We start from the raw sequence: 61,821 nt of genomic DNA, 5'->3' as shown, positions 1-61,821 counted from the left end.
TTTACTTTACTTAGATTAGGAAACACTTTACGTTGTATTCATTTGACATGAAATAAATATTACATTACTTTTGTACTTTATTTCGGGAAAATAGAATTTGTTTAATTAATCAAAAGCAATGGGATGACATATTATGGCACATTTTACCCTTCAAACAAACGTTAGGCCTACCTCTGGCACAAAGAGGTCACATGCATATTAGGACGCGTTACTGTTTGATATACTCGTTTACATTTGTTTGACGACTTGTTTGACTTTGTTTGACTTTATTTGCTACATGACTTACTTGACTTTACGTGATCATGACTTCGCCTAGACTGACATCATTTGCACCTTATGTTTCTTTTTATTTTTTTATTCCCAAAGAGTTGATTCGTGTTGACACTCGAGCTGGCCGACCATCCTTACCTCACAAGGTCAAAGACGTCATCATTACCTCGACGTAGTTGGACTGTTCAAGGAAAGGAAGTTATTATGTCTGATCCAGCCGCATCTATTTCAACTGGTTTGGAAAACATCGTGATCTCTAGTGATCCCCCCGAGACGTCTGAACATCGAACTACTATTCAACATGATGAACACATCGCCCGCTTGACTCAAGAGATTGAGGACCTACGTGGCGAACTAATTCGGGTTAGGGACCTGACCAATTTATCTGTTACACTCCAAAGCCCACCTCCTGAACCTAGAACTGTCGCACCAAATCCACCTCGTTTTCCATCACTTGAATCTCCAGTTCCTGAACACTTTCCTTCACAAAATAATGCACCCACCAACAACAACTTTCCTCCAATCACCCTCGCAAATCCACCAAATCCATCATACGTCTATACCCCTCCACAAAGTCAACCACCCACCTACACTACCTATGCTACTCCGAATCCACCACCCGTCAACCCACCAAATCAATCACAAGTTCACACTCCTTACATTCCTTTACCCACCAATACTAATCCGCCACCTACAACTACTCCTCTAAACCCACCAAACCAACTACCTACGAACACCACTTATAACGCACCACCTCCAGTCCAAAATATTCCCACCGTCCAAACTTATCCAACCCAGCATATACAAGGGGCGCATTTTGTCACTCCTAATACACAATATCTTCCTCCGGTATATGCAGCGGAAACACAAGCCTATACCAACCCAGTAACGGTCAGGTTCCAACCCGAGGTAGATCAATACGAGGAAATGGAGAAAGAGGCAAAAGCAAGGGCGGATGATATGTTGTTAAAAGAGATCCACAGTCTTAAGGAGGCAATGAGAAACCTGCAAGTTGCTAGGGGAACTAAAAGCGTAGAATACGAAGATCTGTGTGTGCAGCCTGATGTCGATTTGCCCGTAGGCTACAAACCGCCGAAGTTTGATACTTTCAATGGAACCGGCGATCCTCATACACACTTAAGGGCTTATTGCGACAAACTGGTTGGAGTAGGTAGAGATCAGAACATAAGAATGAAGCTATTCATAAGAAGCTTGTCTTGTGAAGCTCTTACCTGGTATACACAACAAGACGTCCGCAAGTGGCATTGTTGGAGCGACATGGCCCAAGACTTTATGGACCAATTCAGTTTCAACACCGACATCACACCGGATAGAGTCTACATGACTAAGTTAACTAAGAAGTCAACTGAATCGTTTCGTGAATATGCACTCCGTTGGAGGTCAGAAGCAGCCAGGGTACAACCCCCGATGAATGACACAGAAATGACTGCTACTTTCATCGAATGCCAGGCTTGCATATTTTATGAGAAAATGATAGGTATGATGGGACAGAAATTCACAGAAGTTGTCCGAATGGGAGAAGCCTTAGAAGAAGGCATCAAATCAGGAAAAATTCAGGATCTTACTGCTTTGCAAGCAGTAAACAAGGCTATTCAATCTGGTTCTATCAGCGGGCTTAAAAAGAAGAAAGAAGATGTTGTTGCAGTCATGAATGTCCAAGGACATAAGCCAAGCCAAGCCATCACATACTTCAACCATCCAAAACAACCATTCTACCATTACCACTATGCTGAACCCTACCAAGCTCCACTATCTCCTTACCCTGTCTACAATGCCCAAGCAAATCACTACCAACCCCGAGGACCTCACCTTCAAACCCCACGTCCATACCAATCTGTTCAAGCTCCCACTTACCAAAATCGACCACACACCACACCTAAAGTCCGTCCAAACCCTGACATCAAAAACACCCGTAATTACACTCGGTTCGCTGAACCTTTGGCTCAATTGTTTGAAAGAATGAAAGCAGCCGGCGTGATACAGCCAATTGAAGGGAAAATTCCCGATCCTATTCCAAGATGGTTTGATGGTTCCAAACGTTGTGCATACCATTATGGAGTTGCTGGGCACGACACTGAGGATTGCTATGGGCTTAAAAACAAAATCGAAGTCTTGATTAAAGAAGGAGCGATCCAGCTCACTGGAGCTCGGCCCAATGTGGACAACAACCCTTTACCTACTCACGAAAATGCTAACGTGAACATGATCACTGTTGAAGAAGATGGAGATGTGAAAGGAGCCATCATGCCATCAACTTTTGTCGTTCCCGTGGGAACAATCCAAAAACAAGCACCAACGAAGATTGCTGCTACAACTACTCACAACACCGAGACACCGACCATTCAGGGTGCCGAACCAGGAGAAAATCCGAAGAATTGGACTTGTACTCCGTCCCTGGTTCGCCGGGAGTCTTGGTAGATTTGAACATGTAGTGAACTTTTTGAGATAGCACGATTTTTAAAATTGAGGCTTAAATCGTGCCCCGAAACTTTGTTACTTTGCCTCATCTTTTAGGCGCTTAAATTGCAAAAACTATGAATGCATTTCTGATTTTCCTTAATCATCTATTATTGTTATTTTCTACTTTATTTATCAAATCTGCCAACTCTATGATTGTGACATAAAATGAACGATTGAATAACATACATCTCGAGAGAATGACAAAGGAATTAGAGGATAAGACAAGATTCCATTTGAAAGAAAACGAAATAGCCGATAGATAATGACATAAGCCTGAAAGCTAGCGATGCAAGAAGAAATCAAAGAACGACATTAGGTTAGACAACCTAGTTTGCAACCTTTCCTTAATACAGTACGAACTACGTTCCGACCTGATTCCCGAGGTGGGATACGTAAGCAGCCCATATAGGGTTCGGTTGTATTATAATGGAAAATCCAAAAAATCCTTATACAAGGAGAACTACATATAGCCTGATTCCCTCGGCGGGATTCGTAGACTATCAACATATAGGTCCGTCACACCTAGATAAAAATCCAACAAATCTTTTACCATTTGTATAATAGAACTACGCTGACCTGATTCCTTTGGTGGGATACGTAGGCAATCCAAATCGGGTTCGGTCCCTTTATCAGAAAATTTCAAACCATTTCTATGTACCTTACGAACTACGTTCTGACCTGATTCCTTTGGAGGGATACGTAGGCAACCTATATAAGGTTCGGTCACACCATAACATAGGTTTAGTACGCCCTGCTGAATCAAAACTGGGGCATATTTTGAAAGATTAGAGTTAGATATCGACAAGATTAAGGCTACCAGACAGGAAGTATTACTTTAGAAGTGTCACAATCTGAAGTTGGCAGAAATATTTTACAACTTACATACATATGTTTACATATATATTTTTCATTATATACATATATTTTCATATATATTTTTCCTTACATAGATATATTTACATATATATTTTCCTCACATACATATATTTACATATATATCTTTCCTTACATACATATACTCACGTATATATCTTTCCTTATACATATACTCGCATACATACCTTTCAAATGAAACACTTTCTTTCAATTGTTTCACTACTGTTCATCTACCGAGGCTTAAACAGAGATCACGAGATCCAAACAAACAGGACGAATGGACCGCCAACAGTGTCAAGCTTCGAGTCAACACGAATCAACTTCCCCCTCCCAAACTAAGAATTTTTCTTTGAGTGCAGGAACCAAAAGGCTGCGAGATCAACAGTCAAGTCTATCGATCACGGCGAAAAGCATCCTTTGGCCCATTATAGCCTCGCCTTAAAAGCCAAGCGGCTTTATTTCTACTTTATCTTTAATCTTATTCTATCACAATAACTTTATGACTTTATTAACAAATACACTTGTTTTGCAGGTTGCCGAGATTAAAGGCGAATTAAATCGGGATTACACCAAAGACGTCATAAATTTGGCTTGTCACAGTCTCATCAACATCGTTAGCTAACTGGCTACGCTTACTTTACTCCATACTTTATCATCCACTTTACTTATTTCATTTACCTTTATCCTGAACTTTACAGGGTTTGCATTAAATCTCCAAAGACAATTGGAGACATCATCCTGAACTTTACAGGATTTACATCAAGTCTCCGAAAACAACCGGAGACATTATCCTGAACTTTACAGGGTTTGCATTAAATCTCCGAAAAACAACTAGAGATATCATTTACATTTTATCCTGAACTTTACAGGATTGCATCAAGTTTTCGAAAACAACCGAAAACATTATCCTGAACTATACAGGGTTTGCATCATTAAATCTCTGAAAACAACCGGAGATATCATTTACATTTTATCCTGAACTTTACAGGATTGCATCGAGTTTCCGAAAACAACCGGAATCATTAACCTGAACTTTACAGGAATCTTTATCATTCACTTTACTAACTTTAACAACTTTACCCTGAACTTTACAGGAATTATCATTGAGCCTTCGAAGACAACCGGAGAGATTCATCAAGTCCCGACAACAACCGGAGACATCACATAACATCATTTATCATCAAGTCCCAGAAGACAGCCGGATGCCTTATCACTATCATTAAAATCTCCAAATACAACTGGAGATATTATTACATTCTCGGCATACGCATCACACATTCATTCAAGTCCCTGAAGACAACCAGAGACGATATTTGGACACACGACCTCATTATAAGCCACACGGCTTCATCCTCACTCTCACACTCATATTTATTATCATTTTTACATTCTTTACAAGTTTTACACTTTCAACTTTATCCCAGACTTTATTAATGATTTTAACATGAATTTCAGTTTTGACAGAAAATACAGTCTACATGCAGAAACGCAGCGCAACGTGGAACTTTATCTTACGCAGTGAACTGGGGCAAATTTGTTGAAGAGGAATATCAAACTCACAAGCGAAGGTCACGAATCTACTCTCGAACTCGACTCCGACTACGTCCACAAACACGTGATACGTAGGTTAATTTCTCTTTCATATCCACTGCTAAAACTCTACTCAATCAACTCCTCCCACAATCATGTAAGCCTTTTCTATATCCCAGTCTCACCATAATTCAACACTGGGGCAAAAGCGTAGCGTCAGTATCAACCCGCTTCTTTCAAACTTCATACAACTTGATTCTCACAAAACCCGAGCCATGTAGGCAACTCGAGACCGAGTTCGGCCATAATTCTTTCCACCCTATAATATTTTCCACCCATTCTCCTAACCCATATTTTCCCAAGTTTTTCCAAGTTCGTATTCGTTGGTCGGAAAAAAATTGGCTACTACGTCAACTTCTTCGCCCGAAAACTCTTACATCGTCTCCGGTCGAAGAGGGGCATCTGTTGACACCCAATTTTGCCTCTCCTCTATTCCAATTAATAAATCAATATCTTATATTTACCCTTACTTTATTATAATTTCTACTACTATATTAATATTGTTAAGTATTAATACGACGTACCTCGCTACTTACTTATTATGTATAACTTAGGTAGTATTTTTACTCTATTATCACTTTGCTCATATTTATATATTAACGTTAATTATGGAATTTATTATTATTGTTATTATTATTGTTATTACTACATAATATATTTGATCTAATTTAGAAGCTCAAAATATTAATTCAGTCCGTGGTTAACCTTGAAAACATATGGGCTAAGGCCTAATTCGGCCAGCCCAACACAAAAGGAGCAGCCCACATTTTAATCCCAAAACTATTCAGCCCATTACCCATTCCTCTACCCGGTCCAGCCCACATCCTAATAGTGACCCGATCCAGCCCATTTCAACAACACCCGACCCGATCCGGCCCAACTACTACATCAGCCAAACCTAAAAACAAAACCTACTTCTTTTCTCCTTCACGCCGCCTACGCTCTTCTCTCCTCCTCTCTCTCTTCTTCATCTTTCTCCCTCCCATTTCTAGAAAAAACCTAGTCCACTTTAACCAAGCACAGCCTTGTCCTTCCCTTTCCAAGTAAATTTTGTCCTCACATCTGCGTTCTGTCGTTGAAATGACAGAGGATCTTTTTTTTCGCTTCAGAACACAACATATCCTCAAAAGACCAGAGGAATTCGGTCCACTTCGGGCAAAAATCTGAATCAACACGTGAATGGTTTCAACGTTCGGATTATCACGGGTTTGACTCGATTTTTTGAATTTTGATTTCAAATCCCCGCTTGCCCTAACCCTAGCACACATCTCCTATAAATACATCTTGAAAGTCTCAAGAAAGGGGACAGATTTTCGATATCTCCACTGCTACTTCAAAATCCAGGATTTGTTAAAATTTCATTTCTGTACAGAGGTCTTTTGGTAGTCATTACTGGCATCCGAAGATTATTTTGAAATAACCAATTTTTCCAAAGAAAGAGGGTACTGTTTCTGTTTCTATTGGGACTTTGGTTAGTCTGCAGCTTACTCTAAATTTCATACGATTTGATAAGCCACTTTAGCTTATTCTTGAACACTTCCGACAAAGAAAAACTTTCTGGTTCGTTTCAATCCGAGGTTCGAATCGTTCGTCGTAGTCGAGTTTAGATTCGTGACTATCGACAGCCCTGTTTCACTGCACCAGAAAAAGGTCGGCAAAATATCTCTTCTTTTCTGTTGTAGTTTTCTGTACATTTATGGTTCTGTGCATATTGTCAAGTGCAGTTAGTTCTTCCATTTTTTATGTGTTTATTTTGGGTATCATAAAAGAGACATTCAGCATGCTTATTTTAAATCTTTTATGCCGTGAGTGTGAGTCGTCATTTTTGTGCTTACTGCTTCGTTAGAAATCTTCGTTAGCCATCGCCTAGGTAGAAATTGCGTTCCCAGGACTCATTTGTTTCACAAGCATTGAAACTCTTAAAGGGCATGCCTTTACTTGAGCTTGATATGTGAATGGGTGTTAATCAGTATACTTAATGGTCGTTAATAGAATGTAAATTCCCCTGTTTGCTATAATGATAAAGCTTAAATATCATGTATAGTTTCTGTTATGTTTGTCGACAATACGTTTTTTTAGTCCATTAATAAGCTAAGCTCATGGAGTAGTAATTCTTAATTTAGTTCAAGTGGTGTCGGGTTCATCTTCCACTCTGTAAAATCTCTCGGGTCCTTATAGTGTGGTGTTGATTGCCATATTGTTTGAGTAAAGAGTTTAAGTATGGCCTGGTGGAGTATCGCTGTTTAGTAGGAGTAAAAGTGTTTAACTCTATGGATTCCCCAACTGTCATATTGTAGAATTAATGCAAAACGTATGCTAGTTTGAATGTTGATGTGTTTAGCTACTGTTTGTGTGTCTTTTCTGTGTAAAGACATGACTGAATCCTTGAAATAGGTTAATTTTCTTAAATATGGTTATGTAATTATTATAACCATAATAATTATACTTTAGGTGGCTTGAAATATAAGAGCATGTTATTTCATTTGAGTCCATTGTCCTTCATGTTCCGATGTTCGGGTAGCTATTTCACATGTGGGTGTTGCCTTCTGTGATTTCTTGAACCCCTAGACTGTGAATCATGATGTTTAATTTCACTTTCAAGGAACAATGGTTTGTATAGTTTGATAAATATTGAATCTCTAAATACCCATCTTTAGTTATTATCTCTAGAGATTAGACCCTTCTTCTCTTTCAAACGAGCTACAAAGATGTCCTTTAAATGTTTTGGATGGTCAGCTAGCCTTACGATATGATTTAATCTTTCGTTTTTTTTCTTTTTACCTTTCAACATCTATGAAGTTCTGTAGATTATCAATATATTTTAAGTTGCTGGGCTGCTGCACTTGTTTAATCTCTTTTCTTACTGTTAGCTTGGAAATCGTTAATATATTAATTATAAGCAGTCCACTGATTAATTAAAGGTTATTAAGTAGTTAACAAATTGCTTCTATGTTCCTCATGAATATGGAATATACTAGATATACATAGTACGTATATGAACCTGTCCTTCTTTTGAGTTTACCTTATGTATGTTTAGTTTTATTCATTGATCATGCACTAATCTTTTTCTTTTGTTTTACGCATGACCATCGCATACGAGTCCGAGGACTCGCCTTCTTCCGCATCCGGTGTTGGGCCAAAAGGCCCAACAAAATCTCCTCGAGTCAGCCCACCCGCAGCACAAATAGAAAACAAAAATCTGGGCCAAAGCCCAATAAACAGGGACAGCCCGCAGCAGCAATATAAAGAAATTTACTGGGCCTAAGCCCAATAATGTGAACAGTTGCAGCAGTTGGGCCTTAATAAATGGGCCAGATCCATTTAACCTTTTCCTCTCTTCCTTATTTCATTTGTTGTGTATTTTTATTTGCTTTGTATGACTAACATCTTATCTTATTTTATTTTCTTAACTTAGATGAATTTCTAATAAATTAATGGGTTTAACTTTAGCATAATGGGTAGTTTAATTTAAGAGAAAAAATCATAATTAGTTCATAGGTTTCATTCCCCTTTTATGTTAAGTTATTCATAGGATCTATAACATTTACTTCTTATTAGAATAATTGATTTCAAAATAGCATGATTACACATTTAAGTTAAAAGAATCAAGATTCACTCTTACTATTTTAGAAATTTGAAACGTCATAAAATTTACACTAGCGATAGCTTATTTTGAGAAATAAAAGGCAGATTATTCTTCACTTTAACTCTTTTAAACACTTGAAATAGGTATTTGTTAAAACAACTTTCACATAATCTATGTTGAACTAATAGTTTTCTATAAAAACTTTAAACTTTACCGATATTAATCTTACAATAACGCTTTTAAATTCGTTAATCGGCATAACTTACTCTCTCCAAATATTTATAAAATGTTGCACAAATCCATACATCCCTTGGTTTATTTATAACTAAAGCTTTTTATACAAATTATTATCCTTTTTCACAAATCTTATTTAAAACAACAAATTTATATTTTTACTATAACCTTAGCAACACTCACAAGATATTTTTCTTAAATGGGTAAAATATTATATTTTCACTTTTAGCCTAATTAAATTTTAGTCCAGTCGGATTAACCATTATTAATGGAATTTAGAGGATGCCTAATACCTTCCCTCTAGATTAGTTGAACCCGTACCTAGAATCTTTTCGGTTTCATAGACTTTACAATAATATCAACTTTAGATAATTACTTTAATAAACTTTAGGTGTCCTAATTCACCGTTAATAATTAGGTGGCGACTCTTAACTTTAAATAACCCCGGAATTACCCGGATGTTGTAAACTATTTTGACCCCGGTTAAAATAGGGTATAACAGACAAACCGCTCCACAACCTGCTTAAAAGTCAATCTCACCATTGCGGTGACGGGTAGTCCCCGTGCAGATTTCAACTAGCCATTGACTGACTCAGAGCTGTTTGTTGTCAGCATACCCCATTGCCTACCTTCATCCTGGTGTAATGTCCATTTGTCTTTATCAATTGCATTCAACTAGTGGAAGGCTTCCTCATTCGCCCGCCTAATAATGTCCATCTGCAGGTTAAACTTCTTCTCCTGATGCTCTGTTGCAGCCGCCCACATCCAATTGCAAAGTGCTGGGATTCGATATGCCTTTTGGAAGTTTGCCTTCAAATTCCTTAAACAATAACGATAATAGGCAAAGGGTGGCTGGCACCCCTGCAAATTGAACATATTGTGCAATATGCCAGCATTTCTGTCTGAGATCACACATATTCCCATGCGATCCTTAATAACGTGTTGCCTTTAGTCCAAAAACATACCCCAAGTACTAATGCTCTCATTAGCTGCAATTGCAAAAGCTTGAGGGAATATAGCTCCATTTGCATCCATTCCAACTGCAATTAGCAACTTTATGTCGTATACCTCGTACACATGTGTTCCATCTATTGATATTACAGGCCGACAATGAGCAAAACCATCAATGCATGGTTTGAATGCCCAAAACACAAACTCAAAAATATTACCGGGCACACCAGGCTTCGATTTGAGCTTCCATTCAACAACAGTACCATGATTGAAATGTTGTAGAGCCGCCATGTATCTCGGCAACTTCTTGAAAGGGCCCTCCCAATTGCTGTAGACTATCTCATGTGCACGCCTACGCCCAAGATACGCCTTCCTCTTACTAACAGTTTTACTATATACTTCCAGAACGGCTGTAATACAATCTTTAATAGGGAACCTGAATAAGTTGAAATATCAGCATATAGCAACGAGGAACATTATATTAACACTAAAAAAAAAAAAAAAAAAACTTAGGCGAAGGGGATACCTTTGGGTTTTCCAATGTCGTCAACTAACACACGAGCAATCATATTGGTATCTAGATAGCAATGATCATCTGGGAGGTCACCCATATCACAAGTGTGCTTTGTGTAGAACTTTGAAATAGTCCACATCTTTTCAGCAGTTTCCTTACCACGGAGCATCCATTCGCAGCCTTGATATTTTCGCTTGCAGACCAATTGCCAAATTTTTCGTGTGGAATCGTCAACTTTAAACTTCATCATCCCCTGGATGCAATAAATCTTAACAGCCCTTTGCAATGATTTTTTTGAGCTGAAAATCATGTTTTTTCAATATGAGCCTTTTGTTTTAAAAGATCCACTGGCTCTTTCCACAAATTTCGCCGAATATGATCATCATCCCTAGTAAAGACAAAGGCATTTGGGCAATCTTGAAGATGATCAAGATAGGAGATCTCATCGAAATGCCACTGAATTGAGGTCGACTCTTGCTGTTGAAATTGGCTTTGCGGCTGAACCGGAGTCGACTCTTGCTGTTCAAATGGTTGCTGTGAATTCAGTTCCTCCTGGTGTGCCGGACTGTTCATCATGTCTTGCAATAGTTCTACTTGATATTGAGGATTAGTTCCAACCTCAACCTCATCCTCACTTTGCTCATCGTCACTTTCCTCCGCATTAGGTATTTCCTCACTATCGCTCAATGATGTCACCATATAATTCGGATAATCCGGACCATCCCTAGTAGGTCTTTGCCTATAATTTGGTGCAACCACCACATTCTCCCTACATAAGAAAGTAGAGTATTTTAACTACTACACATCAAATAATACTATTGATGTTAAAAAAAAATAGACGTACCGATAGTAATCAACTGCACCGAAACTTGAGGGAGGACCATCATTTTGAGTAGTTGGATAGGCTGAGGATGTTCCAACCTGATTCATCCATCCCGATTGAGGGGACCGTCCGATATGATCCATATCAGGTCTATAACCCCTAAATAATATAATCGACATCATTAGTAGCATTCAAGTGCCACTACACATACTGATGATGATGATGATGATGATGATGATGATGATGATGACGGATGATGATGATGATGATGATGATGATAATGATAATGATGATGATGATGATGATGTAAAAAATGAATATTTACCACTACCTATCAAATTGCTGACTTAAACTATCCAGAGGCATTTAGCTCATCAAAATACCTTCATAAGTACTCATGTCAGGGTAATTGTGTTCATAAGTAGGTTCCGCTTGAGTGACTTCGGCCTGAATTCTAGACTGGGCTTCCCGACGAGATCTATTTCGAGCTTCCCGAGGAGCTCTAGCCATGAATTCAAGTCGATTAATGGGGACCTTTTCTATGTACATTTCAAGGACGTTTAAAGTTATGCATTCCTTATAATCATAAGGCACCTTCAAATAATCCGTCAAAGAACCATCGTCTTGAATGTACCACTGTCCATAACTAGTTACACCTTGCGGCGTAAATGACATTGGATATTTTCCAATTATATTTAAGTCAAAATTACTCCTACTAACTTGTAGTCTATTATACAAGGCTTGGAGTAGTTTTGAGAATTTTAAGTCAAGTGGAAACTTAATATGGTATTTTGGGGGAGAATCATAGCACAAATTATTTTCCTCAAATATAATTTGTCCGTCCCAGAATAAAGAAACTCTAATTTTTGGAACATCTTTCATTTTTTGACTAATTTAGGAGGAATACAAAATGCAAAAACTGGATGAAACTTAGAATTTATGTTAAAAATTGGATGAACTTAGAATTTTTTCTCTCATTAGAAATCTGTATTAATAAGATTTGAAGTTTGAATATTGAACCAACGCATGCATGCAATTAGTGTGACTTGCAGTGTTACGTCAAATCAAATTAAGTACGGAGTGTTGCATAACGCATGAATTAACCGTGCTATGTCAATCCCTGGCAGTATAGCGCAGTAAAATACTGCATTATGTAAAAAAAAAAACACATTAAATTGTTGTGTTATATATGTATAACGCAGTAAATTACTGCGTTATACTGTCATAACGCGGTATTTTACTGCGCTATACTGCTGCAATATGTTATCACCTCAACTGTCATACAGAAAAACGTCATAATTCGAATCAAACTTTAAGCGTTATATAACGTAATTTGACGAATAGTTACCAACCACACAAAGTTGAGTTACTATGTCATTTTTTGACCAATTTAGAGATATTAGTCGTGTTATATCGTTCACTCCAGAAAACATATTAGACGCAATGGGTAGGACATGGGAATTGGGTGAAGATTTTGAATACTCAAGCAACTCGAACGAGAGATACAACCAACGTTACAACAATATGATGACAGAGGAGTGGAATTGGCGTGTTAGGGAGGCTGCATCGCTGGAGCAAAAGTTAGAGTCAGTAGAGCTTAAACGCCCCAAAAAATGTGCTATGTCAATGCCTCGTGGAACTCCACAAGAGTTTAATTTTGCTCTTAACCGTTTTCGCGAAGAGAACAATCGGATGCAAATGCGTTACCTTAGGGTAGAATATGGTGCACATGGTAGCACTAGATTTAGATCCAAGTGGGATTCGGACTGTGAGATGTCCGATGAAGATTTATATATTTTTATATAAAGTAAGTAGGTAAGGTCATTAAGACCCCCCCCCCCCCCCCCAAACTAGGAGTACATGGGAGTTTGTAACTATATAAGTACCACTTTCTTTTGTTATTAGATTACAACGTATTCAATGTCGAGTAGTAGAAACTCAGCTTGGTCTTTACTCCTTCCAAAAGAACCAAATAGCAGTGATGATGAGAGTTCAAATCATAGCAATTTTTCGAGCGATACCAGTGATTTCAAACTAGATGAGCTAAATTTCCACCTTCTTATAGAGCATAATGATGATTTCTGCAGTGTGAAATATTCAGATCCGCGAGAATATTATTGCGGTTTACGCCGAGAATGGTCACATCGGCTTGCTGAATCAGAACGTCTTGTTCGTGACTTGAAAAATCTCAACGCTCCAATCCCAACAAGGTACTCCATAACCATGCCTCGAGTAGGTCCAGAAACTTGCGAGCTTGCCGTGCAAAGCATTAGAAAAGAAAACAACAGAATGCTGGCAAGACGATGTAGATTTTACATGCTAAAGTTGGCCGAAGAACAAGCATCATCAACCGGTAGAGAACTAACATCTACTGAAAAAATATGTGTCTTAAGAAACCGCCAATATTTTTCTGAGGACGATATTGAGGACTTCTATTCTGATGATGATTAAGAATATTGTGATTTTAGTTTTAAGTTTAATTTATGATGATGTTGTTATTTTGAAGAATATTAGTATGTTTAGTTTTTCATCAACTCAAAGGCATGAATGGATGAATGTATTTTAAGTTTTTTTTTAATTTTTTTTATGATTGTATTTTTACTACTATTGGTTTATTATTAATGAACAAGTTTAAGTATTCGTAAAGAACTTAAAGCTAATGACACCAAGTCTTCAAACAAAAATGGCGTTCGAGCACTTTTCAACCACTAAAACGGCAATCCGAAGTAAGGTTCTATATAAAATATTGAAGTTTCGGAGTCTCGAATCATGATTAATCTATGGTCAAAGTACGTTAAAAAATGTAATGAAAGAGGGGTTAACTAAAAGGGCAAAAAAAAAAAAAGGAACCCTTTAGCGTAGTAAATTACTGCGCTAAAGCACTTAACGGTGTCGTCCCAGTTAACTGCTTTAGCGCAGTAATTTACTGCGCTAAATACAGTTTTGTAACTTTTTTTTTTGGGTAGTTTGGTTCAAAAACACTTTTCCGAGGTTATTTTGGTTCCGGACTCAATTAAACGTATCCCATCAGTGATAGGACCAAACACTGTAGTTCCTAGTGCTTTTCTTTTGCCTATTCTCTTCCTTTTATTTATTTCTTCCTTTATTATATTTTATGATTTTTCCTTCTACTTCGATTCCAGCAACCCAAATGCCCTAATTTTGTCCCTAAAATCATAAATTAAAAAACCAAAACCTATAACTCGAATTGATCAAATATCGGTTATTTAGAGAGAGAGAAAGACATGAGGGAGGTCATCTAAACTCTAACGTTTTGAGTTTACTACTCAGAAAGTTAAATATTCTTTGATCGCATATAATGAGGTTGCTAGATCTTAGTTGGTCGGAGAAAGTGAAAATAGTATAATGAAGCTATAATCAATCGAGCACCGTTGCAATTAGCAGATTGACAACCAATAATAATAATAATAATACACTATTAAAGGATATACAAAAATAAACTGGCATGCCTAAGTCGTTACGTATAGCTATGGCCTAATAAATCGTTCACTCCCAAACCTGTCCCGACTCCACAAAGGAACAACACAATCATATCCTCATAGCCTCAAATATTCTGTGGTCTTCTCCCATCACTGGCACCCTCTTCTCTAACACTGTCATTTCCTCCTCCATCACCCAACATTCTTTTTTTTAAACTGAAAATTCATGTAAAGATGTTAAATAGGAAAAGAGAATTTAACCACAGGCCATTATTTGTAATTCAAAGGTTGTAACCAAATGTTTTTTAATCTCAGGCCATTATAATGTGCATTCAATGGTAGTAAAGGAATGTTGACATTTAAATAATGAGAAAAGCCAAAAAAGATTTTAAAATGTGGAAAACATCTAACAAAAAGGAGAAGAAAGTTAAATAGCAATGGAGACCATAGAGAGTCACATTACTTTGTTTATGTCTAGCTTTATATTATATATAGATTTCATTCTCAGTAACAAAAACGGTTACTGGGTTTAGTGTATCCCAAACCTGTGTTGGAAATAGTAAAATCTTCCACATAGGATTTGAACTTACTAAAATAACTCTTTTACCCCATTTGTCACTACACTAAACTCTTCCTCTATCTCAAGGGTAGGGGTGTACATGGATCGGGTTGGTTCGAATTTTTGAAATATCAAACCAAATCAATTGTGTCGGGTTTTTAAATTTATACACCAAACCAAACCAATAACATTCGGGTTTTTCAACCTCAGGTTATTCGGTTTTTCCTGTTTTTTCGAGTTTTTTTTTCGGAATAGTCTTGATACAAAACATATATCTTTTACTTCAAATATTTCTTTAGTCCTAGTAAGATACAACTATACAATTAAGGTATTTCATAAGAAAATAACACAAAATATGAGAAAGAGTGATGACATTGTATTAAAATATTCAACAAAAGATAATAAAATCGGTTAAAAAAATATTGCTAATTAATAAGTCATAAAGAAAATGACCATAATCTAAAAATACTAAGTCATGCTAAAATAGTACAGCTAATAAGTATTAATTACATGACAAGAAAAAAAACTTAAGTTATGTATTTTCACTCTCTAAACCAATTATGCAAAACTAAAGAATAGATATCCAACATTATTGGCATTCCTAATATAAATTGAATATTTTTTGTTAGTATTTGTGCTGAGTTGGTTTTGGTTTGGACTTTATATGAGTTATTAATATTCATAGGATATAAAACTTATTGACATTCAAAATTCTAAGTTTAAGCTTGAATAATATGATAATTGATAAAAAAAAACTACAAAAAAATTTAAGAAATAATTTTAAATTACATTAAAAATAAATATTTTTATGTATAAAATAATTTAAAAATTGAATACATGTAACGTCGGGTTGGTTTGGTTCGGTTTGACTATTTTTAGCTAAAACCAAACCAAACCAATTATGGTCGGGTTTTTTTTTTTTTCAACACCAAACCAAGTCAAACCAAACCACCAGTCGGGTTTTTTTTTCGGTTTGACTCGGTTTATCGGTTTGGTACGGTTTGTCGGTTTACTTTGTACACCCCTACTCAGGGGATTCAACCGTTTATATTATCAAAATACTTATTTTCACCCTATTTACATAGTACTCCCTTTATTTCAGTTTATGTGAACCTATTTCCAGAACTCTTTCTAAATTTGTAAATAATTTAACTTCAAATTTACCATTATCACTATACCCTTTATGAGATGATTTATAGCCACATAAATACCAATGACTTATTTAAACCACAAGTTTTAACAGGCTCTTTTCTTCAATAAACTTTGTGCCAAGTGAAACAAGTTCACATAAATTGAAGCAGCGGGAGTATAATTCTTCGGCGAAGAAAATTTCATTATCCCTTTTATAACATAGCTCTACCCCTATCCCAAATCCGTCAAGTTCAAATCATAAAATAGCATCCAGTGACATTGGATATAACAATGTGTTGTGCCCACAGCTTTCCTCCTCTTTTTGTTTTTTTTTTTTAACATGGCGTTAAACGACGTCATGTTATGGTCATTGATCCCTTCCTTTAAGTGAAAAAAAAAAAAGGTTGATAAATTCTTAAACATGTCATCTCATCCTATAATAAAACATAACTAAGAAGGTAGAATTTTTTAAGGACCCGTTTGGCCATAAGAATTATTCACTTTTTTTCGAAATATTTTTTTCACTTTTTTTAAAAATTAGTGTTTGGTCATAAAAATTCCAAATACAATTTGAAATTGTATTTGAAATTGAAAAACAAGAAAATGTTATAAAATAATAAAACAAGAATATTGTAGAGAAAAAGAGGAGATATCTTTATTTCTCTTGTTAGGGATTCATTTATAATGAAGGGGAATCTCTATATTTATAGGGGAAAAGTGACTTGATCCCAAAGTCACTAACCCTAATATTTCTCCTAAAGATAGACATCCACAATAATAAATAATATTTATAACACTCCCCCTTGGATGTCTATTTGATAGATAATGTGTCTCGTTAAAACCTTACTAGAAATAACCTAGTGAGAAAAATTCTAGTGAAGGAAAAAGAGTACACATTTCTAATAATACGCCATTTGGTTGCCTCATTAAAAACCTTACAAGGAAAAACCTAGTGAGACAAAAACCTTGAAAGGGAAAAAGAGTACAACGCGTATTAACTCCCCCTGATGAGAACTTCAATCCAAAAACTTGAATCTTAACATCTTAATCTTGTGCACCATCTTCTCAAAAGTTATAGTTGGTAGAGACTTGGTGAATAAATCAGTCATATTATTGCTCGAACAAATCTCTTGCACGTTGATATCACCATTCTTGTGGAGTTCGTGTGTGAAGAACAACTATGATGAAACATGCCTTGTCCTTTTATGAATCCTCTCTTTAGTTAGCTATGTATGTTGCTGCATCTTCAGTCTTTGGATAGAGTTGCATCGGCATATAATATTGTTGAAATCACTTCAATTGCGTTCTTGACTTGCTTTATAAACAGATGTTATCTTTATATGATTTGACTATCATGTAGACAACATCGTATGACTGTAATCGCTCATAGTCATAGCAAAATATATAATGCTTCAATTGCATAAAAATATGGCACTTCAGGACCAAATAATTTTGCAAGTTTGTCATTTCAACAGATAATATACTGCCTTTGAGAACTCTTCAAGAGTTTCAATAATATTCAAGTCATCAACTTGCACCAACAATATGACAAATTTTGATTTCCACAAAGACGTAAGGATAAATAGAGTCATTTGTGCCCTTAGTCAGTGAATATTAATTAAGGTGATAAAATCGCGTTCACCTTGCTTAACTTAATTCCTATAAGAATTATGAATGAATTTTTACAACTTGTAAATGCTTCAGGCATTTAAAATTCTTCAGGAATTTTCATATAATCTTATCAAGTAATTCATATAGGCTGTGACAACATCTATTTCTATTTAAATGATGTGACATCTTCTGGTGTTTGGACAACAGGTCCAATAAGCTTTACGCTTACCAAGATGCGTCATTTCACTTGATAATAATTTCTACGTTAGCATGCTTTAATAGACGTTAAATTTAGATCCTCACAATCTTTTACAATATTGCGCTATATTGTATCAAAGATATCGTCGACGATATATCATTTGTATCGGTTCGCAATGTGACATAAATTATTAAGATCTCATCACTTTCATTATTTTAGGTACCTAAACCTCTCAAGAGGTTTCATGAAGTATTATGTTGTATGCTCTTCCAGAGCACATTGCCTCTTTATTGTGACCATTTTGATCATTTGCTCCTCTCCCTTTTCAAGGATTATTTATTTTGAAACCGATTGATCTACCATGCATCATGCACGTTGTATACTTTGTCCTTCAGAGACATTAATATTAATAGAAGCATTTTGCAGCTGAAATATGAAACTAGTTTTGGGCCAGTAAATGCTTCTAGCATTTAACTTGAGTTACGTTTTTAATAAGGATCATCCGAATGATAATTCACAACATATTTCCTAGCTACTTATTCTCTCCCCCTTATGTTAGAAAAACTAACATATATCCCATCTTCTTTGTGGGAATCCATCTTTGTGCATCATGATAGATTAATTAATCATATACCACACATAAAAAACTGTTAGATGGAAATATCTGGTTTCTAACCCTGAACCAATTGTGAGGGGTGAATTTATCATAATTTATTGGTCTGAAACATACAAGCGATGTTGTATACAATATATCATATCTCAGACTAGCACATGAAGCTTTGTTCTCATAAACAATGATTTAGCTATTTAGTAGAGGCATTTAATGTCAAACCAATTTGGATATAAACCAGCGTTATCGAGATGGATTGTCTTGATTACATAATTTGAAAATTGTGCTCTTAACTCAATTATTTTGAGCAAGTAATTTTATAAATGTCAAACTATAGGTTGACAATAAACGCACATGTGACGGTCTTATCGATGCATCTATTTAAGACATCACGTAACATGTGAACGGACCCATATTCACCTTTTATATTTTTAGAATTTAGGGAATTCAATCCCAAGATTAGCCAGTATATTCAACTTATCATGAGAACAAGCAACAAAAATAAATTCTTGAAGAATCCTCTAGTTCTTCATTATATGTCAAATACTCAATGTGCACATCATATTTGAATCAGGATAGCCAAATCGCTCATGCGAACTGATAAAATTATCTATACTAGTAAAATTCAGGTTTACCATCCCATGTGCTATTTATTTTAGTAAAACTTCTGATTTACTATGACATGAATTATTTTTCGCATCGATAAACTTCTGGTTACCGTGACATGTGATTTCATCATGCTTATATTGTAGTACACTTCAGAGAATAAGGCGTGTAACCTTTCACATAGATATTTCATGCCCGCTATGATTTTGAAGATATTTAATCCTCCCATCATTTATAGCTTCAATATGACAGCTACTTACTTTAGTAAACTTCAGGTTTACTACAACTTGTGTTTCGATCATAACAACTTCATATATTACAATTTAGAAAGAATTACATAATAGTATATAAGCTCTTCAGGAGATTTCTATTTATTCTCCATACTCACATATTGCTTGGACACTACTAGTGTCATGATCTTCTAGATAAATAGGTAGCTCTTCTGGAGCCCTTGATCATTCATTTTGTACTACCAAATATTACTTAAATACTGTTGGTATCATGAAAGAAATTTTTACTTAAACACTGTAGGTGTCATGGGATGAACAATAATTAAATGGACATGTAAAAACAATAGTAGAGTTCAAAATTTTCTACTTCGTGAGCAGATTTCTGAGTTTGCTACTTCGTGAGCAGATTTATGAGTTTACTACTTCAGAAGTAAATCATAAAATATTTAGAATATTTTCTTTTTCAATTATTCTACATCTGTCTGAGGTGAGGCATGATATTTTCACAGCCAAGAGCACGTTTGTATTTATAATCTTTGCTAAATATCATCACATTCACTTCAGGGAATGGATCTGTATTTGTAACGTTTATCAAACGTTCTCATTCTTCAAGAATGGAACATAATCATCAAAACGTGCCTTAACCATATAAAATTATGATTGTTTAGAACCTCTTTTAGGATATTACTACTTCAGGAGTAAATCAAGTAAAAAATATATAGAATTTTTCTCTAACATATCTTCCTTTATAATCACAATAAGCCCCTGAAAGTATTTACGAGTGGTCATTGGCATATTCCACTTCTGGTGGTTAACAAATTTAGCTAGAGCGAGACCATATAAAATATATCCTCACTTCTGGTGATTGTACGTCTCATGCTATTGTAAGTTAAGCGATGCTCTGCAGGAGCAAATTTTTAACGCCTCTCAAAATATTATTACACCTGGTAATTAATAATAGTAATATATAGCTAGAATGGATACTAAAATCACCTTTTGGAGGTGACAAATTCTAATGCCGTGTATAAATAATTTCAAGATATTCATTAATTAATGGCATATCTAACACTTGTACAATCCATACATGAATTTAGGTTAATCAACACGAAAGAAGAGGTCTAACACTTGTACAATCCATACATGAATTTAGGTGAATCAACACGAAAGAAGAGGTCTTGATTAAAAAAAAAAAAACTTATCATGGTCCACAGTAGGCAAACGTTATGCAGTAACAAAGTTGATATGAGATCCCATGTTTGTAGTTTAACAGTATTTGGCCAACAAATCAAATATTATACTATTTTTGATCGATTTGTGATCCACGTATTACTATCAAAAATCACTAGAATTAATAGAAAAGTTATGTACTGATTATAACACCAGTGAGTAGATCATGATATTCTTTTCCAATTTTGGTAAATCATTCATAGCCACGATTTAAAGTTGGATTATAGTAACTTACCTGGAAATTGCTTCTTATACCTTCGATACTTTTAAAGTATTTGCTCGAGGTAGCAGAGTCTCGTGCTAATAACGTGTTATAAAATAATAAAACAACAACAAGAATATTGTAGAGAAAGAGAGGAGATATCTTTATTTCTCTTGTTGGGATTCATTTACAATGAAGGAGAACCTCTATATTTATAGGGGAAAAGTGACTTGATCCCAAAGTCACTAACCCTACTATTTCTCCTAAAGATAGACATCCACAATAATAAATAATATTTATAACAGAAAATTTGTTTTTCAAAGTTTTTCACTTTTTTCTCAACCAAAACAAATACATTTTTTAAAAAAATACTATTTGCAAAAATTATGGCCAAACACAACTCCAACTCCCAAATTCCAAAAAAAGTGATTTTTTTTTTTTTTTTTTTGGTTTCTATGGCCAAACGCCTACTAAAATTGACCAAATGAAAAACGCATAAATTGGACTGGAGTAGAGTAACATGAATGCAGCCAGCCTTTAGAGATTGCTCAATAACATAAGAAGACTACTGGCTACAGTTATTAGTCGTAGAATGCAGCTGATATATGTTTCTTGAACAATTCTCTTGCCGATTCATCGTTCTGCAAACCTCAAGGTGCTACTAAAACAATTTTGATCTAGAAAACTATCTTCTTATCAAAGACATAGTTTGTGTTTGGTACGGAGAAAAACATTTTCTGGAAAATATTTTCCAATTTTCTCATGTTCTCAAGGAAATACTTATAGTACCACCATTTTCTAGTTTGGTCTTATTACTCCTTTTCATTAGACGACCATTATAGACCACCATGTCCTCTGATGGAGTAGAACGAATCCTCAAATCAAATAAACAGAATCAGGCCTCTGGTCTAATAAAGTGATCCAACTGCTCCGGCAGGAAAAAGTGAGGTCATAGATTCATCCAAGCAGCAGAAATTTCAAGATAAACGCATCAAATGGCCAACTTTACAGTTACAAAACCGAAAGAACGTTACATATACAAGCATTCTTGTTCTTCCTCCTCAATTTCATTTCTCGGAAGCACTTCATTTCTTGCAACAAGTATCTCAAGCATCAGCTGCTTTCTCCATTTCATTTGCATCATCACTCAATTTTGTCTGCTTTGTCTTGTAATCTTTCACAGCAGCCTTTATTGCATCCTCCGGGAGCATACTGCAATGCAGTTTAACAGGTGGAAGAGATAGATGTTTTGCTATCTCCCTGGAGTACCATCAAATACCACACAAGTTTCAGCATAATAAGCATATTTAAGAATAATACGTACTACCAACTATCTTCTATTATATAATCGCGGACACGAGCAATGACATAGAAATGACCATTTATTCTTGTGGACATCAATTTATACACTCACACCTAGCTTCACCCATAAACCTATGTAGTAATCAAATCTATCATCACAAAAAATGGCAGTCAGACAAACCTCATGTACTGGACAATATCCAAGTGAAAGAACAGAATGAATATCTACAACTCCAAAGTATTGCTGTTTAGAGATATCTGAATCTAGTACAAAATAATAAAGGCATCTCTATTGGGCTCGGAGTTGATAAAGTTGCTGTCGATGGAGTTAACAGTGCCAGCGGTGATGAAGTTAAAGAATGCCATGAGTTGCATAATTGCAACAGGAAAAAACAAGACACAAACATAGGCTAACCAGTTTTTTCCTGCTCTAAAATGGGATCAGCTCTTTCCAAGAACAGTAACGGATAGTCTGTTCGAGGAGCTTGCATTTTTTTCGAAGAAACATTTAACTTGTTGATTTAATAACCATATGATATTAACATGATCTCCTACCTACTAATGTGTGCAAAATTTCCATACAAATTGAACAATCACACAAAGCAAAAGGCTAACGGGCCTCCTGTGCTCTGACTTGAAAATCTTCAAGATCCTTTAAACAATAAAATTTAAGTAACATTCTTACATAACCAACCCTTCTTCAGTTTCTAGAAACAAAGCAACAAATAAAGGGGAGAAAATGATAACAGAGACCTTCACCAAGAAGCTTGTGCAAACTCTAAGTACGTAGGAATATACCCAAAAATTGGAGTAAAAGAGAAGATCAGATGGTGGATAAGTAAGAACGAAGAGAAGAAAGGTGACCCACGAAGCAAGGATGAAGAGCAGGTCAAACAATCAACTATGGATGAAATAGTAGCACACACGGCGATGTCCATCATAACAACTTTTTTCGCCCAATGAAAGAGACACAAAAGACCCAGGTAGAAAAATACCCAGGTGGACTTTCCCTGCAGATTTAGCATCATGTGGACTGATGGTCCATTGTATCAAATACTGAACTACGAGTAGAATTACACTTGATCTCAGCCAAAAAGTGAGGAAGGTATAATATTTTAGGTAGTGTTTGGATAATGTACTTTTTTGATGGAGTACATCAAAAACTAGCTTCATGTACTTCATTTTCTAGATGCAGTTAACATTTTATTAGTGTGATGGGGGAAAGACTTGGCATATAAGGTACATGTAAAAGTAGAGAATCTTACAAAAAAACAAACCCACCATCCAATTACCATAGCAATATAGTGTAACTAAAAGGTCTACAAATATAGAAAAGATCCACCCTTCATCTCCAACTACTCTGGTGCACAATTGCAACATTTACTAGTTCCTTCTAAGTTATTCCTTCCTCGCTTTTTCTCCCCTCTATCTTTCCTTTCCAACTATCCAATCCCTCCGAAACATACTAGTCCTGCTCTCCACCTTCTCAACTCCACCAAGATGATGGCTCTTTTTATCCATGTTCGGATAAGTAACTGTTTACTCGTACTTGATCTTTTAGTACTAAAAAAGGGCCCACCAGCTTATTGAATAGCTATTGTAAAGAGATTCCCATTGTAATAATCTCATTTGAACCAAGTAGACTGACATGTAAACAAACTAATAGCTTAAAATCCAAGCAAACCCCCCACTTTATTCATTTTATCTTCTTCTTGGGGCCTTTTGGAGGAGGGGTTGAATGAAGCTACACTTTTTCTTCTGTTATTCCACATGCTATCCTGGTAAAAATGCTACTGAATTAAAACTACATCTGCATTTACACTGTACTAGCATTCAATTTGGAAACCAATGAGTCCTAATTTTATCCCAAGTCGGAGAAAAGTGGTACACTATAAACGGAAAATAAGAAATCACTGACTCAATCGTCGGAATGGAGGGAACAAAACAGTAGTACTATTAAACTGCAGACCATCACAAATGTAGGACAAACCAGGAGCCAAAAGCTGACTCTTCAAATTTAAAATAAAATTGTAAACTTATACCAAACGGACTCAACCATTCGTTTATTAGAAAATAAGGTTAACTAAAGAATAGGAAAAGGTCACCAGTAAGGTAAACAGCTCTAGGTTACACAACTATATCCAATTTATAGAGTCAAAAAGACTAAGAAAAAAGTAGAGAACTTACGTATTCTTTATGGATAGTACTTCCTCCATTTACTTCCCTCTCAACCCTTCAGTGGCTGAAAATTAGAATCATCATATTTCAGCTTAGTAGAATCAAAAGGCTCAGTAAAGCAGTTTACAATCAAATGACAGTAACTTTGCTTGTTTGGGACTGAGAGATGGTTGTTCAATCAAATTATAGTCACTTTGTTCACTATCATCCATCAAAAACAAATTAAGCTGCGGAAGACGCACTTAGAACAGAATCCTTAAGGGAAATAAATACATAACGATAAAGTGAGCAGAGAGAGGCCACTGATCGATGACTTTTATAGACAGTCGACAGCAACAGGACTCAAACAAAACATTTTCTCAAACTTGACATCATCTTCCTCTGTCCCAATTAATATGGGACATTCCACTTATCCAAAAATCAATTTGACAAATCTTTTAAGCTAAATCAAGCTAATATATTATTTTTTGCAATATTTGGATATTCAGAAACTACATAATGTTACTTTTTATACATGTCAAAATGGAAAAAGAAAAATAACTCATTTCACTTAGCTTCAACCTCAAGAAGCCAAAGTCAATTACCAACTTTCTAAGCTAAATAGATACAGTTTTTTTTTTAAACCCAGAATGTGGATATCCCGAAGCTACACAAAGTTCCTATCTTTCACTTAATTTGAACCTCAAGGGGTGTAAAAGTACCCAAAAATGTTTTTCTTTTGATCAAAGCTAAATCAAGCTAAGTAGTTTTTTTGGTGCAATATTTGGATACAGATAAACTACATGAAGGTACATCTCTTCACTTCATGCCAGTATTATTACCTCTTCCTAAATTTGGAAAGAATTTAACTTAAACTCTCATTTTACCTTAATGAGAACCTGTTATAGCCACACAACACTCATAAAGAGGGGCAGCCCGATGCACTAAGCTTCCGCAATGCGCGGGATCCAGGGAAGAGCCCAACCACAAGGGTGCATTGCATGCAGTCTTACCCTGCATTTCTGCTAGAGGTTGTTTCCACAACGGTTATATCATATTTAAAACAAAAACATTCAAAAGTTTTGTATCTACACAAGTGTTATGACATGGTAGCACAAGTTTTAATAAAGTCTTTTTTTATTTCTTAAACTTGGTGCAGCCCAATCAAATAGACTCTCATAATTTGAACCAGATAGAATACCATTTTATTTAGAGTTCAAGTTTCGTGCATTGTCAGCGTACACAACATTTTATACCATCAGGTCAATAAAAAATAATTACAGGAAAAATCTTCCATAGAAATAAGATTTCTATTCCTAAAAAAAAATGTGACCTGATAGTGTACAGACAGACTCACATAAAATACGAAACAGACCTACGAAAGAAGAAGCAATAGTGGAGCCACGTCCAAAAGTTTTAAAGCAAGCATCGCTATTTTCCCGGTATTTTGGTGGACTTTAATCTGTAGCTTCATTACATCTCCGCAAGCAGGTGCACCAACTAGGCCCGTGCCAACAGTAGGGTCATTTTTTTCAAATGAGCCTACATTCGTGGATTATTGTAATGATCCACTACTCTCTCATGATATACCCGCTTCTGCACAAACCATTGTGGACCCGGACGGAGAATTATGTGGCTCATTGGCTCAACATGTTTTAATTGATTGATCGGAGATTTGTTGAGGAAGAGTATTTATTTATACTGATTTTTGAGAAAGGATTTTGGCCTTTATTCTACTGGGCTGCTACACAGAACTATGACACCGGAGGCAATGGTTTGCCTTTTTGACCTCGTTTTACATGTTTTAGCAAAAATGTTCCTCAGCTGATTTAGTGAATATTCAGATGGAAATATTAATTAAGGACGCCCGTTCTCCCTTGCTTCCTGTCCAGATAAATTGCCTTGAAATCTTGGCAGGGCAATACTTGCCCTTAACCCATTCCCCCTGTCACCCAATAAATTGCCTTGAAATCTTGGCAAATAGGCAACACTTGCACTGGACTCCTTCTCCCAATTAAATTGCATTCAAATCTTGGCAAATAAGCTCACTTGAAAAATTGTCTCATCTAAGCTCTTTGAGATTGGTAAGACTATCAGGACACTTAGGATCCAGAGCAGGAAATTGCCAAACATACAAGTAGTCAAGTAACTTGCATTCTTGTATAATATTTGGGAGAGAACTTGTCACATATTAAGATTTCTAGCCTTCTGATAGAATGGAAACAGTGCATATCCGGAATTGATACGAAACTTGAACACCTCCTTATCTCTAGTTTCTCAAGAGATTCTAGGCTTTTAAACCAATCTGGTACACCAGCCAAGTCCTTACACCTTATAATGGATAAATACTGAAGAGATACAAGCTTGTTCATGTGCGGCAAAGATGTCAACGCAGGACATGTATCAGCTCTTAACTTTTCCAGGCAAGGAAACACTCTGAATGGTATACCCGTGGAGCTCGTTGGTTTGACCATTCAACTAGCATAGGCATGTCTGATGTCCCTCAACGTTAATTCTCTCAAAGCTAGAAATGAGCTGACTGTTTCACTAGAAGAAAAAAAAATATTGCTCGGACTACCAAGATCTGTCAGACCATAAAATTCATGACCCAATACATCTCACATCATCATTCCACATACTTTCACACACCTTAGACACGGAAGATGCCCAGTGAGGGAACATGTTCGCACCTGTTGCAGTTCAGTAATACTATCTTTGTCAAACTGTTAGAAATTCTGACTGGCGTCTTAGCACAAGCCGTGATGGAAAACTATCACGACTCAACTCACAGTCACGATGGCACCTACACTATCCCCCAGTAGGCGAACCGTTCCCAAAATCATTTACTTCTTTGTGAGAGAGCGGAATTACAATATGTAAACACAATTTGATTAATTAATGAAACACAAGCAAATGCGGAAAGAATGCCTTGATCATAAAAATTCCCAAAACCTGATCTTAACTTGTACAAGAGCTTCTACAAGGATTTACATGTTTGAAATGATAACAACACCAAATGAAAATAAGTAATGTCCGTAAGAAGAGAATGGACAGAATACACATGAAGAGACTCCGGGCTGCAGTTCCGGCTAATAGCTCACCCAAACATCTCTATGATATCCTCGGGATCTATCACGAGGTCTCGCCCACCAACCTGGAAACAACTCTACAGTCCATAAAGGGTGTAGCAAGAGTAGTATGAGCACAACACAAGGCTCGTAGGTATCATAGGCCGACAACGATTAGATAATGCATATGAATGAGCAGAAATCAACGAGTAGAACAGATAAGCAATCAAGTACAGTCACTAAACATGTTCGGATAACGTTTCACAACAATAATAGCAATAAGTCTCAATATTCTCCGGTCATAGCCTAGGTTAAAGCTTCTATCCACAAGTCCGCCAAGTCTCTAACTAATCACTTAGCAAACAAGCAACAATTCAAGTAAATCCCCAACAAGAATCCAATGAGATATGTGCGATACAATGATATGAAGTACAATATAAATGGGGTGCAATGCTATGCAAGTGCTATGCAATGCCCCCCAGGTCTCCTCTCCGTACCGTACACACATGCTAAGGGAAATGCCTCATAGCCATGACTCGCGAGGGACCCGCAAAGTCCATGTACCCCTCGTTCTGTCAAATTACCTCGAACACGAGCACTTTCTCGCTCCGGTAAATGATCTCGAATCACGAGCACATATTCCACTCCGATAAAGACCTCGGATCACAGACTCTCATCTCTCTTCTACGCTCTCCGGCAAAAATCTCAAAGGCTCACTCTCTCACTTATCATCATTTTTTTGAGTAAAAGGTAACTTTGTATTCACACAAAAAACTCAACATATGGTGATGAGGTATAATCTTACATCCCTTGGTAGGCTGAAACTACCCTGAAACAGCAAAAAAACTAGACTTTACAGATATCCTATAAAATCAACTAAGGATTCTACTTCCCCCATCATATCCTGTTTACACTAAAAATAAAGTAAACTAAGGCACTTTATCTTGATCTTTTGAGTGTTGCTGCCATTATCATGAAAACATCTTGCATTCCTTTATTTCCATAGTGTCCACTAGATGCATGCTGGTATATTCTCCCACCAGTTCTCCTTAGATCTTCTTTTTCCAATCCTTTCTAGTTGTTCAAAAGTTCAAAAGTGGTCTTTGGCATGACCCAACTCACTCCAAGTAAACATAAGAACATGCTCCACAGATTTACAGTTGTTTTGCAATGTAGGAACAGGTGACCATTGATCTCTGTTTCTTGTCCACACATAAAATACCTTGAGCAAATCTGAGTACCTCTTCTTTGTAAAGCTTCATGAGTTAGGCATGATCTTCTGATTACCAACCATGTAAAGCAGGCTACCTTATGAGGAACTTTGACCTTCCAAATTAGTTTCAAAGGCCATTCTACTAGTATTAACTGATTGCTATTCATGTTCCAATAACAAGATTTTATTGTGAAATCTCCCTTGTTATGCAGCTCCCACACAGGTCTATCAGGGCCAATTGAGGTGCCCTGGAAGGTACCTAAAATCTGGAGCAAGTTTGTTACTCTGTCTATTTCCCAATCATTCAAGGCTCTTCTAAAAATCAAGTTCCACCCTTGATTGCTCCACAATTGAAAGACAGTAGCATTCTTTTGAAGGCTTATGATGTATAAGTTTGGGAACAGCTCTTTTAGACTAGTATTTCCTATCCATTTTTCATTCCAAAATTCTATTTTTAGTCCATTCCTCACCTTTATGTGCATTTTACTATTTAGCAAGGGCCACAACCTTCTAATTGTCTTCCATACACTACACCCAAAGGTTCCATCAACTTCCAAAGTGCTCCACTAATTTAGAAGACCATATTTATGTGCAATGAATCTTTTCCAGAGGGCCCTATCTCTCACTTATCATCATTTCCAGTTTCATAATCATATCAAATCACATATGCAATATGGAATGTATGCTATACATAGAAATCAATCCCAACAACACCACACATAGCGGGATCAATAGTCACATTATTACATTATAATTCATTCTCTTTCAATAACCTTCCTTTCCGGATGATAAGTGAGTTATCAAGAAACAGAGATGAGTACAGTCAATTCACAATTACAACGAATCACATATGAAATATGGGATGCAATGCCATGCATGGAATCAACCTCGAATACACCACATAACATATGATCAACAAACACTTGCCATAAAATGCGTATCAAACTCAACTTCTTTAATGTTTTCCTTCCTTTTTGACGAGGCAAGTGAGATGTAACAATGTGTTTCATAGAATCAATAATGCAAGCCAAGAATACTGAACACAATTCAAGTTATTACTTTCAGCCTTTCCTTTCCTTTCCATGGGATAAGTGGGAATCAAATGACAAAACAAATCAATCAACTTACACACGTATTAGCAAACACGGCGACAAGCCCATGCCCGAAGGCCTATCACGTTGTCCCCGTCAATCAATACCATTTACATATGATTCTCTAACTGGAGTCTAAACATATGTAAGTCGTAACCTACCTCGAAGGCTGAACAGGTGCCACAAACATCAATGCAAAGCCTTTCCCTCCCGAATAGCTTCCGAATGATCAAAGTCTAACAATTTAGTATTCTACATTAGATTCCGAGACTAATAATACCCATATTGCCATAATACTATTCGAAATAAAAAAACAACCCCACAAGGGCAAAATTGGAAATTCAAGTTGAAAACGGTTTATTCAAATCTTAGGAAGTCCAAATACCATTTTTTTTCATCACAAACTAGTCTCATTTTAGCATCAATTTCATTATTTCATCAAAACCCCCAATTTATAAGAAACCTGCATTCCGTTTGGAAATTTGTTTAAAAATCAAAATTGGAGTTAGAAGTAGCTAACCCAAACCAGAAATTGTAAAATCCTTTCAAAATCATCCATGAATGTAGTTAAGGGGTGCCATTATCAACCTAGGGTTCATATTCATCAAACCCTTATTTTTCATAGCCAAAATCTTTTAGAAAAATCAAGATGCAAACTTGGGAACTAGCCACCCAATGATTTTAATGATTAGGATCTAAGAAATTTCCCTACAAAACTCAAATTGGATGAAAGATGGTTCAAAACTCATTTTAGGGTTCATAACCCAAATCCCCCGTCTAATTCACAATTCCTACCATAGATTCCATATATAGTACATTATAAAATCATAAAAGAGTATAGGGAACTTACCCCAAAGAAAAATCCCAAGAAAGTTCCACCAAATCGCCCCAAAATCTCTCTCTAGGTCTCAAGTTTGTGGATGAAAACACTAAACACGAAATGGGGAAAAAAAGGGTTTCTGATTCAGTGATCCCGCCTCTGCTAACCATCCCCCGCATCTGCGGAAAATTACCCGCAAAGGCGAACCCACTTAAAATCTGAAATCTCGCAGGTACGGTGAAACTTCCGCATACGCGGTCCTATGCCTGCGAAAAAGACCTCGCAGGTGCGAAACTGCCTGACCAAACAAACCTCGCATCTGCTGACCAAGCCTCACAGAGGGGGGCCCGCAGGTGCGATCCAACCACCGCAGAAGCGGCACACCAGAAACCAAAAAATTCTGGTTTTTCACCAAGTTCATCCTGAAAGCCGAAACTCATCTAAGACCTGCCAGATACAAACAAATCATGCAACCCACTATAAAAGCACGCTACAAACTCATTTGCGCTCTCGAAATTCCCAAAAGAGGTCATCTTGACCCGGTCAACCCCCAAACCCCTAAAAACAAGATTTTCAACCAAAGGACCAAAATATCCCCGACCACCTCAAGAACCGTTCCACCCATCCCCGCCAGTTAAATGTACTCTAACGACGTTAGGGGAAGGGTCAACAAGGGTAAAAAGGATAAAACCCCTAAACGACCAAACGGGTCATTACAAAAACTCATACCACTAAAGTTGGCTATTGTCAAATCTTTCAAATTCAAAAGGGCCCAAGACCTTCCAATACGTTCTCATCACTGGACTCGAAAAGTTGGCTACTGTCAAATCTTTCAAATTCAAAAGGGCCCAAGACCTTCAATACGTTCTCATCACTGGAATCGATTCTTTTAGCATTTAACGGACGTCAATGTAGCTCCAAAGAAATAAGATCTGCTTTCTGAATAGGTTTGCTCTCTGGCTTCTTCATTTGTTCCAAAATTTTTGAGACTGTAAAAGGGGTCACTTGGTAGGAGGGATATGATGGGATGGAATGGGATTATTAGTCCCATGGGATTGGAATTATCCCATGTTTGGTTGGTGGGGTAACTGCGTTGGTATCCCACCCAATCCCATCTATATGGGAATAACGTATCCTTAACGACCCCGTAAATCTTCAAGCTGCCACTTAGGTTGGATAAGTACCCCAAGTCAGCAATCGGGCATTGTCCTTGACTCACAACAAAGAAGGCAATGTCCGAAGACAGAAAAGTGGCCCTATACCAACAAACATACAATTCTTTCTATTGAACTGGATGTCTTCCATATAAAGATGCCTCAAGTTTATGAAATTTCGAAGATTGTTTGGCATCTTTTCCACAATGCTGAATCTCAGTGTCTGCATATTGTAAAGCTTTGTGATGGTATCTGGCAGTCTCTTAATAGAAGTCCTTGATATGTCAACGTACCTTAAATGTTTCAATTTTCCTACTGAATTGGGCAGTTCCTTAATATAAAAGCTATCCAAAACCAAAACACGAAGATATTTGGCACTTGTAAATTGCCATCAAGGGTCTCAACCACACCACCCACTAACTGTTGCGTTCGTAACTTAAGGAAAAGCTCTTTCGGAATGTTTAGTGTAACATCTTCTCTGCAAGTAACTGATAAATGGATGGCCTTGGTATTGTCATTTAAATCCTCAGCTTTCATGGTAGAGCAGAACTCCTTTGAGATATGCAATGCCAGATCATGCACGAGATCATGCATCTTGCAACTTTAGAGCTACCGTAGTCATCCTTCTCAGCTTCTTGGAACAACGAACTTTGCAACAATATATCGAAGTACTTGTTACCTGTTTCCTCCATCTTCAAATGTTCTTCCTTAGAACAGTTAATCAGTCCTTGCGCCATCCACATTCCACAGTTGAATTAAATTGTCCTTTTCCATTATGTTGACATTTGGGAAAATTGAATAGTATGCAAAACATTGTCCTAAAGATAAGTAAGGCAAATGACTGTAATTCAGCCGCATGGTAGATAAAACTCCTCCACATTCCATGAAGAACCCCACACCAAACTGTCCTCTATTTTGAACCACGTGTGTGCATCATTCAAAGAGTACATTAACCTCCTAGCGCTTTCATAGCCAACAGCACACCACTGCATCTACGTGCAATTCTTCTGCCAATATCCATCAATTCGGGTGTCTTTAGTTTCCCCTCTATCTCCAAATGCAATTGTCTTAAACAAGGACCAACTATCATCATCTAATACTCCCTCCGGATCAAAAAAAGTGTCCACTTAACCTTTTTTTCTTGGGTCAAAAAAAGTGTCCACTTATTAAATCAAGAAACAATTAACCTTATCTTTCCAGATTTGCCCCTATTAAGTGTTATGTGATCAAATCCCAATGGGTATTTAATTAGGGGTAGTTTAGTCAATTTACATGTTTTTTTTTCTTGGAGTGAGTAGTTTCTTAAGGGGTGTGCAAATGGCTAAGTGGACTCTTTTTTTTATCCGGAGGGAGTAGTTCATTTAGCCTATGAATTGAAGATGAATGCATTGTAACAATCACTTCATCACTGCGTGTTAACAATCACTTCCTCACTGCGTGTTGTTACTATTATCTTGCTTCCTCTTGATCCGCCAATCTCCATCAAACAACTTCTCATACAATCCCACTTGTCTCAACCCTCATTCCAGACATCATCAAGAACAAGTAAATACTTCTTTCCATGCAAACTCTGTCGAATTTTTCTTATGATTGCTTCTCGATTAGAACTCCAAAATCAGAAAGAGTCAGAGACTGCACCATCTCAATCAAAAGCCTTTCGACCTTAAATTCCTCTGACACACAAATCAATACTCGTTCATCAAACTGCCTCAACACTTCATCATTCTTGTAGACTAGTTGAGCAAGGGCAGTTTTCTCTTGACCAGGCATCCCAACGAGCTAATAACCGCTAAATCCCTTTCATTCTCCCAACTGATTAATTGTCGATTACCATCCTCACATAATCATTTCTACTCACAATTTCTGATTCTATTACTGAAGGATAAGTTTTCCTTAACTCAACTGTGTAACAAACCTGCAGGACCACTCGGGTACACTGAGGCGCAGCAACAGGGACAAACAGTCCCCAAAATACCTGGATGAGTATGTGGTCCCTAAAGCCAAGAAAGGACCACTGCCCCTGCCAAAGACAATTGCGGATAGTGCACCAGCTGTCAAGGAATATCCAGATCGAGACCCTCCTATATAAACAACAGAGGAACTCTAGAATAGGGCATGAAAGAACTTGCATCTTATTTTTCTTAGCTAAAGTTTTAGCACTCTGGAATCTCCCTTTTCTGTTTTCTCTTTTTTATCTATCATTTCCTATGTTTTCCCTAAGTTGAGGATTGCTATCTTGTAATTTCTCCCTTATCAGTTGAATATAATCCTAAATCATTACAAACTGTCATTGAGGCCACATTCATTAATTGCCCTAAGTCCAATATCATGTGATTCTTTATACAACTTGTCAAGTGAAGGATTAATTTCCTTGATCATGTGACCCAACTTGAGGCAAAATATAAGAGGGTTTAAGGGAGTGTGAAAATTAGGTATCTTGTTCAGCTTTTCGCTTTGAATTAGCTCTAAATTTTGACGGGAAACTTCAACGGCTAATTCATCAAAGACATTAATGTGTTTGTTCAGCCAAAAGTGAAAGGTTCTTAAAATTAATGTGTTTGTTCTCAGCATCAGATAGTAAAGCAAGGATCATTCCTAGTTTTTCGGCAAAGGTTCTTAGATCTTCTTTGAAGCCCCAAACAATGCTTACCTCGTCTGCAGATAGCTGGATTAATTTAGTCAGAACCCGTTCTGTGACAACTTTGAGTAGTGCAGCTTCAGCCATTTCCCTGCTTTTCCTAGAAGAACAGATGAAGAGAGAGCTATTTACCAAGCACTGATAGTGATAACCATGGAAAAGGCTGATCACAATAAAATCTGATCATCAGAAGTCAACCAACATTAAGAAAGACTTCCTCTCTCTTTCTATTGAACTTGGACTCACCAATGATTTGGCCAACAACTACAAATTCTTGAAAATATTTTCTGAAGCACTTTTTGATATTACTGAATTCTTTTTTCTTTCAACTAAATTAGCAAAACATCTCTGGAGTAATTTGTCAGTTTTTCAAAAAAAAAAAAAAAACACATACCGAATAGTGTATTTTCAATTTTCCAAGACTAAATAGTGCATGCTAAGTGTACCCAGAACCTGGAACTTAAAACATGTAAGATATGCACATTGGACACTTTGGAAAACATTAGTCTCCGCTGCATATGAATATGGGTAAATTGGTGCATTATAATTGTTGCTCTTGTAATTATACCTTTACATGTTTTTTCATTCGAAACCCAATCACTTTAAGACAGAATCCAGTACTCAGATTTCCAGCTGAGAATTAAAACTCCATACAAGAAAAAGAAATTCGAAGGCAATTGTTTATCTGTAAAGAGTATAAACTGTCTACCATTGCTAGTAACTCTACAAACTCCCCACTTCAAGAAATCTTCATTTCCTTGGGGGGATGAAATTGTATCTTTTACAGGATCCATTGAAGCTACTTTGGTCCTAGACATATATTACAAACTGTTTGAACAGCAACAAAGACGACATAATGATGAATAATCATCAAATCAGCAGAAAATAATGATATGACTCTCTAGGAAAAGGAAAATCTCTATCCAAAATGACATGTATAAAAAACTAAATGAAGATCCTGCCTAAACTACCATGTGTGTTTGATTTGTAATTTGATGATTATAATTGCCCAGCAAAACTCTTCACCTTCAAGCTGTCTTTGGCTTAGGTTTGATCCCCTTCACTCTTGAATACAAGAAAACTCCAGCAAGTGCCACTCCAGTGCCTACATAGAGTAGTATGAAATATTCATATAATAAGAAAGATACTACGCCTTTTAGACTGAAACATTGCTCCACTAATTTTACACTCCATCAAGTTGACAAAAAGCAAAAGAAGTAAGGTGTCGTACCGATAGCGTTAATTGGGGAGACAGGCGTGCTGAAAAAGAGAACAGAAGACACAATGACCACCACTCGCTTCACACAATTACCCACAGAATGGGTAACAGGAGATACCTTCTCCAGTATCATGTATGAAATCTGCACCAAGTGATGTGTCAGCAAGATGTAACATCCTCAGCCCTTTTTAAATGGAAGAATAGATTGTTTTGAATTTTTTTTTTTTTTTTTTTTTGGATGAAGTAAGTGGTATAGATTGTTTTGAATTTCAACAAACTTTATCACATTGAACGTAAAATGACAAAGTATAAAGAACTTATTCGTCATGGCCGCTCGAGCAAAGTAAGATATCAAGCAAGTGATCCTCTGTGGAAAGAGTTATAGTATCAGACAACCTTCTTACTCTATGTGTGAAATTTTAATAACTACCCTCTGCTTTCAACAGAGCATGCAATCTTAAGCCTTCTGCCCACCCTGACCTCTTCACCCACACAGAGGGTATATTTTGCTACACTGAAAATTGCATGGGCCTAATCATAAGATATGCTATGATCAAGCTTCCAAACATTTTCAAACAGGTTGTCACAAATCAGAAGGGTCTCAACAAACTGGAAAAGATTTTTATATAACGTAGAAGTTCCTTTGTCAAAAAATATAATGCAGTAAGTTTCAGCCGTATTTCCTTCTTGTTTCCTCTACTCTTCACCATTAAAATATCACAGTACCTTATTGTATCAGCATGATGCGTAACTAAGTCATCTTGAAAACCTAAGTCCTCTAATTAAATATTTTTAAACTGTCCTCAATATTTGCCAGACATACAATGGAGAATGCAAATGGCATGTTAATGTTTGAATATACACTTATCATTCTTCAGATTTGAGAAAGCAAATGGCATGTTACTGTTTTTTACCTGCTGATAAGCATGAAAGCAAAGAGATGCAAGGAGAGTCCTTGTGTATATCTGGTTCACATTCAAACCCTGGCACCAAAGCAAGTAAAAAAGACTTGAGAAAAGGGTCTTGCACTTCCACACCAAAGAAACAATCAGGTAGGGAATAGTTATAAGGGTAAACCAGAATACATTTTCCCCTCATAAATCACTTACAGCAGATTCAAGGTATGCAGGGGTGAACTTAATGCCTTCCATGAAAAAGGCAAACGGGGCCACCAAGATTAATGACATGATTGTGATTATTGAGTAGAGATTTATATTATCCAATGAGTCCTGTTAAAAGAAGATAAAACTGTAAATTATAAAGTATTGAAACGAGAAAAAGAACAAAAGACATAACTTGGTTTCGTTGTTTTGTCAAGGACAAAGAATACTGCAGAAACCATCGGTTACTTGATAACAAAAGGAAAAGATAAATATTACTCCTATTACAGTTCAGTGTTACATAAGTTCGAGACATACAGTAAAAACCTTCAACTTCTTGCACACACTTTATTCATAACCTGATTAAAGAGAGAAAACAGAGAATAAAATACCTCCTTCTTAACCATAATCTTTTTGCTGAGAACATTACGGGATTGATTGGCTAAGTTAGAGGCCATTGCACTCCAAAAGCCTGCCCTGATAATCAACAAAACAACAACTAGATATTATCTTGAAATGATGATTATGTTTTAATTTCTAAAACCTCTCAAGTCTTGATGCTAAAGAAGATACAAACAAGAGAAAATCATATATATTATACAGGTTTTGAATTCCTGACCAGTTAAATGACACTTCAGTCAGAGATGCCAGTCCCACTCCACCAACAATTGGTACAAGGGAAGAAATAACCCATACTGTAGGGAACTGCATGAACAGGACAGATTGGTCGTAATTACGATAAGTTACACAGATGACAACACTGAAACATACGTACTGAAGAAATGAAAATTTCTTATGAGTACTGCATGTAACACCATTGTAGTTTTGGTTGAGTATTAACACCTCTGTGAATAGCAGATAATCAATCAAAAAGCATACCTCCCCTAAAAACATAGCAGAGAGGACAACTGAGAAGAAGGGCTCCAGAGCTTTAATAGTGTGCGTGAATGATACAGAAACTTTTCCAAGACTCATGTTGGTGAAAAGGTTGCCCAGCGTATGCACCACTGCCAATGGAAAAATTGCAGCAAGCTGCCAATTGAAAGTTTAAAATACATAAGCAGGATTTAAACCGTAACATTGTTAATTCAAGATACCTGTGCACCATTGATTTTTGGCCGTTTGTACAGATTGAACGTCCACATGAAAATAATGAGGGCAGTGCCAACAACAAGTTGCACAAGTGTCATTGTAACTGGGTAATGGAATGCTTTCAGCACCTGCAGATAACACGAAGCGGTATCCAGGAGTTAAAAAACAACCAATTGCCAATCAGCTGTCATGTATAACTCCAAAAGACTTGTATCTACTTCACGGTATTACTATGTTACAATCAATTGGTACATTGCTATGCATATCTTGCGGAGCAACGACAGGTGAAACTTAAAATCAGCTCAACCAAATGCAGATAGATGTAGGTTCACAAATGCAAGAAGAAGCAAAATACACAAGTCAAGGTTAAAGTTTCTAGAAGGTCACGTATTAAGTACATAGGTAGTTTCAAATGAATACATAATGCTAAAGTGACTACACTATCTTTTGTAACGAAAAAGTCACTCGACTTTTCTTAGTAGCACAGAAAGTCATTAAACTATACTATTAAGTCACTCAACTTTGTCTAATTATTCACCAATTATACTCAAGCACAAGAAATTGTTACACATACTAGTAACTTTCTATGAGGTAAAATTAAGTGATTTTTTAGCTACAACAAATAATTTTATGACTTGCATTAATAAATTAAGGAAAGTTTAATATCAACATTTTTGTTATAAAGAATAGTTTAGTGACTTTGATGCAATTCAGTTAAAATTGAATGACTGTATACGTAAATAACCCCTAAATGATTGGTAACTTGTTGTAGCAAGTAACCTTACTTATACACATCGTCACTGTAAAGAATTTTTTACACTACCAGATCATTTAAAGAACTCCGCCTGTGTGAGCTCGCTCACATTGCCGGTCCCAAGCCCGGATAAAGGAGGAGGGTTGCCGAGGGTCAATCGGAAACAGCCTCCCTACCCAGGTAGGGGTAAGGCTGCGTACATCTTACCCTTCCCAGACCAGACCAGATCATTTAAAGGATGTGAAATATGTGTGAATTGTAATATGAAGATAAGATATCTGCTACAAAAATTAAAAGTAAAAGTGATCTACTAGTACAAAATTATTTTATGACGGTATAACTTAAACTCCTCCACTTTACCTGATAATGTAAAAAGTTCTTTACACAAACACATCACTCCCTCCATTCCAAAATAAATAAATTTACAAAGTCCAAAAATGTATCAAGACACGTGGTGCAAAAAACAAGAATAGACAAGGCAGACCTGCTTGTTATAAATGTTGAAGTATATATTAAATATATACCAAAGGGCGAAAAGCAATCCAAGATACAAAGTCTCCCCCACTGGTTTAGTTGCCTCTCCGGTGGTTTCGACCACTGACGTGGCCCGAACCGATAATGCTCCATCCGGTTCACGAGAAGGAACTGAAACCCATGATCCTGTTCCATTCAACTTTGAAGAAGAAAAGTTAATGGAACAGTACTTAAGTTTAGGATGTGTTTTGAAAAAATTAACTGAACCATATCGATACATAACATGGGAAGGCGAAAGAGAGGTAGGATTTGAAATTGATGGAGAAAATGAGATTGATGTGCTTTGCATTTTGGCAAAAGCACTTTGGCGAAAGTAGATCGGAAATTTTAGAGGGGTGTGGGTGTGGGTGAGGGTGAGGGTGAGGGAGGCGTATTTATAGCGGGAAAAGGGAAAATTTGGGAGCGAGGATTAAGGTGGTGGTATATGAAGTGAATATATTTTCTATATAGATAAGAGTCAAAAACACCCGAACTATAACTTTTTTTGAATTTCATATCTAAATTATCAGAAAGTTGAAAAAACTAATTAAACTATCACTATCTAGTTTGCAAAACACACCTGAACTAAATGTGTGAACTCACTCTTCAAAAGATAAGTGAAGCTAAAAAAAAAATCAAAAATTTTGTCCACATGACATAAGTAATGCTATGGTGGCACCTACATGGAAATTAAAGAATAATATTTTTTTAACAACTGCATTATTTAAAAAAAAATCAGCATTTTTAAAATTAAAAAAAAAATCTGAAAAATAATAATAATTTTATTGTAAAATATTAAAAAATTTAGAAAATCGGAAAAAATGATTTAGAAAATTGAAAATTTGATTTTGTTTTTTTAAATGTGAAACCTAGATATCAGTTTTCTTTTTTTAAAAAAAATAACTTTTCCATTTTTTAAACTATTTTTTTTTTCTATAATTTTTGATATTTTTTACAAAAATTATTATTATTCAGTTTGTTTTTAAAACAAATAGTTATTTTTTAAAAAATACCATGTAGGCCATTGTGACATTATTTATCCACGTGGATAACACTTGGCAATATTTTTATATAAAATGGAGAGTGTAGATCACATGTCATGCAAGAATAATTTGAGGTGTGTTTTTCAAACTAAATAGTGATAGTTTAGATAGTTTTCTCAACTTTCTGATAGTTTATATATGAAACTCAAAAAACAGTGATAGTTCGGATGTGTTTTTCACCTTTATCTCTATTTTCTATTTATCAAAGTAGCTCCCTCCGTCCTAATTCACGTGACATCTTTTTTGTTTCAACTTTTGAGATTCAAATACTCTCTCCGTCCCAATTTATATGAAAGTTAATCAGTTTAGAGAGTCAAATAGCTTCTTTTTTTTTACTTAATTTTAAATATAGATTATTTGAGTATTTTAAAAATAAAATTTACATATTTGAAAACTATATAAAAAATATTATAAGTCTGCATAATTAATAATTCACAATATATGAAAAAATTTGAAAAGAATCTTCATCGAAGAAAGGACTGTTTGACTTCCCAAACAAGTCAACCTTCATGTAAAAATGGGACGGAGGGAGTAAGGTTTTTCTTTGACCACAACTTTTTGATGTCTTTTAAGTATTTTGAATTGTCAATTATTATGACTTATAATACTTTTTATGTAGTTTCTAAATATTTATATTTTATATTAAAAAACTTACAGGTTTTTTGTCCGAATACGGTCAAAGTTAACAAATTTGACTCTCGAAATCAAAACTGTGTCACGTAATTTGAGAGAGATGAAAGTACTTCATTTTCCAATTAGAACATTGTCTTTTTTACATTAGCATTTTTTATAAGCTTTCATGTGATTATAGATTGTTATTGCACTACACTTTACATGTAAGGGAGTACGTCATACTTTCTTTATATTGTTTTCCACTCAAGAAAGTTGTGTGGAATTATCGTGATAATTTAATTTTGCTAAAGTATCTACTTATTATGTACATGTGCGATCATTTTCCAATGAAGTGTATGCCACTATGATAATTAATATTGTGGAAATTGACATCATATTCGTCGGAAGTTGAGCTAATTAATATAGTTATGTATGTCTAGATTCATTGAATTTAAAGTTTGAGAATATTTTATAATATTTTCGCAGGGGACCAAAGAATTTTTGTAACTAGTGGTAGAATATTTAGAATTAGACAAATATCTGCTTACCATATTATACCGTAATCCTAATAGCTCTTCTTGTACAATATTAGCTATCTTTGTATATATATATCCTCTCTACTATTCGCCTTTTCCTTTTGCCGATATTACTAGACTCAAAAAATGGTGGCTATTCTTTGTGTAAGGAAATATTCTAGTAATTTCCAAAAGTAGTAAAATACCACAATAACGCAACCCATTTGCTTACTGAGAACTGATGGTAAACGTTGCTCCATTTTTTGGAAAAAGTGATGATTTTATATTTATCCGCTATTTAAAAAAAGCTGTAGGTTTTTTGGACTTTGAAAGAGGTCAGTCGTCAGTCGGAGTATCCAACAAAAGAATGTTTGTTTATCTGTAAAACGTACGATTGAATTTGTACACATGGTCTATAGACACACAGATCAAAATGACCGAATTAATAAGATAATAAACAAAAACTAACAAAAGAACTTATGTAAGACAATTTGATAATATTATAAAAAACAAGATAAGTCTGGGCTCTGATGATGTGATAAGCTGAAGTCGGCAAAGTCTTCTGACTGAGCTTGAAAGCACGACAAAGAACATGAAAATTTAAAGAAATTGCTAAGTGCTTGTACTATGCTTGTATGCCCGATGAATCAGAATGTGTCACAAATGATGAGCATCGAACCCTGTATTTATAGCTATCCGTGAGGGACACGATCCACAAATACGCCCTATTAATGACTAAAGGTGTTAACCGGTTCCAATCGGACCGGTAACCGGTTAGTTAACCGGCCGGTTCCGGTTAAAAAACCGGAACCGCTTAACCGGTTTCGGTTTAACCGGTTTTAAACTCCAAACCGGAACCGGTCCGGTTTGGAGTGCTTAAAATCTTTTTTTTTTTGTATTATATATATATATATATATATATATATATATATATATATATATATATATATATATATATATATATATATATATATATATATATATTATAGTATTTATTTGTATATTGTAGGTATATTTACATATGTTATACAACTTTATAATTAAAGTTTAAATATTTACTGACTAACAGCCTAACAGCAAGTCAGCAATACAGAATAGTGTTTTTCGTATACATATATATGTATAACTTACATATACTTAATATATATACTATATATATTTATATATACTATATATACTTATATATGTGTATAACTTAATATATATACTATATATACTTATATATATGTACTATATAGTATATATACTTACTTATATACTATATATACTTATATACTATTTTTTCTATATGTACTATATATACTTATATATGTTTAAGTATACTATATAACTTAATATACTTATAAGTATATTATTAGTATATTTTAGGTATATTCCTAACTTAATAAAAGTAAAAATATGAACACAAGTAAATAGAAGAAAGCTCAATGAGCCATATATTTTATTCATTCTTGGATAACATTTATTTGCAAGTTGTATTTTTTTTTAACTTGCAAATAATACATGAGTTGTACAAAAATAGTAGAATAATAAAATCACCAATTTTGAACCATTTCGTTAATTTCCCTCACATCATATTCGGTCATGGAAATATCTTCAAAGTCTTCCATTTGGTCCGGTCCATTAGCTATCAAATCTTCAATTTCTTCCTCTTCGCCTTCCTCCGCTTCTGAGTTTTGGTTGCGTCGCTCCGATCTAATCCAATCTCGAATGCACACTAGTACTTGCAAGCTAAAGTCGGATAATGAATGTCTATGGTCTCCAATTTGTTGTCTTCCTTGGCTAAATGCGCTCTCCGAAGCCACGGTTGATACTTGAACCGTAAGGATATCTCGAGCCATTCTTGAAAGTACCGGATAGCTTGCCTTGTACTTCTTCCACCATGCTAAGACGTCCACCTCATCCAGTTGGCTGATATCCACATTTGGCTGCATCAAATAAAAGTTAAATTCATCAAAGTTTGCAGTAGAAGAAGAAGTTGGCTGTGAATGTAAAACTTTTAAACCCGACAAGCCCTTTTTGCTACTCTGAGAAGTAGTAGGGCGTGGAGCAACGGGTGTAGCACGTTCTTCCAAACTAGAATAATGAGTAAAAACTCTTCTAAACTCATCATCAATAGTGAGATCGGCTTCAGCTAAAGATGGTTGAACTCCCTCTTCAATTTCTAAAAATGTATAAATTTGACTAACCAAATTTTTAGTATAAGACACTTTTAAACAAGGATTTAAAAGGGAACCCAATATAAATAAAGTTGGGATGGGAAAAAAATACTTCTTAAATTTGATTATCATTTCAAAAATAGCCACTTGATAATCGGGTTTATATTTATACTCTTGTAAAACTCTAGCTATTTCCGCTAAGTAGGCTAAAATTCCGGTTACCGTGGGATAGAATTGTCTAGAAAAAACAAGAGTTGCATTATAAAAAATTTCTCAGAGTTCAATACATTCTTTAACATCTTCCCAATGCCTAAAGGTTAACCAATCCTCACTATCAGTATTATATTTGTTGTGAACTTGTTGTATGGGAATCCTATACTCATATGCTTGTTGTAGCATAATGTAAGTGTAGTTCCACCTAATTTCAATTTCTACTTGAATTTTTCTAGGTCTAAGGTTATTTTCCACACAAGCATTCTTAAAATCTCTAATTCTTCCCCTATTAGCATTACAAAAAAGAAACGCAACAGCATTTCTAACTTTTTGAACCGAATCATCAAAATGCACAAGACCATCTTTAACAATTAAATTTAAAATGTGACAACTACATCTTACATGAAAAATATTTCTTAGAGGAGGGTTTATTTCTCTTTTTAAAAGACCAATTGCCTTTGTATTATTAGAAGCATTATCTAAAGCAATACAAAGTGTTTTTCTATAAATGTTAAAAAATCTCATTATAGTAGACATTGAATCGGCTAAAATTTTTCCATCGTGACGACATTTTCCTTTGTCATATAAAAAAGCTATAATTCTTTTTTGCATAACCCAGTTGTCATCAACCCAATGATATGTAATAGCAAAAAATTCTAAATGGTTAATACTAAGACCCAAATCAGCGGTAAGACAAACATTACAATTTAAAGAATTAAATACATGGCGCAAATAAAATCTATATTTTTTAAACAAATCTATAACATCAGCTCTATAAGTACTTCTAGGAATACCCTCAAATAACGGGTTATAACAACGTTGAATGTAAGTAACAAACCCCAAACCCGAGGGAAAGGAAAATGGTAAACAATCATAAGCTACCATTTTAGCTATTTCTACGCGTTCTTTTTTCTTGTCATACTTAAAATTTCTATCTGTTCGTGGGTCTATCGTCATTTGAATCCCCCCACATTTGAACCCGTTTGTTCTCCCCAAATATCCATATGTTTGGTTCTCATATGACCATTTAGTGTACCCGTTCCACCATCCTTACCAGTTCCTTGCTTAAAACTAAATACTTGTCCACATACGGTACACGTAGCTGTTTGGTTTTCCCTATTCTTAGTCATAAATTTCCAAACTTTAGCTGTTGGCTTACGAGTTCTAGGCGGTTTGTCTTGTGTATGTGATTGTGCAGGACATGTATCTCCTATGGGATTTTCGGGGGGTTGTGTTTCATCATCATCATCTAAGTCTTCATTAAAAGTGTCGGTAAAATATTGTTGCATTGCCTCATGACCTAAAAGTGGATTATTTCCACCAACATCAATACCTAAATTAGGTGTTTCTTCCACAAATGTTTCCTCATTAAGCGCACCCCTAACAGTACGACTACTACTACCGGCACCACGTCTTAATCTCTTTGACATTATTAAATAGAATTAATTTAAATCACAAGAAAATAAATCACAAGAAAATAAATTACAACAAATTAAATTGCAAAAAATAAATTGCTATAATTAAATTGCGAAAAATAAAGATAGAGTTGGAACGAAGGTACCAAATTGCCGGATTAATTTCAAACAAAGTGAAGGCGGCTAGAATTGCAAATCCACCAAAGCTACTTCGGATTGTTGCAAAATCACCAACTCCACCAACAATATTATAATTGCAAAATTAATAATTGAAAGTTGAAACTATAATAAGACTTTGTGGCTAATTATTGCAAAGAAACTATAATTGAGAGATTGAAATTTGAGAGAAAGATGAAGAAGAGTGAATTGATGTGAATTAAAATGAAAATGAAGAAGGGTTTATATAGGGGTGGGGATGGGTTAAAGTGTTAAAAAAAAAAAAATTGGGAGCCAAAAATTAAAAAACTGACCGTTTGGCAACGGTCCATTAAGGCCCAACGGCTCTTTCCTTTTTTTTTTTTTTTTTTAATTTTCACCGGTTAAACCAGTTTAACCGGTCCGGTTCCGGTTTTACTGGTTTAACCGATCCGGTTTCGGTTTTACCGGTTTAACCGGTTCCGGTTTTCAAAATATTGAAACCGGACCGGTAAACAATCACACGGTTAACCGGAACCGGTTAACCGATTCTACCGGTTCCAGTTCCGATTCCGATTTAACCGGTCCGGTTACCGGTTAAAACCGGTTAGCCCGAACCGGTTGCCACCTTTATTAATGACTAATGAATGCTTGCAATAATAGCAAATAACGTCGGTGAGGAGATCCCGGCAACTCGAACTCAATCATGCTTTCCTGGATCCATGCCTTCGCCTCTTAAAGCTGTGAATCAAGAATCATGACTAGCCACATCAACTTGCCCGATATCTCTTAATTGCTGACTCATATGCACTATTGTCTCTGCGCCTGATACGACCACTTGGCTACTCCAGATTTTACCCAATAAAGTATTCAATTTCAATTAGTACTATTTTTTTCCTTCTTTACTGTTACTTGAAAAGGGGTCAAATGCATAATTTTAAATATGAAAACAATTTTAATTTTAAACTTTCAACTTTGTCCTTTAGAAAATTATTTATAGCTACACAAATATTTATGACTTAATTTGGATCATAAATTTCAAAAGTCTTTATTTTTTATTTTATTTTATACCAAGTCAAATCTCAAATTATGACTTACAAATAGAAATAAACCTAGTTGAGCACAAAATTTTGTTAGAGGTGCAATTGATCAAAGCAATCCTTTTTTTGTTTTACCCTCAAAATCTTGTCACGTGTCCGAAAATGTAAGCAGAGGCGCAATTTGTTGACTAGAGTTTCTCTGCAAAGGCCAAGTCCTACCAGCACGCTGCATCTATTATTAGGATGTGACCCGTAAGAACTCATAATTAGCAATGATTTTGGGTAAAAATAATTTTTATCCAGTGTTTATATCAAACTTTAACATAATTAAAAAAAAAAAAAAAACTTAGTCACACCTCACTTTAAAGCAAAGTATATTAGTAAATCATGATTAAGAGATACATTGGGATAGAAATACTCATTAAGTGATTACAGTTAAGCGATAAAATTATATATAATAAACACATTTTCCTTCTATTTCAATTTATGTGAACTCATTTCCTTATTAGTCCGTATAAAAAAGAATCTCTTTTTATATTTGGAAACAATTTACCTTTATGCAATGATTTATAACCACACAAAATATATGTGACTCATTTTACACCACAAGTTTAAAAGTCTTCTCTGCTTTCTTAAATTCCGTGCCCAATCAAATGGGTTCATATAAATTGAAACGGAGAGAGTATTATATATGCATCAGTTTAGCGTAAAACCGTAACTAATTGTTTTCCCTCGTTGCACATGCAAAGGCTAGATGCACTTTTCAATTCATGCTGCTAAAATTCAATCGGCTAGTTTCGTTTTTCTTCCTCTTGTTGTATGCGTGACATAATAAGGTAGTCAACAAAATGTGTCGCAATAAAGGATTTTTTTAATTGGAAAGGGAAAGAAACGGTAAAGCAGTAGCTGGAGAAAAGATGCATCTGGACGTATATTCAGTATAATACTTGTTTAACAAAAACATGTTTGAACTCTATAAATATAACAACAACCTGAACATAAGAGAATATTGTCTAATGGATAGGGTAGTAGACAATAATAGATAAGATCTAGAGCTGTAGGCTGGCAGGTGGCTCAAGCTCCGATCTCAAGCAAGAAGCCTCGGGGCTAGACTCCGGGACTCAAAGTAGATCCTATCTCAAACTTTGCACTCAAAAAAGTGCAGCAACAGTAGCATCAGTACAACACACGTACTGGTAAGCATCATAGGGCAACTAAGATTAGCTAACGCATATGAAATACATAAATCAACAAGTAGAACAGATAAGTCACTCAACAACAACAATAGGCAGAGTACGTCTCAAATACACCATCATAGCCTATGTTTAGCTTCGAATCTACAAATTTGTCAAGTCTCTAAGAATTGCTCAACAACCAGCAACACTCAAGTGAATCACCAATAAGAATCCGATAAGGTAATATGCAATACAATGATAAGAAAACACGAAATGGATAGAATGCAATGCAATGCAATGCAATGGCCAATATATCGAACCTGTACATACATGCTATAAGCATTTTTTGCTTCAATAGACATGACCCATGGGGGACGTTCAACGTCCATGTACTAGCCACCCCGGAGAGACAACGGGTCATGACTCTGCCACTATATCTGGTACAAACCGCGGACTATAGCAATAATCATGATATCTTTATTTCCTTTCCATATTTGTTTACATAACTCTTTCAGCATGTATGAATGTATGAAAGCAATAAATGAGGAGTTACATGTTATCAATGCCAATAAATATTCAAAAGTATTATAAGAACAAATTAAACCTTGCACGAATTATGAAGACTATCATGGAAACGTATCAGATATTCAATCACAATCACAACAATTAGAACTAACGCATTCCGCGTCACCACAACCTCGTAGTCAAGTACACCACATGTCAATATTACATATAGTACGGCGACAAACCCACATAATCAGAAATCATACCAACGTAGTGGATTTGACACCACAACCATGCCCAAAGGCCTATCGTTCTTTCCCCACCAATAGCTATATAACACATGCGATTCGCTAACCAAAATCTAAGAGGTAAGTAGTAACTTACCTCAAAGCCGAACACGAGCCTCGTACTCCTTAAACCTAGGCCTTCCCCTTTCGGATTGCCACCGATGCTTAAAATATAATAGTTAAATGACCTACATTAGACTACGAATCTAAAGGTAAAAATATTGCTAAGATTTCGATAAACCCCAAAATAACCCTAAAAGTGACCCCCGACCACAACGGAAAAATGGGAAACTACAAGTTCAAAAAGGTCAATCCAAAGTTCATGAATTCTAAATACTAGTCATCAACACCAATTATATCCCCAATTAGCATTAATTTCATCAATAAAAGAAAACCCTCAATTTCCATAATACCAACCCTGGAAATTAGAAGAGATTCAACTTAGCAACCTAATTCCCCAATGATTAGAAGCTTAGAGATTAAGGAACCCTCCCACAAACTCATGGAAAAGACAAGAATCCTAAAGAAACAATTTAGTGTTTCTACCTATCTTCCCCAACTTACCAAATGAAGACTAGAATGTAATCTAACCCTAAATCATAAATGAATTACAAGAGATTACAAAGGAACTTACCCAAAGATGTAATCACCCAAAAACTCTTCAATTTCACCCACAACACTTTTGAAGTTAAGAATTTGGTGGATGGAAGGAATGGTTCAAAGTTGGGAAATATAAAAAAAGTTTTTATTCAGCGATGCTCGTTCCACTGATACCTTTTCCGTAGATGCGGACACGCCTCCGTGAAGAGGACTTTGCATCCACAGAGTCACTTACTAGGTCATCCCTTAGCGTCTGCGGGCCAAGTCCTGCATGGGCGGATCCACATATGCGAACTCATACCCGCAAAAGAAAGACATCAGAAACTAACAAAAATCTGGTTTTTTCACCAAGTCCAACCCAAAACCCGACACTCATTTGAGACCCCACAGATACAAACAAAATATGCGTATCAACATAAAAACTTTCTACAAAACCAACCGTGACCTTGGAAGTACCAACGGAGGTCATTTTGACCCGGTCAAGCCCCTAAACCCCCAAAGTCAAGTTTCCAACCAAGGATCCAAAATGCCTCCGAGTGCCTTAGGAACTGAACCAACCCCCAACCAAGTTATAAAAAACTCACAGAAACTCATGAAATCAATGGAATTTCCAAAAAGGTTCTTTTACCCAAAGGTCAACTATTCGTCAACTATTTTCACTTTAAGCCTTTAGTTCCCTCAAAACCAAACCGGATCACCTAGGGAACCTTGCTACCCATCCACACAAGTCAAGAAGGCTCTAACGACACTAGGGAAAGAGTCAATGTCACACCCCAACCTTGGGGTGTGGCCGGCACCCGAAGGGCCGAGCGAACCAACTGTGATATCTAAACTCTGTAACGTGAATCATAGGTCGACGAGGCCGCTGAATAACAATAGTAAGAAGTATATCATAACAACCTGCCATCAGAAAAGGCCAATTAACACATATACGCATTACAAGGGCCAACAAGGCCACAACTAAGGAAGACAACTAGTCAGAAGGCCGGCAAGGCCAAACACAATACCTGTACACTGACTAATAGTATGTAAGCCTCTAAGAGCACTAATATGCATCAACTGGTCGGGACAATGGCCCTGACATACCCATAGCTATACTCTCTTTATATATATGCATGCATCATATTTAATGACTCTGACCAGCAACTCCGGAGAATTGAGTGCGAACATCCCTGCTAAATTTTGGTATCCTACTGAGAAAGGTACCACAATCCGTCTACCGCACCTGTGGGCATGATCACAGCGCATAAAATGCGTCAGTACGAAAGATGTACCGAGTATGTAAGGCAGTAAGCATAAACATAACATAAGCATAAGAGATACAGATAACTTGGGAAGAGATGTAGAGACAACCTGAAACTATGAACGAGGCCACTGAGGGCGACCATAATCATGACATAAAAGTAAATGCATGCCCGCAAAATCATTCCTTATTGTGGAGGCATATATCATATCATATAACAATAATAAATCCCTCTGTGGGGTAAGCTCATCATCATAACATCATCTCTGCCCAACTGATCAGTGGCAATGCACAGCTACGCGCCTACCCGGCCGCCTACAACACGGCTCAGTAAAGAAAGAAATACATCTAGGTGCACAACTACGTGACTACCCAGCCGCCTACAACACGGCTCGGTAAAGAAAGAAACATGTCTAGGTGCACATATAAGTGCCTACCTGACCGACTATAGTGTGGCTCAGTAATGAAAATAAGTACATATATATAAGTGCAATGCAAGACTGACCTCAGAAGAGACATCATAGAAAGAGTCGGAGTGACCTCATTACCCTCCGATTTTCATTATTGTCGCTACGTTCTTTAGCTTTCAATCAAGAAAACCATAAATGTAAAGAATATGAAATATACTTGATATGGATTACACGTGAGGTAAAGATCAACTCAAATGATTGGAAATACAACTGCCTCAACTTTGACGTGAAGAGTACCATAATGAACATCATTCTTCAATTGACAAATAAATAGATACGAACTGCGGGAAAGCATTCCACTATAAGCTATTCATGAGAAGATATGATCTTAACTATTTCGGAATGTGGTTGATACAAGTTAACAGAAGGTCGTTCAATCGTTAACCAAAAGAGATGTGGAACCATAGAAAGTACTTTGATACAAGTCATATATGAACTAGAGATTAGCTCGATCCTTATTGAACGTGGTCGACATAAGTTAACGGAAATAACGTTTCAATGAAAGCTCATTTGAATTATAGTCATGACAAGAAGAGAAGAGAAAGCCCTACATACCTCGTTGATGGAGTTATATACGTTTCCCGAGTCCTCGAATTCCTTACAAATGATTTCCTACATAATACGAACCATTTGAGATCAAAACCAATTTCTTAGCTTATAGGAATCTTCACTTAGACATTTAATCGATCAACTCATGGGCGTCAATTCGTAGACTCTTTCGTAGCTTAATTCCCCGCAAAAACGCTACCATATTTTACCTTTTCTACTTCTCCTCTTCAACACGATCCCATCCATATCAACACAACTCCAAACAACACAACAAAACCATATAAAACAGCCCAACCAAACAATACACTACACTATCGTCAAACAATCAAAGAGCGACAAGCTCCCGAGGCTTTATCCAATGGTGTACTCCACACCCGACCTCCTTTTAACCACAAACAAGCTCTACACGAGCTACCAAATCCCCTAACCTCCAAATGACATAAAAACATTTCTTAATCAATTTACATAACTATCACAACCCGAACTCATGGCTTCCTATCACCGTCCCCTGAGTCGCTTATTGATAACATACTAGAAACACTTATTCAAACTCATAGACGAATATAGGAATGAGATCTTACCTCAATAAATGGAAGAAAACATAAATTTATACTCCTGATTTCTTAATTTTTTGTTGAAATATTGGACAATAACAAAACATGATAGTTGGCCGAGAGCTTTCACGAAGGAGTAGTCCAAAGTAACACGTTTCTGAGCATTTTTGCTCTTCAAAAATGAATTGTCCCAACTTGCTAAACATTTTTGCTCTTCAAAATAAATTATCCCAATGGGAATTGTGGCTGCCAACGGATGAAGTAGAATATATACTACTCCTTGCCAAAAAAAAAAATGATTAGACCATCACATAAATGCCATGTGTCCCACTAAAGGCTATAGGCGGTGGGAGTATGTCACTTTTAGATGAAATTGAGGCCAAAATCAACTTAAATACTAGTTAAGTCCTTTCACATAAAAGTACTCAAATATATACATAATATATATGCACCCAATAATTATAGGTGGTGGAACAACATAAAATATTGTCTTCTACACTAAATTAATAAAGTAACACTCATGACTACTTATTAAATGTATCTCATGGTTTCAATACGTAGCTAGAATTATAAATCTCTCCATTAAAATTATTAATAAATTATACATACATTATAAATTAAAACTTCTACAAAATATATTTTATCAAGTTCTATTATCTCCAATCTATTGTCAAGAGTACAAAGTTTTGTACTATAAGTTCTCAAAACGGTAAAAAAATGACTTTCTTTTCTTACAAAAAAAAAATGATTCCTATCTTTATGATAAAGAAACACCCATTTGTGAACTACCTCATATATATATATATATACTTTAAAGCATATCCAAAAAGTAGTAGCAGTTATAACTATATAGAATCATATTTATCAATTTTTCACAAAAAAGTTTCACTGAAAAGAAAATACCATATCAAAATGTATCTAACGGTGTCAAGGTTTGTCAAACTTACGGGGACTTACAATAACACTGTCATAAACCCTTGATTTCTCATGATTGACCTTAATCCCTTCAAACTCATATTGATTTACTACAACACATCCTAACACTGAGGTACGAGGTGTTACATCCTCCCCCCTTAGGAACATTCGTCCTCGAATGTTGAGCGATATTCTAATTCTCGGGATTTTCAAAATTTTTGGCAGAATTTCCTCTATAAATAGGACAGTCCAAAACCTGCCAAACAGCCCAAACAAATGTCCAAAGCCACACAGTGTCATACAACAGCATAACAATATCAATTTGGCCCCTCACGACCGTCTATTTATACACAAAATCATAATAGGTCAGCCATGACTTACCTCAACCGCCCTTTGTTGAAGTCTCAACATACAGGCCATATCTGTCTCAACAATAAAATCCAACAAGATATATAAAAATTCAATATATATAACTGGAAAGGAGGTATCTTATCACTCGAGTGTCGGTATAAATCTGAGGTCTGCAATAGATGGAGGGATATCCATCCTTCATATCTTCCCTTGTCTCCCTATGTCGGTTCCTCCGCATTATCCTATAGGCAACACATATTTTTTCTTTCAACTTTGCAGCTTGTAAATGATGATTTCGATGATCAGGGGTAGTGATGGGGTACTTATGATATTTACATGTGCAGAACACCAGATAAATTATTTTAAATTCCTTAAGCACGTCAAACTTATCAACTACTTAGCCGGTCCCAATGCAAGATAAGTCTACCTTTCTTGACGAGTCTCAATAGGCCTTTCATGGGTGGTGATTCCAGTGAAATTCCAAAGTCGGGATGCCGGTTACCCAAATAGACTTCCTTTAAGAAACTTGTCAATATCGCTAAGATGTCTAAAAGAGACGGGGATGTTTAGTCCTTCACACTTTTTCATTACTTATTACTATTTGCTGTACCAAATCATGAATCAATCTTCTTGTTAAAAATTACATACTCGGATGGTAGCGATTACTACGGATGAACTCAAACCACCTATGTTACTTGTAAGTTTAGTATGAGCGCATATATCTTCTTGGAAGGACCTTTAGAATTGTGCACCTTAGTCTGGTAAGATAAGGACTGGAATCCTACGAGGTTGAGTCGTTTTATTTCTATTTAATTTGGCAAAAATCTTTCAACCATGAACGTAGTTTGAACAAACCAGAACTATTTCTGCTCACGATTTCTCAAGGGAATTAAACTCGTGATGGACGTTGCCTAATCCCGAAATAGCACTCCATATTATAGCTTACAACTTTCAACCCAAACTGAGTGTAATGGTTTCATTTTCTAACAACTTGTCGGGCTTATCTCTTGGATTGCTTGCACAGTTAAGTGACATATTTCATCTCTACCCTCAGTACATAACAGGCCAATGGTCCAATCCTTGTCGATACTCTTCATATCTTATTGTCATATCAATTTTCACTTCTAGTTCCTTTCATCTACTAATACCTTTGGTCCGGTCCGTATCATCTTATTATTTTCAACGTTACTTATCTTTTGCTTCGGAACTTAATTGCGCCGACATCCCTAACTTGAATAACGAATCTGTCTCACAATGGTTACATCGTATTCAGGCCTCCACTTTCCCAGTGCTCCGTATCTTAAATACAACTATGTCTCTTTTCAATTTTCTTTTATTTATCTTAGCTATTTGGTCTTTGTCTGAAATTTTGATTTATTTTCTCAAACCTGAACTTGCTTGCAATTATCGTTACTCCCTCTATATTAGTCTTTTTTTATGACTGTCCCCTTTTTCATTCAAGTATACTTTCCCTGACATCTCTTAATTACCGGGTACATTAGACTTCCTTTGATAGCTTCCCCCCTTATTGGGGCATCGTCCCTTCAATATTTTCCATAGACTTTACTTTATTACAACTTCTGTTCCTATTGTCTTATTCTTTCAAAAATTTTCCTTGTGTGTCAACTACTATCCTTCACCACATCCCTCGTATCGAAGAAATTCTTGCTTTACCCTTTCGTGTAGAGATAGCATCCATGTCTTTTAACATTTCGTCCTCAGTTAATTATCCTTCGTAGTCAACCTCCTACTGTGAGGACTCCCCATATTCATATATATGATATATTTTCTCTCGTACCCGTTGGTGACTATTATTTACTTTACGATAACTTTCACTTCCCTTTTTTTGATTTTATTCCTTCTTATCAAAATACTTCCTTATCTTAAGCTTTCTTGAAAAAAATTTTGTGGATGAGTCACACTTTTTCTTATTCCTTTGTTGCTATTCGCCCTCACGTCTATATTGTTTACAAACTATCAATGTCTTATCCGTTTTACAGAATCTCTCATGCTTTAATTTCTTCTCAAGATACGTTGTAAATGTTGATTTATCTTCCATAAAGCTCACCTTTCTTGCGGAGGCATTTTGTTTTCTAACCTCATCTCATCAGGCTTCCAAGTCTGCTGATTAGGATTATGTAGATCGCGACCTTGCTATTTCGATTCTTACCGTTATCATCATTTTTGTCCAGCTTCTTGTCGTTATATTTTATCATATCTAGCCCGTTCCCTTTCTATATTTCTATTAACCTTAATCCTTTATTTACTCCAGGAATTTTGTTCAAATGCCCTATCGTCACCCATTTCCTCTATGTTTATAATCCCTTCATGTCATGATCTCTTTCGTATTCCTATTAATTGATGATTTTTGTTATAACATCTCCTCCTGCCAGTCATGTTTCTTTTCCTCACCACTCCTACGGAAGGCATCATCTACAAATTTCACACACGCATTAACATAGGTCTCCAAGTATAACTTAAGTGATAGTCATACAAGCCCCCAAATTAAAACACCGACCTTTACTCCCTGTCAAGGTCTGCGACGCCACCTGCGGCTCCGCAAGTTCTGCCTACATCTCGCAGGTGGTGTCTTGGTGGACGTAGGTTGTGTTGGCCTACGCTTAGATGCGAAACTTCCGTCGAAACTTGCTTCCGATGTTCCTAAGAACCTAAAGCTTTCCCGAAACAATTTAACTATTCCGAATTATAAATTCTTGTTATGGTAATAGCGTTACCTTATATTCATAGAGTCATTGGCTTTATTCTGCATCGCTCCTCTTTCACTCACTTTCATCAAGTCATTGGCCATTCTCTCTCATACTTCCTTCATTTATTGCTACCATAATGTCTTCCATCCCTGGGTAATTCCTTATAATTCAAATCCACCACAGAGAAGTAATACTATTCTCAACATAAAAGTCTATCAACTAGCCGACGAACGGTGAGCCTGCTTTAACATAGTTTTACGGCATTAACCCCTTCTAACTCCCTTTTAAAATTTATTTTACACTATCAACCCACGCATGAATACATATACGTCACATTTCCAACCACTCAATATAACAAAACTCGCTCCACATATACACACGATACAACTATCAGTTCAAGTACACCATGTATTCGTTTCTCCCATCTTAGATTTATGACATCATCGAATCACACATATTAAGAGGAAATGAGATCTTACCTTGGAACATCTTCCACAATACCAAACCACAACCTATCAATATTTCTTACGGCTCTGAATAACAAAAGTAAGTTCGACCTATCAACTTCTCATATAATACCTGTTTATAACACAACATCATCATCTATTCCTTCAACTTACATCTTGTATTAACTATATACATCTTAAAATATTACGTAATCTCATCAATAGTCGGATACAAATTTTCAAATCTCGTCAAGTCAAGGCAGCCCGAATACAGTACAAACAACTTCAACAGTCAGCTTTAAGAATTCTGATCATTGCCTTGTAAGTTATTACCGGGAACATGCTTTAGATACTCATACTAGCTCATCAAAAATTATAGACAAAAGATCATACCTTGATTGCCTTCGTTCAAATTATTTACCTCTTTACTTCACTACAAGGTAACGTCTAAAGATCTTGGATTCACATTAGAGGGTGAAAAGCGACTAATACCTTTTTCCGGCGTCCCTGTTCAGTTTCTCTTAATTGTATTTTTCTTTCAGATCAGCATTACTAAAAAAAAGAAGGACAAGATAAGAAATAGTAATTCAAATACTTATGACTCTGCTTTATCCGCACGATCTTGATTCCAATGAAGGCAACATCCTAAATGCCCCGTAGCCTCCTGATTATAAATGTGGCGCGCTACACATCCATAATCAAGACTCTACTAGACACGGCTTACAGACATCCCTAGGACAGATCTGCTCTGATACCAAGTTTGTCACACTCCAAACTTGGGGTGTGGCTGGCACTCGGCACGCGAAGGCCCGAGCGAACCAACTGTGATATCTAAACTCTGTAACGTGAATCATAGGTCGATGAGGCCGCTGAATAACAATAGTAAGAAGTATATCATAACAACCTGCCAGCAGAAAAGGCCAATTAACACATATACGCATTACAAGGGCCAACAAGGCCACAACCAAGAAAGACAACTAGTCAGTAGGCCGGCAAGGCCAAACACAATACCTGTACACTGACTGATAGTCTGTAAGCCTCTAAGAGCACTAATATGCATCAACTGGTCGGGACACTGGCCCGACACACCCATAGCTATACTCTCTTTATATAAATGCATGCATCCTATTTAATGACTCTGATCAGCAACTCCGGATAATGGAGTGCGAACATCCCTGCTAAACTTTGGTATCCTACTGAGAAAGGTACCACAATCCGTCTACTGCACCTGTGGGCATGATCACAGCGCATAAAATGCGTCAGTACGAAAGATGTACCGAGTATGTAAGGCAGTAAGCATAAACATAACATAAGCATAAGAGATACAGATAACTTGGGAAAAGATGTAGAGACAACCTGAAACTATGAACGAGGCCACTGAGGGTGACCATAATCATGACATAAAAGTAAATGCATGCCCGCAAAATCATTCCTTACTGTGGAGGCATATATCATATCATATAACAATAATAAATCCCTCTGTGGGGTGAGCTCATCATCATAACAGCATCTCTACCCAACTGATTAGTGGCAATGCACAGCTACGTGCCTACCCGGCCGCCTACAACACGGCTCAATAAAGAAAGAAATACATCTAGGTGCACAGCTACGTGCCTACCCGGCCGCATACAACACGGCTCGGTAAAGAAAAAAACATGTTTAGGTACACATATAAGTGCCTACCTGACCGACTATAGCGCGGCTCGGTAATGAAAATAAGTAAATATATATAAATGCATGCAAGACTGACCTCAGAAGAGACATCATAGAAAGAGTCGGAGTGACCTGTCGTCATTACCCTCCGATTTTCATTATTGTCGCTACGTTCTTTAGCTTTCAATCAAGAAAACCATAAATGTAAAGAATATGAAATATACTTGATATGGATTACACGTGAGGTAAAGATCAACTCAAATGATTGGAAATAAAACTGCCTCAACTTTGACGTGAAAATTACCATAATGAACATCATTCTTCAATTGACAAATAAATAGATACGAACTGCGGGAAAGTATTCCACTATAAGCTATTCATGAGAAGATATGATCTTAACTATTTCGGAATGTGGTTGATACAAGTTAACAGAAGGTCGTTCAATCGTTAACCAAAAGAGATGTGGAACCATAGAAAGTACTTTGACACAAGTCATATATGAAGTAGAGATTAGCTCGATCATTATTGAACGTGGTCGACATAAGTTAACGGAATAACGTTTCAATGAAAGCTCATTTGAATTATAGTCATGACAAGAAGAGAAGAGAAAGCCCTACATACCTCGTTGATGGAGTTATATACGTTTCCCGAGTCCTCGAATTCCTTACAAATGATTTCCTACGTAATATGAACCATTTGAGATCAAAACCAATTTCTTTGCTTATAGGAATCTTCACTTAGACATTTAATCGAACAACTCATGGGCGTCAATTCGTAGACTCTTTCGTATCTTAATTCCCCGCAAAAACGCTACCATATTTTACCTTTTCCTACTTCGTCTCTTCAACACGATCCCATCCCTATCAACACAACTCCAAACAACACAACAAAACCATATAAAACAGCCCAACCAAACAATACACTACACTATCGTCAAGCAATCAAAGAGCGACAAGCTCCCGAGGCTTTATCCAATGGTGTACTCCACACCCGACCTCCTTTTAACCACAAACAAGCTCTACACGAGCTACCAAATCCCCTAACCTCCAAATTACATAAAACATTTCTTAATCAATTTACATAACAATCACAACCCGAACTCATGGCTTCCTATCACCGTCCCATGAGTCGCTTATTGATAACATACTAGAAACACTTATTCAAACTCGTAGACGAATATAGGAATGAGATCTTACCTCAAGAAATGGAGGAAAACATAAATTTATACTCCTGATTTCTTAATTTTTTGTTGAAATCTTGGACAATAACAAAACATGATAGTTGGACGAGAGCTTTCACGAAGGAGTAGTCCAAAGTAACACGTTTCTGAGCATTTTTGCTCTTCAAAAATGAATTGTCCCAACTTGCTAAACATTTTTGCTCTTCAAAATAAATTATCCCAATGGGAATTGTGGTTGCCAACGGATGAAGTAGAATATATACTACTCCTTGCCAAAAAAAAATAAAAAATGATAAGACCATCACATAAATGCTATGTGTCCCACTAAAGGCTATAGGCGGTGGGAGTATGTCACTTTTGGATAAAATTGAATCTTTTTTTTTTTTTGAAACAAAAGTGAGGCCAAAATCAACTTAAATACTAGTTAAGTCCTTTCACATAAAAGTACTCAAATATATACATAATATATATGCACCCAATAATTATAGGTGGTGGAACAACATAAAATATTGTCTTCTACACTAAATTAATAAAGTAACACTCATGACTACTTATTAAATGTATCTCATGGTTTCAATACGTAGCTAGAATTATAAATCTCTCCATTAAAATTATTAATAAATTATACATACATTATAAATTAAAACTTCTACAAAATATATTTTATCAAGTTCTATTATCTCCAATCTATTGTCAAGAGTACAAAGTTTAAGTTCTCAAAACGGTAAAAAAATGACTTTCTTTTCTTACAAAAAAAAATGATTCCTATCTTTATAATAAAGAAACACCCATTTGTGAATACCTCATATCATATATATATATATATATATATATATATATATATATATATATATATATATATATACTTTAAAGCATATCCAAAAAGTAGTAGCAGTTATAACTATATAGAATCATATTTATCAATTTTTCACAAAAAGGTTTCACTGAAAAGAAAATACCATATCAAAATGTATCTAACGGTATCAAGGTTTGTCAAACTTACGGGGTCTTACAATAACACTGTCATAAACCCTTGATTTCTCATGAATGACCCTAATCCCTTCAAACTCATATTGATTTACTACAACGCATCCTAACATTGAGGTACGAGGTGTTACAGTCAATGGGTAAAGAGATCAAAAACCCTAAACAACCAAACGAGGCGTTACATCAAATACTAATTAAACAGTCGTTCATGCTCGAACAAAAAACAAAAGAAATAAAGGGAAGGTACATGACTCGGTAAAGAGCTGGGGATTCCTACTATGCATATCAACCTCAATTTCCCACGTAGCCTCCTCAACTGGATGGTGCTTCCATTGAACCTTCACCGAAGCTATCTTCTTTGATCTATACTCTCGGACCTCCCCATCTAAAATAGCTACCGACTCCTCATCGAAAGGCAAATTCTGATTGAATAGGACCGAGTGGATGATATAAGACCTATTCGAATTGTACTTCTTTAGCATGGATACATGAAACATTGGATGAACACCCGACAAATCCGAAGGTAACACCAACTCATAAGCTACACCCCCAACACGACGAAGGATCTTAATTGGACCAATGAACCTCGGGCTTAGCTTTCCTTTCTTTCCAAATATCATCACACCCTTTATGGGTGAAACCTTCAATAGAACTTGGTCACTAGCCATAAACTCCAAATCACGAACCTTTCGATCCACATACACCTTTTGCCTACTCTGAGCCACTAGTACTTTTCATGAATCAACTTTATCTTGTCGAATGACTCTCTCAATAGATCAGTACCCAAAGGTCTCACCTCAAAAGCATCAAACAAGCCATCGGAGATTGGAATTTCCTCCCATGTAAAGCCTCGAATGGAGCCTTATCAATACTCGAGCGATAGCTTTTGTTGTATGCAAATTCTGCCAAAGGTAAGAATTAGTCCCAATGACCACCAAAGTTGATCACATATGCTCAGAGAATATCCTCTAAAACCTGAATCGTCCACTCAGACTGACCATCAGTCTGCTAGTGAAAAGCGGTACTAAGATCCAATTGAGTCCCCATCTCTTTCTACAAAGTCCTCCAAAAATGGGACTTGAACTAAGTGCCTCTGTCGAAGATAATGGAAACGGGCACTCTATGCAATCAAATAATCTCTCTGATGTAGATCATGGCCAACTTCTCTGCATTGTTGGTGGTCTGAATTGGAATGAAGTGAGAGGACTTGGTCAACCTATCCACAATAACCCAAATAGCGTCAAACTTACCCAAAGTCTTCGGTAGACCAACCACAAAGTCCATGGCTATCCCTCCCACTTCCACTCTAGAATGGGCATCCTATGAATCATACCCCCGATCTCTGGTGCTCATACTTAACCTACTGGCAATTCAAACACTGGTAAATGAACTCAACAATATCACGCTTTATCTTGCCCCATCAATAGCTCTGTCTCAAATCACGGTACATATTTGAGTCCCAGGGTTAATAGAATATCTAGAACTGTGAGCCTCATCTAAAATCATCTTGATCAACCCTCCAACTCGAGCAATGCAAACATGCCCCTTAATCTTCAAAACCCCCTCACTATCCAGAATTACCTCTTTGGCCTCTCCACTTAACACTTTATCACGAATGTTGCACAATTTCACATCCTCAAATTGTTGTACCTTAATCTGTTAAAAAGGAGACGACCTCGCCTCATTACAAGCTAGAACTCTACCTGAATCCAAAATGTCAAGCCTCACCATCCCATTTGCTAAAGTCTGAACGTGTCTGGTCAACGGTCTCTCCCCTACAACCAATCAGACCAAACTATCGCCTTC

The 61,821-nt window shown here is 36.2% G+C and overlaps 1 protein-coding gene across 11 annotated transcripts; it reads right to left on the bottom strand.

Moving 5' to 3' along the window:
- Positions 1 to 22,102: 22,102 nt before the first annotated feature.
- LOC132621311 (triose phosphate/phosphate translocator, non-green plastid, chloroplastic-like) lies at positions 22,103 to 39,657 on the bottom strand. Of its 11 annotated transcripts, none has more exons than XR_009575490.1 (15): positions 39,233 to 39,657; positions 38,000 to 38,122; positions 37,782 to 37,934; positions 37,522 to 37,607; positions 37,295 to 37,379; positions 36,912 to 37,031; positions 36,717 to 36,785; positions 35,815 to 35,944; positions 35,610 to 35,688; positions 34,596 to 34,683; positions 30,133 to 30,207; positions 27,701 to 27,765; positions 25,487 to 25,621; positions 24,630 to 24,684; positions 22,103 to 22,400 (listed from the first exon to the last, which is right to left on the bottom strand). XR_009575490.1 is itself a non-coding variant. In XM_060335531.1 (9 exons), the coding sequence occupies exons 1-9, from the start codon at positions 39,569 to 39,571 to the stop codon at positions 35,612 to 35,614; spliced, it is 1,182 nt and encodes a 393-aa protein (XP_060191514.1). In that variant the 5' UTR covers positions 39,572 to 39,655; the 3' UTR covers positions 35,248 to 35,611. The 11 variants fall into 11 exon arrangements, 2 of the variants coding, with proteins under 2 accessions (XP_060191514.1, XP_060191515.1); XR_009575489.1 differs by having other exon boundaries at positions 27,701 to 27,753; XR_009575488.1 differs by lacking the exon at positions 27,701 to 27,765.
- Between the last annotated feature and the right edge of the window lie 22,164 nt (positions 39,658 to 61,821).

This window comes from Lycium barbarum, chromosome 12 (genome assembly GCF_019175385.1).
Source record: "Lycium barbarum isolate Lr01 chromosome 12, ASM1917538v2, whole genome shotgun sequence".
In the NCBI taxonomy this organism is placed as follows: domain Eukaryota; kingdom Viridiplantae; phylum Streptophyta; class Magnoliopsida; order Solanales; family Solanaceae; genus Lycium; species Lycium barbarum.
The sequence above is the reverse complement of the archived record's forward strand: the minus strand, read 5'-3'. Positions and strand labels throughout refer to the sequence as shown.

What these genes read in the sequence shown, in the direction of transcription:
- LOC132621311 (XM_060335531.1), bottom strand. Translation starts at nt 39,571, where the DNA reads ATGCAAAGCACATCAATCTCATTTTCTCCATCAATTTCAAATCCTACC. An exon ending in CTGCTATGTTTTTAGGGGAG is followed by an intron (nt 37,608 to 37,781) that starts GTATGCTTTTTG and finishes CTGTTCATGCAG; the next exon opens with TTCCCTACAGTATGGGTTAT. An exon ending in ACTGAAGTGTCATTTAACTG is followed by an intron (nt 37,380 to 37,521) that starts GTCAGGAATTCA and finishes GTTGATTATCAG; the next exon opens with GGCAGGCTTTTGGAGTGCAA.